This window comes from Lissotriton helveticus, chromosome 11 (genome assembly GCF_964261635.1).
Source record: "Lissotriton helveticus chromosome 11, aLisHel1.1, whole genome shotgun sequence".
In the NCBI taxonomy this organism is placed as follows: domain Eukaryota; kingdom Metazoa; phylum Chordata; class Amphibia; order Caudata; family Salamandridae; genus Lissotriton; species Lissotriton helveticus.
In genome coordinates this window covers 802,589,043-802,661,131 of record NC_136072.1, presented here as the reverse complement: position 1 = coordinate 802,661,131, position 72,089 = coordinate 802,589,043, and the positions used below count along the sequence as shown (strand labels likewise).

At 43.8% G+C, this 72,089-nt stretch overlaps 1 protein-coding gene across 1 annotated transcript; it reads left to right on the top strand.

The window, feature by feature from the left end:
- The first annotated feature begins 23,926 nt into the window (after positions 1–23,926).
- Positions 23,927–61,292, top strand: LOC144791185 (interleukin-1 beta-like). Its single transcript, XM_078665829.1, has 6 exons — positions 23,927–24,094; positions 28,165–28,218; positions 29,145–29,235; positions 51,940–52,110; positions 52,568–52,704; positions 60,668–61,292. The coding sequence occupies exons 2-6, from the start codon at positions 28,180–28,182 to the stop codon at positions 60,869–60,871; spliced, it is 642 nt and encodes a 213-aa protein (XP_078521955.1). The 5' UTR covers positions 23,927–24,094; positions 28,165–28,179; the 3' UTR covers positions 60,872–61,292.
- Positions 61,293–72,089: the final 10,797 nt, after the last annotated feature.

Sequence of the window (72,089 nt, the reverse complement as noted above, 5' to 3'; positions counted from 1 at the left end):
CACTTCACACTGCGCACCAGTGCAAGTGCTTGACACTACCCATGGAGACCCGTACTTACTCTGCCCTCCTGTTTTTTACTCTGCCCACCCATTCATGCTACTCACACCATACACCAGTGGTAGGCCTTTCACTTCCCACCAGTGTCCACTCCTACTTTGGACATCAATGCCAGCTTCTCCCACTGCCAACCACAGTCTACTCATCGCACAGCCAGCCAATGTTGTCTCCTCATGCTGCAAGCCAATGCGTGCTCATCACGCCTGCAGCAATGCAGGCTCTTCACACTACTCGCACTATTGACCGGTACCAGATCCGCACACTGCTCACCAGTGCAGACTCACTATTCTTCCCACTGGTGCCAGCTCATAACAAAACATAGCATAGCATAACAAAACACAACAAAACATAGCATAGCATAACAAAACATAGGCTAGGATACCAAAACAAAACATAGCATAGCATAACAAACAAAGCATAGGATAGTAAAACAAAACATAGCATAACAAAACAACACATAGCATAACAAAACATAGCAAAACACAACAAAACATAGCATAGCATAACAAAACCCAGCAAAACATAGCATGACAAAACAAAAGATAGCCTAGCAAAGCATAACAAAACATATCATAGCAAAACATAGCATACCAAACACAACAAAACATAGCATAACAAAACACAACAAAACATAGCATAACAAAACAAAACATAGCAAAGCATAGCCTAACAAAACATATAGCATAGCAAAACATAGCATAGCATACCAAACACAACAAAACATAGCATAATAAAACAAAACATAGAATAGCAAAGCATAGCATAACAAAACAAAACATATAGCATAGCAAAACATAGCATAGCATAACAAAATATAGCATAAGAAAGCATAGCACAACAAAACATAGCATTGCAAAACAAAGCATAGCATAATAAAACACAACAAAACATACCATAAAAACATAGCATAGCATAACAAAGCATAGCATAGCAAATCATAGCATAGCATAACAAAACACAGCATAGGATAACAAAACACAACAAAGCATAGGATAGCAAAACATAGCATAGCATATCAAAACAAAGCATAGGATAGCAAAACAAAACATAGTATAGCATAACAAAACATAGCATAGCAAAACATAGCATAACAAAGCATAGCATAACAAAGCATGGCTAAACAAAACATAGCATAGAATAACAAAACAGCAGAGCATAACAAAACATAGCAGAACAAAACATAGCATAACATAAAGCATAGCACAACAAAACATAGCATAACAAAACATAGCATAGCATAACAAAACATAGCATAGCATAACAAAACATAGCATAACAAAACATAGCATAGCAAAGCATAGTATAACAAAACAAACCATATCATAGAATAGCAAAACATAGCATAAGAAAACACAACAAAAAATAGCATAGAATAACAAAACAAAGCTTAGCACTTGGTTGTGAAAAAAAAAAAAACAAAGCTTAGCATAGCATAACAAAACATAGCATAACAGAGCATAGCATAACAAAACGTAGCATAACAAAACAAAGCATAACATAATAAAACACAACAAAACATAGCATAACATAGCATAACAAAACAGCATAGCATAACAAAACATAGCATAGCAAAGCATAGTATAACAAAACAAAACATATCATAGCATAGCAAAACATAGCATAGCATAACAAAACATGGCATAGCATAAAAAACAAAGCTTAGCATACCAAAACATAGCATAACAGAGCATAGCATAAAGCATAGCATAACAAAACACAGCAAAACATAGCATAACAAAACAAAGCATAGGATAGCAGAACTAAACATAGCATAGCATAACAAAACAAAGCATAGGATAGCAAAACAAAACATAGCACAGCATAACAAAACAAAGCATAGGATAGCAAAACAAAACATAGCATAGCATAACAAAACATAGCATAACATAACAACACATAGCATAACAAAACACAACACATAGCATAACAAAACAGCAAAATACAACAAAACATAGCATAGCTTAACAAAACATAGCATAACAAAACATATCATAGCATAGCAAAACATAGCATAGCATACCAAACACAACAAAACATAGCATAACAAAACATAGCATAGCAAAACAAAGCATAGCATAACAAAACATAGCATAGCATAACAAAACACAGCATAGATTAACAAATCACAGCATAGGATAGCAAAACATAGCATAGCATAACAAAACATAGGATAGCAAAACATAGCATAGCATACAGCATCACTCAGCACCACCACAGCATCACTCACGGGCACCACATCATCACTATGTGCTACCACAGCATCACTGAAAGCCACAGCAACACTCGTTCGCCACCACAAAATTACTCAGCGCCACCACAGCATCAATCTGTGCAACCATTCAACAACAACTGTTTCAAATATGTTCTCTAAATGTTTCAAGCTTTATTACAAATGTCACAAAAAGATGTTAATATTTCACTTCTGTTCTTGGATTTTCGTCACAAAAAAATACACTGAACATAATCTTCACAAAAGTTATTTACAAAAGTTTAAGCTATTGCCATTATAAATTACAATAACTTTTATTTAATTAATTATTTAAAAAAATTAAAAGCCATTGTTATTTGTAATATCAATACATGTAAGTCACGTAAATACAACACATATTGCATAGCACTATAGGTGCCATATTTGCGAAAGTTATAACTATTGGCATTGTAAATGACAAAGCTATTTCGCTATTTTCAAAACCAACATATAAATAAAAAATTTGTCATTTACAATACCAATAGCTCAAACTTTCCTAATGTGAGACCTATTGCATTGCAAATGCTTGTTTAATGCACTTCCATAGCTGATTATGCCTTGAACCCACAAGGAGGCCTCCCCTACACGGGTTATAGGATGACAACATATATCACATGTCCATCCTGTTGCTGTATGATGATAATGGAACGATGTCATGCGAAGTTAATAAAAGATTGGGCCTTTTTCCACCAGGGACGGTGTGCGTTATGTGGGGAACAAAGAGCGTCGCAGTAGTGCTTAATTTGTGCCGGTGCATTCCGGTGCTTACCACTGCCACTTATTTTTCAGGGCCGGGTCAACACCACGCGTCTGCACATCTATGGCAAAGTAAATATAATTACCTCACTCACCTGCAAACAGTGTTGTTCGCCTCCTGAGTTCCCAGTGAAGAGTTTTGCGGTGCTGTGAGAGCTTATAAAAATCCAACCATATCCATATGAGTTTGCAATAGGCCCTTAGTTCAGTGTTGCCGGTGGGCAGCACACTGATTGGGCTGAATTTGGTTCTGCAGGGGTAGGAGCTGCGGCAGCATGCATAGGGCTGTTTTCCACACAAATAGGCAAAATTTTTCCCATTTGTGCAGGAAAAACCCACACCTGGCGGGTGGGCGGATATTAGCAAAGCACGCTGCATGGCTGGGGCATGATTGTAGGATTGGGCACATAAATCAGTCAATTGCAAGCGCACCTGCTGCTGTTGCAAAGTGTTGGCAGCCACCCTAGCATAGTGGTGCAGTGGGTGTACAGTATACGGGGTCACAGGGCTGCAAATCTTGTAGCATGCGATAGCGCTACCAATGACAGCCTGTCAATACATTTTGGCCTGCCTCCGTGGCGCTCTTTAAAAGGAGTGGTCACATGCCACGCAGAGTTTCGGCGCTGGCAGCGCAATCCACAGAGTAACGACTGGAGTCGGGTATCAGAAATATATTGTCACTGTCTCGTCGTCATGGTGTAGACTGAGACAAAGTGAGTGATCGAGTGTGACCACCACCAAAGCACGCTGCAACGGACTTCGAGAGTCCCACTCCCAACAGGGCCGGCCCGTGACTGCACTGTGCCACTACTCTCTCCAGTCTCAGACTGTCAGACCTGGCCTGGTTGTATGGCCCTCTGCTGCTGTGGCCGTGGATTTGTGGGGCCTGGCCGCAGCGTGTAGAAGCAAGCACAAATTGAAGTAAGTTCATTTATAGACATCAACAATGGCGGAGACAAATGTTCAGTATTTGGGAAATGTGCGTTTATCCGAATAATTTATTAGAAAGAAAAAGGGGCGAAGGACAAAATGTCTGATTCAGTAATACCAAGTTAGGTTTGGCCTAATAAAGCATTGCAGCGGTCGCTTTAAGAGTGGACTGATGAGTACCTCAGATTCCACCCCTACCCCTCTTCTGTGTTGGAAGCCAATTTAGCGAACTAAAAGCGTGACTCTCTTGTAGGCACACGCAGATGTGCACGTTCTTGCGGAGTCCTTTCTGTTGCTCTTGAGCTGGAGCCAAATTTAAGTGTCACATGCGCAATGGTTTAATAAATAAAATCAGACAAAGGTGAGGTGAATTGTCAACATTTACGGGCATTACCGAGAAGTGAAACAAGCATTTGCAATGCAATAGGTCTCGCATTGAGAAAGTTTGAGCTATTGGTATTGTAAATGTCAAATTTTTTATTTATGTGTTGGTTTTAAAAATTGCGAAATTAATAGCTTTGTCATTTACATTGGCACTAGTTATAACTTTTGCAAATGTGACACTTATAGCATTTGTAATGCAATGTGTTGTATTTTTGTGACTTACATGTATTGATATAACAAATAACATTGGCTTTTATTTTTTTAATAATTAATACTTAAATAACATTTATTGTAATTTATAATGGCAATAGCTTAAACTTTTGTAAATAACTTATGAAGATTATGTTCAGTGTATTTTATTGTGACGAAAATCCAAGAACAGAAGTGAAATATTAACATCTTTTTGCGACATTTGTAATAAAGCTTGAAACATTGAGAGAACATATTTGAATCACTTGTTGTTGAATGGTTGCACAGATTGATGCTGTGGTGGCGCAGAGTGATGTTGTGGTGGTGACGAGTGATGCTGTGGCGTTCAGTGATGCCGTGGTGGTGATTTTGTGCCCCGCTTGAGGGGCATATTATAATTGTAATGTGAGTTCTGCAGATGTATGCTGTATTAGTAATGCCTAATGCAGTGCTGGTGATCAAAGATGGTGTAGTGGTGGTGAATGATGCTGTGTTGATGCTATTTAATGATTTGGTGTGCTGAGTGATGCTCCAGTGGTGTTGACTAATGCCGAAATGGTATAAATGATGCTGTGTTAGTGCTCATTGACAATTGTGTGTACCTTGAGGAGAGATGGGAGAGGGGAGGGGAGAGAAGGGAGAGTGAGGAAAGAGGGGAGAAAGGGAGGAGAATGGGGAGAGAGAGGAGAGAGGGTAGAGGAGAGAAGGGAGAGTGTGGAGAGAGATGGGAGATGGTAGAGGGGAGGGGAGAGTGAGGAGAGGGGGAGAGAGAGGAGACAGGAGAGAGGAGAGTGGTGAGAGGGGAGAGTGGTGAGAGGGAGGAGAGTGGTGAGAGGGAGGGTAGAGTGGGGATAGAGGGGGAGGGGAAAGTGATGGGAGAGTGAGGAGAGAGGGGAAAAAGAGAGGGGAGGGGAAAGTGATGGTGAGAGGGGAGAGTGCCACATGGTGGCGCCGTTTGTGTAATTTAAGGAAGAGCAAAAAACAAACCAGTTGCTTGTTAATTTAATATACATTAAAAAAACAACTAATACCTGGCACCCAGAGCCATTCTTAAAGCTTTGGTGGCCTCGAACAGTCGGAATTGTTACACTTGTAGCCGTGTGATGGTGGCCATGTGTGGTGCAAACTGCGGTGGCCTCCTGACGAGGGCCCCGGCACTTACATTTATTTACAAATTAAGAACTGTCCTAAAATCTACTGTGCTCCAAAACAATCATCCTCAGATGGAAAACGCTGCTGCACTTGACAAACGACTGCGCCATCATCCAGATAATATGCTAGTGTTTGAAGAGGAGTTAAGTGCCCACATGGAGAACATATTTCCTACTCTGCCGCTTTTTTTGTCACACGAGGACGCCTGAGGCGAGCTCTCATGATACCATCGGCCACAGCGCAGCAGCAGCAGGAGCGCCTGGCGGCCGGCACGCCTTTTACATGTATTGCTTTCCTGTAAGCTTTGTGTGCCCGTCCTTCATTTCCATGACCGGCCTTTGTGTCTTGCGATCTGATAACCACGGTGATCCATAATACAACAATGCCGGCCTCCTTTTAAAAAATGCACACTGTTACTATAGTGCTTCCAGGGAGGCTTACAATGCGGCCCTAGAAATTGGCAACCTGCAAAAAAGCCCAATTCGAAAATTACGAACAGCTGGAGATGACAGTTGTTTTAACAGCTGAGCTGACAGGATTAATTTAAATGCACTGAAATCAAAAGTAGATAACACCTGTTTAGTCTTCCAGGGCTATTCGGCAAGGTAGGCCCGAGGAATAGAGCTCAGCCCGAAGCGCAAGCCAGAGAAATGGAGTGAGAGAGAGCCCGGGAGAGAAGAAAGAGAGAGTCCGAGAGGAGTAAGAGGGAGAGGGAAATACAAAGAGAGGGGTGTGGGGAAGGAGAGGGGTAAGAGGAAGAGCAGAAACGTATGGGACAGACGCCTGAAACAGAACAGAAACAGGGAGGGGGGGAGAAATGCAAGACATGGCCTGGCGGCCGTGAAAAGTGTGACCGGCCTTTGTGTCTCGCGATCTGATAACCACGGTGATCCATAATACAACAATGCCGGCCTCCTTTAAAAAAATGCACACTGTTACTATAGTGCTTGCAGGGAGGCTTACAATGCGGCCGTAGAAATTGTCAACCTGTAAAAAAGCCCAGTTGAAAATTACGAACAGCTGGAGATGACAGTTGTTTTAACAGCTGAGCTGACAGGATTAATTTAAATGCACTGAAATCAAAAGTAGATAACACCTGTTTAGTCTTCCAGGGCTATTCGACAAGGTAGGCCGAGGAATAGAGCTCAGCCAGAAGCGCAAGCCAGAGAAATGGAGTGAGAGAGAGCCCGGGAGAGAAGAAAGAGAGAGTCCGAGAGGAGTAAGAGGGAGAGGGAAATACAGAGAAAGGGGTGTGGGGAAGGGGAGGGTTAAGAGGAAGAGCAGAAACGTAAGGGACAGACGCCTGAAACAGAACAGAAACGGGGAGGGGGGGAGAAATGCGAGACACGGCCTGGCGGCCGTGAAAAGTGTGACCGGCCTTTGTGTCTCGCGATCTGATAACCACGGCGATCCATAATACAACAATGCCGGCCTCCTTTAAAACAAGCAGTTACGAAAGTCGAGCTTTTACTTTCTACAGCACCGTCTTAACAGGAACGAGGGACGCTTTGAAAGTGAAAGCGGCAGGGACAAGGGACGCTTTGAAAGTGAAAGCGGGCATGGCATGTCGTGCGCGTGAAAGGCACGGCTTGGGGCGGCAAAGCAGTTTCAATCAAAGAGTGGGAGGGAGGGAAGGAGCGAGCATATGGGGATGAGGTGTGAGTGAGGGGGAGCAGAAGCCTTTGATGTGGTGATGTGGTGTGCGAGACCAAGCTCTCGGAGACAGGCGGATCGGGGAGCGCGTGCACGAGCACATGCACTCAACAAAATCCGCAATGGTTTCAGAGCTTGTTTGAGCCTCTATACTTTCGTCCTATTTATCACTTACGTGATAGAATAGGCGAGACATAAAAAGCTTACGGAAATCCTCATATCAACTGAATTGCCTTTGATATCACGAGAAAACTGCACTACCAAAGTGTGCTCTAAAATTATACAGCAATCCACACAGCATCCGTTGCAACAAAGAGCACACACTTCCGGAGTGATGGCAAAGTATTTTCATCTATTCCAAAGGACCATTTATTGCAAAGTGCTTTTATTGTTTGTGTGGACCACCCCTTCAATATGTGTTGTAATGCACAATAAAACCAGTGGGTAAGAGCACACTGTTCTTTGTTGCAAAGGATGCTAAGAGGTTAGATGTGAATGTATATGTAAGTAGTGCATTCCCACAGGCCTTAAGATATATTAGGGAACAATGATATATCTTCTAACAAGATGACTATATTTACAATTAAAATCCAAAACACAACTATGAAAAACTAATAAACATCAACAAAACAAAGCAGCGCAAAAATGTCACTAAAAGCACAATAAAAGTTTTGGTAGTTGTGCCGCAAATATCTTGAAGAGTCTGAGCTTATAGAACTGGTAGACTATATGCTGGCGGGCCTAGCTGCAGCCCTGTATGGATGTTACGCCCGGCCGCAGATCCAGGTATTCGAGCAACAATCAAAAGGGTCGGCCCAGCAGACAGTCGTGACCACACCTTGATAGGACCGAAAAAACACTCAACTCTCACCACCAGGAGACCTACACAATGCTGCTGACCTTACTCCTTCCATCCAGAAAGGGAGACAGCAGCAGCGTAACTTGTATGGGCCAATGAAGGCTGTCATTGCCTGGTAAGTGGCTAACCCACTGCAACACCTCGAATCTATGTTTTCAATATACAAAACATGAGATTGTTCTCTGCAGTGTTAAAAAGTGCACCTTCCGTGCTGCATAGCCCTCATCCTTTGTTGCCCAAGCAGCGCCTGTCCTTCATGTGCAAGTGAAACGTATGAGTTTGGAAGGAGTTACACTGATAGAGAACTTTTGGTGTAGGATTAACTACCACAGATGTGTAGCGGAAGAGCATTAAGTGTTGTGTGAAGAGCAGTAGACGGTGGTAAGGATGAGGGTTGACGGTTTTGCTGATTTGGAACTTAAAGGGATAGCACAGAAGTGCACAAAAGAGATGACCAAGGAATGTTGACTGTCTCTAAGGGAGAGGGCTGATTTCGGAGAGCAGGTTGGGGCCAGTATGAGACCGCAAGGGTCTACATAATTTAGAAGTAAGCGCGTCATTACGAGGGGATTCTGCTTTGGCCATTTCAGAGTGGCCCATTGTTCCTTCATCTGGAATTACCTGCTGAATGAATACTGAGCCTGGTTTTTCCTGGCGAGGAAACACACATGGTAAAACTACCAATGCTGAGTCCAGGAACAGTCTCAGCCCAGGTGCCACATTTTCACTTCCACACCACTATGTCTCCTTAACTGCCCCAGAGTCTGCCCTGACCACTTTCATTCTTCTGACTCCCTGCCTGTCGTACAGCAGTCTTTTGTGACCCCCCCCAATTTTGGTTATTTTTTTACCAGTTAATTCAGGGTGAAGTAGGATATTCCCTGTTCAATGGACTTCATATCAGAACACCTGGGGTTATTGGTAGTGAAATCGACCAGAAGCAGAAATTTCAACTTTGATACCCCCCCCCATCCCCCCCCCCCCCCCCCCCCCCCCCGATGATGCCCAATTTGTGCTCAAAGTTCAATGGATTTAAAAATGATTACATTCAAGCGACTAATGTCAAATATCTGGCTTCGCCCACAAGGCCCCACAGTGAGCACTCAGAACAGAGACATAGAATGGTCACTAGCTAAATAGCTTACATATGAGGTCAAACATAAGGGACAAAAAAGCTACTGAAGATTTAGCGGTGTGGGTAGATATGCTGCAGGTATTGACGACCGTGAGTGACACAGGGACACAAGATATTCCACAGGAGAGGCCTGCAAGGGCTATAGGATTGATTCCCCTGGTGGCCAGGACTTGAGAAGCGGAGGCCACACACAGGATAGATTTAGTAAATGTGTTTTCTTAGGGGAAGAGTGCTATATGATAAGTAAGGCACTCTGACTCAGATGCTCTATATAGACTTGTTATCTTTGATGTGAACATTTGCTATTGTAAAGCGCTCTGATACCTTCGGGTCTAGCGAGTGCTATATGAAACTCTCAAATAAATAATTAAAGGTTACAGTGCTACTATCTGTGTGTTACCTGCTCTGTGTGAGGGAACTGCACACTGCTGCTGCCTCCAACACATGGCCGTGACTGTAATGCCACATCCTCTCCATAGGTGGTACTACTATTCCATTTAGGCAGGAGACTACACATTTTGTACGCTAAAAAGTGTATTAATTTATGTAATCAGCTCTTAACGCCGCCCACAACCAAAATACAAATAAAGGGGTAATTATTTTACCCTGGGTTTGTCTCTGAATCTCCCTCTTATTTGTTTCCAAATGTTGACATATAAGCTGTGGATGAAATAGAAGTGGAGGTTGACTCCATTCAGGAAAGAGGGGGTGGGCATGAGGGCTATATGGTAAACTGGGGAAACTGGGCATTAACTTTGAGGGTAGCTTAAAATACAAATTAGAGGGAATAGTAATTAGCACATAATACTATTTCTGCCTTTCTTAATCTCTCAGTGTTTTCTACTATTGTAACTTTAGCAGTGCCTGTTACAAGTTGAAACGTCACAGTGGGGACAGGTCATGAAAATCAGTAGCATTAACACAGCTGTCCAGTTAACCCCCTTCCACTATCTGTACATTGAATAGAATTCAGATTCATCCTTGAAGTCGTTTCTGATGACTATGTCTGCATAATTTCAGAGTTGCGACTTTGGGCAGACACTGGTCTGTGGTGGGCTAAATTTGGGCTTATACTTAAGCGGCATTGGGCTTGGGACAGGCCTCAAATTCTGGCAACACTGGCCATGCCCCAGCACACACACACACTGCACGTATCACCAGCAGCTCAGCACGACGTCAAGGGCAGAAGCAGCAGGCCAATTAGTAAATGAAGTGCCCCCACCAGTAACTGAGTAAGTAGCCCAACCAACGCTGCTTTTTCTTTGAGTGTGGCAACGGTCACCGTGGTGGTTGTAACTTGCTAATGAACAGATTTGGCATGAAGTGAATCGAGGACCTGCTCCGGTGCCGCCCAAAAACGTCCTGCAAGAGAACAGCCCCCTGTGAATGGCAGACAATTATCAGAATGCATCGTTCTTGGTTATGAGCTGTCGGGCCGGTCCTGGACTCGGCTGGCCGTAAAGACTCCCTCCCCCCTGAGCTGTCGTGCTTCTCAAGTGATTCTCGGGTCATGGAGGTGCGCAGCAGGTGCGATTGGCTGACTGGTGCTCGAAGGAAGAGTCCACTGTCCTGTCCTCTTAGATTTGGCTTTAATGGCAAGTTAGCAGCATTCATGTCAAAGATACTGTCAGTGCAGAAAGTAAGGCGAGCTGTTGGGAAAGGGTACGGAAATCAGGTGCAGGTTTGTTTCAGTTTTAATTGGTTCATTGCTTTGTGGATTTCTGCTCAGTGGGATTCAATGCTGGGCCATGTATGCATCAACGTTACAAAATAAGTCCATGTCATGTAAGCATCCTACATTATAACGTGGACTGCAATGTTGTTGTTTTTGCCTTAGCTTTGTGCATAACATCGTACCCAGATACCTGCAATATTTGTTAGGTCGAGCCTAGAGCAGCGCATGCGCTGCTTGCTCGACTTTAGTAAGTGGGTTTTTAAAGTGCTACCCACCGGCTTTTCCTTGCCTAATGCTTGCGCTCACGTGAGCGTGAACGTGCACAGCTGCCAGCTTTCAGCGCCCGAGGCGCCATCTGGAGCGTGATTGCTTTCACTTTTGGCGCTGCTGCGCGTGCACCACACGCATGTTTGCCGGCCTACATGCGCATGCGTGCACTCCCCCTCCCCTCCCACTTGTTTCTCCATATTTCAGCCTCATACTTCTTATTCCTTTACTCACTTAGCAGATTTTATTCAATTCTCTTTTGTCTCCCTTCCACTATCATATCATTGTTTCCCTCTGTTCATTCACACACTTCATGTTCTCACAGCTATTGTGTTCCCTTGATTTTTGATCAGCATTACTCCACTTTATCTCACCCCTTTATTTAAAAATTATGTATTCTCAGGCATCCTATGTTAATATAGTCGCACTCCTTTTCCCCGCGACTTTTCCATGTCATTGTGAAGCTCTCTAACACGCTTGGAACATATATGCATTGTATAAAACTGAATAAATAAATACTTACAAATCCGTGTACTACTACAATGTGGATGGGTTTGGCGCGAGGAGTAGAACCTTCTTCCAGCCGGATGCTGCAGAAGAAATGTCAAATGGTGCGCATTATTAAATATGTAAAGATGATTGTCAGTGGCTTGTAGTGGAGTTAAAGATCCCTGAAAGAAAAGGGTGCAGGGATGGTCTAATTTGTGAAAGAGCGCACTTCCGCTCTACTCTTCAGTTTTATTTCCCGGGTGCAGTGGGCTATAACTCTGCATTTTATCCTAGCCCTGGGGTATTTGAAATGAATAGAATATGTGGTGCGAAAGGGAGCGGTTTAGTCTTCTCAGAGTCCCATCACTGATCCCGACCCTTTCATTTATCTCTCTAGGCTTGAGGTGACTACACTGGCACAAGGTAGTTTAGTGAAACGTTCAGGTTGGGCCAGCCTTCTTAGGGACCTTTTTGAAGTCTAAAAGCAGGAGTTATGTGTGGAGACGCTCCTGCTGGTGTCTCATTACCGCCTGGAATGGAGCACTACTACTACATCACCACAAACATTGACAAAGACGTTAAAAAATTGGAGTGTGCATTTTTGGATTATTTCTCTTTATTTTGTGGAGAGGCTCCCGCTTTAGGCCAGTGTTGAATGCAGGCTTATGCAAGAAAAGAAAAATTTGGGGACCGGGAGCCAATTTTTTAAGCAGGTCCTGCACACGTGGCCCCAATAGAGATTAAGAAGTAAGGAGAGTGCAGTTCCTAAGGTAGGGGAGGGGAAGGGAAAGACAAATCTTTTGTTATGTTGCCCTCACACACCCCGAAAGGCGTCATGCTTCATCATTGGGTCTTGCTCCTCGTCGGGCCGGCGCTGCAATGCTCGACGGGCTCACCGTTTCCGGGGCTCTTTATCGGAGATCTTTTTAGGAAGCCATGGGGTGCGTGCAGGTATGGGGGCAGGGAAATTGTGTGTGTACTGAGGTGGTGATTTAAAATAGGTAAGGCACAGTCCTGTACAAAGCTTTAATGTTCATGGTAGTGCCTGACTAAGTAAAAATGAACGTGGATGTCCAATTGGGATCTAATGTTCCCGGTGGACGATCGCTAGTGGGAGGTCGACATGTTTCGTGCCTTGGTGTTCCAAAAGGAATCAGGTGGCACTTCTTCAGGACCTATGGTAAGTGTGGTGCACTAATAAAGGTAGGTTCCAGATTAGTGGAAGGTAACCTACCTGGGGGCCCTAGTAGTCCTGTACTGGGCACTTTGGTGACCCGAGAGACAGGAACTACAGCCTGACGGGGGTGCGGTGGAGCACGGTGTTGCTCCACTCGGTTGGGTGGAGGCAACTTGCTGTCAGCCTACCCTCACTCCTGTTCCCCGTGCAGGATTATGCACCCATCTTTACACTATACATTGAATGCACCACAGAGGAAGGAGGCATGCATGCACACCTAACGCAGTGCCCATGAAAGATACTCGCTTGAGAGTTCTCGGTTGGTAAATGACACCCTAATCCCAGTCTATTTCCCACTCCACCAAGGCTTTTCTACAGCCCCTTCTATACTGTGATAGCCTTGCTGCGCCCTAAAGGTCTTGCTCCAGCCACCACTTAAAGGAAACAACTTGCCTGGGCTGCTCATCTAATTCATCCCTTTGACCATTTGGGTTACCATAGTCCACCCTTTGATTTCCACACTCACTTAGAACTGCAGCTCCATTCCACCTGCCCGCAGTTTATGATAAGACAGCCAGGGTTCATGCTTGTTCACACCACCTGCTTGTGTCATAATCTTAAAATGCTGGTCCAGGTAAATTGGGCATACCACACCATCAGTGAGACAAAAACAAGCATTGGCATAGCAAATAGATCGCACCTTTGGGATCTTAGAAGTGTTTAGCCATGCAACAGTTGATGTTGGTACACCAAGGATATTGTGCTGCATAACTAAATACTTATAAGGTCCCAAAAGCGAGCCGTATTGGCTATGCCAATGCTTGTTTTTTAATAAAGAGTTCAGTTCTCTTTTTAGTCATGACCTTGTATATTTTAAAATCTTTTAAAGGACTCTTTCTTAGTAGGATTACTGTTACTCCTAGTTTCAAAATGAACCATTGGTAAAGCCAATAGGTTTGTTTTATTTTTTTTAAATGTAGTATTGTTCAAGGACACACATATTAACAGGCACCATCTAGTGCTTAATTTGAGCCAGTGGTTTCTGGTTCTCAGCACTTAATCATCAACACCAGCGCTTTTCAGGAGCACCAGTCAATGACACATTCATTTACGCACGGAGAGATTACGTGATTTGTCCAGAATCACAGGGTTCTGTTTTAGGTGGCGCTTGTAGGAGAAAAGTTTCCTCCTGACGAGAGAGCAGGCATCTATTATTTTACAAATTAACCACTAGTCGCAGTGGGATTTTCTTTAAAGATTAAAGTGGCCGAGGTGTGCAAAACTAAACCTCAAAGGGGCGGCATACCCCCGCCCCCTCCCTTTGTACCACAGACTGCAGGTGCTGGCCTGGGAGGCGATGGGACCCGCCCTGCTGAATGGGAATTCCTGCATTCACTATCCGTGCCACTGCGTCACCTCTGAGGGGCGGATATTCATAGCTCGTCCCGCAGACAAAAGGGGCAGTGGCGGGAAGGGCAGGGAAACCTCGCCGCCTGGGAAATCCCAGTCAGGTGCCCCCAAGGGCCCAAAATCAGTAAGATAGGCTTTTTTCTTCAAGCACAATAGCCAAGCACCTGTTAGCAACCTGTCCGGCGAGTCTAGCGTTCCAGTGAGATAGCCTGGTGGGCCAAAGACCCTGATTGAGAGATCTGATATGCATCCAGAATTTACACCATTCGAGCTGAGCTGACAAACTACACACAGAACAGGTCCAGTCGTGACCCCGGAAGTTACACCCTGTTTGCTCTATAGGTCACTTGCCTTCAATGCATTGCGTAGAATCAAAGAAGGGTTGCTATTATACTCGGGGTTGCTACGCCATGCCTGGTGTAACGCACAATGACCCCCCCCCCCCCCGACCCATCCCCAAATAAATGGAGAGAGAGCGCGCCCCCTGAGCCTCCGATATCTCACAGATATTATTTGACCTTGGGCTCAATTGTGCCCCTTGAATGGGTTGTGGCGCGCTGCGAGGTTACAGGCCCCCAGCACCGCAGGCATTTAAGGGGCCTAAGAAAGGTTCCTGACGCTATGTCGTCTCAGTTCAGCGCAGGAACAGAAACACTGTGATATCTGGGGTCGGATCCAGGAAGGGGGCAACAAGGAACACAATGAACACATTACATAGGCAGGGATCGGTGTCCATTGTTCAAATCCACCGAACACTCCTTCACCCTTGTTTTTACTTTCTTCGGATTCCGGATCACTTAAGAAACGTCTTTCACTCCTAAATACATGAGGACATTTACATACCTTCCAACTCACACGGTGCGTGTGTGTGTCTGCGACACCTGCGCCCTGCACAGGATCACACGGTCAGGCGCCGCTATCACAGCGCGTGCACACAACTAACCGGAGACCCCTGCAGAAAATGGTATAACTCCAGCGAATTGTTTGGAAACTCCGCATAGCTCTGGTCTATTACAGAGGGGGAGGGCGGCGACACCTCCCTGTCGCACTGCAGCCCGCCCAAATAAAACACAGGACTCAGAGCTCGGTCAGGGGGGTCCTTCTTTATTCCCTGCCAGACAGTTACTGGCTTACAGACTACTTCTCCTCCCTTTCCTGTCCACGTCACTTCCGCTTCCTACTTGCCTGATCTGTCTCTGTGTGGTCAGGCATGACAACACGACATCTCCCCCTTTTGTACAAAGAAATGTCGCTACATTTCTTCGACGAGTCGCCGGGGTCTCCTCACCTGACGTCTGGGGCGAACCTCTCGGTCTGGCGTTTGGCTGCGTCGATCAGGGCCACTGGTCGTTCTTGGGGATTGATGGTAGTGGACATCGTTGCTATCGCTTTGACTGGCGGGGTCACTCGAAGTGTGACCTGAGGACGTTTCTCGCCTGTTCACGGGAGTGTATCTCTTGAAGTGGGATATGTTCCTCGTAATTTGCTTGTGATCAGCTTTGGCTGTAATCATAGTTCCTTTCCTCTTGTGGACCTGTAAGGGAAGGTTCAGGTATCGGCTGTCTGCTTTTGTTCGCCGGTCACCTCGTACTATGACCCAGTCTCCTTCTCGGATGTCGGCATCTTTGGCGTGTCGGCGCCGATCTGCATACGTCTTCATCTTCTGCTTCTTCTTTCTGTCTATGTCAACCAGCGTGTCGTGGTCAACAGTGATGGTCCGTGGTTGGGATGTTGTGCTTATCGTGGGTAATCGTGTCCTGGGTGTTCTTCCCAGCATTATTGTGGCCGGGCACTGATTCGTGGTGTTATGAGGAGTGGTCCGGTATGCCCTCAGTACTTCGTTTAAGGTTTGCTGGACGTCTCTGCGTGTCAGTTCCGCTTGCTGGATGGCTCTCTTTAGCGTCCCCATGAATCGCTCCACCATGCCGTTGGCTTGTGGCCATAGTGGGGTGATTTTCTGATGTTTAAAATCAAGATGCTTCGCGAAGTCTGCGAACTCATGGCCATTGAACGGGGGTCCGTTGTCGGACTTGACTCTTGAAGGGACGCCCCACGCTGCGAAGATGTCATCCAGTATGGGAATGACGGCTGTTGCTCGGGTAGATGGTATCATGTGCGCGAAAGGAAATCTTGAATACTCATCCATAGCAACCATGATGTATTGTCCTGATTGTAGTGGTCCAAAGAAGTCAACTGCGGTTTGCTGCCACACCCCGTCGGGAAGTTCGGACATTTGAAGTGGCGCTGGGGGTTCTTCGCGACTCACTAGTTGGCAGGTCATGCAGTCCTTCAGCGTTGCCTCTACCATCAGATCAAGAGAGGGGAACCAGACTCGTTCTCTCAAGGTCTTCTTTGTGGCGTTCATGCCTCTGTGGCCTTTGTGGGCTAGGTTGACAATTCCATGGCGTAACTTGTGCGGGATCACAATCCTCCCCCCTCTCAGGAGAAGGCCATTGTCACTGATGGAAAGTTCATCATGAACGCGTTGAAACGTCGTGAGGTCACGGAGGTGTGTTTCCGAACCAGGAGTTGTGGTCTTGGCATGTCGCCAGGAGTTGGCGCGTACGTGGGTCATGACTGCTTGAATCAGTGGGTCTGAGGCAGATGCTTCTTGGATAGCCTCCAAGGGAACTGTAGGAGGGCACGCAGCATCGATGACGAAATGAATGTAGTTGTCTGCTAGTGATTGTGCAGTCGTGACACTCGGTAGGGGGTGTCGAGACATATAGTCCGCTGGGTTCTCGGCCTTGCCCGGTTTGTGGACAATCGTGTAAATGTAGTCTTGTAGTCGTAAACCCCACCGCTCGATGCGAGGTGGCATCTTGGCGTTGGGATTGCCAAATATGGTGAGTAGGGCTTGGTGGTCAGTGATAATGGTGAAGTGCTTTCCGTACACGAATAGGTGAAAGTGCTCACACGCCCACACTACGGCCAGGCTTTCCTTCTCCGGCTGGGAGTATGCTTTTTCTGTGTCCGTGAGGCTGCGGCTGGCGTATGCAATGATGTGGCGCTGGTCAGAGTGTTCACGATACTGAGCTAGAATGGCGCCTAGGCCCACCGGGCTGGCGTCGACAGTGATCTCTGTTCTCTTGTTCGTGTCAAAATAGGCTAGGTTGATGGCAGAGCCGACAGTTTGTTTGATGTCCGTGAAAGCTTGTGCACATGCTTGTGACCACTCAAAGGGTTGTCCTTGACGTGTTAGTTCTCGAAGCGGGTAGCTGATGGTGGCGTAGTCCCGAATATAGCGCGCGCAGTAGCTCGCCATTCCCAGGAAGGAGCGGAGATCACTCACATCTCGGGGCGTCGGAGTGTCAGCAAGCGCTGCAACCTTGTCGGGGTCTGGCGTCATCCCTTTACTGGAGAACGTGTGTCCATAGAATTTTAGGGTGTTTTTGTGGAACTCGCACTTGGTGGCATTTAGCGTCAGGTTTGCCTTCAGTAGTGCATGGCATACTCTGTCCAGGGCAGTGTCGTGCTCAACCTGATCCTTGCCGAAGACTAGTAGGTCGTCACTGTACTTGATTGAGTTTGGAATCCCTTGAATAATTCTTCGGATTGTTTCCTGGAAGATTTCGGCGGCTGATGAAATGCCGAAGTTTAGGCGTTTGTAGCGGAACAGGCCTTGATGCGTGGTGAACGTTGTAATGTACCGTGATTGTTCATGGAGCTCTAATTGGTGGTACCCTTTATTCAGGTCGAGTTTTGAGAATATTGTAGCACCATTTAATTTCGTGATCATATCACTTATGTGCGGCCCTGGGTGGCGCTCTCGCTCAATAGCGGTGTTGGGCGCTCTCATGTCCACGCATAGCCTGACTTTGTTGTCTTGTCCTTTCTTAGGGACCACCACGACGGGGGATACCCACGGGGTGGGTCCGGACGTGCGCTCTATGATGTCTGATTGTAAGAGGTCCTGTAGTTCATCATCAACGGATTGCTGTAGGTGAAAGGGCACTTTCCTGTGATGCTGGGCAACAGGTGTGACGTTTTCATTGATGTGGAGCTTTACTTTGAAATGATTCAACTTGCCCAAGCCTTTGAAGAGTTTTTGGAATTTCGCCACGATGTCAGGGGCATCTTCGGTCATGTACAACAGCTCCACCAGTTTCAGTCTTTCAGCTGTTGGCAAGCTGAGCAGGCAGTCAGCAAAGTCAGGTCCTTCCACTACATGGACATTTGCTGGAATTTTCCTATTTTTGAAGGTCAGTGTGGTGTGGAACCGACCTAGACATGGTAAGGGTTTCCGGCACATCCAGGTGAATATGCGAACCGCCGCAGGCTCCAGTTTGGGTCGGGTTTTCATGTTGTGGTACTCTAGCGCACAGATGTAATTTAGCGAGGCTCCCGAGTCCAGGACGAACTTTGCTGGGTGGTCCCCGATCATAATGTCTAGCTTTGGGTATCGTTTTAGCCGGTCCGGGTCAGCCACCATACAAATGTACTCATCACTGTCTTGTGGCACTGTCGTGTGTGCCGATGAGTCAGCCACCATACAAATGTACTCGTCACTGTCTTGCGACACTGTGGTGAGTGACGATGAGCCGCTGGATGAGGATCGGTGAGCTCGACGTGATCTCGTGGTGTGATGTCGAGGGCGAGGCGTGCTTGTGGATCTGCTTCGCCGTTGGTGAGAGCATGTTGAGTGGGCACTTGAGCCCGATGAGTTGGAGGAGTGGCTCTCTCTTCTCGTCACGGCACGTGCGTGATGTCGGGTGTCAGATCGTGGAGCGGGAGACTGACGGGTAGATTGTCTTGCTTGGCATGCGACCTCAAAGTGGTTGTCCTTTCCACAGCGATGACACCGCTGGCCGATGGCTGGGCATTGTCCCGAGTGTGGATAGTCTTGGCCACATCGGTAGCATGCAGGTGCAGATCTGGTGGACTTCGTGTGCCGCGATTCTCGTCTGGGTGACGATTTCCGGGAACTGTGGTGATGCTTGCTTGTTCTATGCGTGCTCAGCACCGGTCGGGTGGCTTTGCGTGTCTGTACTCGGAGGGCATGCTCTTTGTGATCGGGCTTGTGAGTTTCTATTCGCTTGGCATGGTCTTCCGCTTGGTCGTTGATCCTTGTGAGTTCTTCAATCTGTTCCAGGGTGTATGATTTTTTTAAGAGACGTCTGCGTAGTGATTCTGAGCGGCAGCCATCAATGATGCGGAGCCGCAGTGCGTCTTCCGTTTTGAAGTTTTCGAAATCGCAAAGGCGCGTCATTCTCTTGATGCGTGTGATGAAGTCGCCCATGCACTCTCCTTTCTCGAGAGGCTAGGTTGAATACGTAGCGTTCATAGTCTACGTTGCGCTTGTGCAGAAATCGCCTATCAAGGGCAGCCTTCACTTCGTCATAAGTGGCAGTGGCAGCGTCGGGCATTTCTTTGATTATTTGTGCTATTTCCTGGCCTGCTAGATTTCGCAGTGTAACCAGCTTGCGTATTGAGTCTTGTACCAGGGACCCTTCCATGTAGTCTTCGAAGTCCTCGCTCCAGGTTTTCCAGGCGGGCCCCATGGTGTTACCAGGCATCAGCACCAGCGGCTGTGGTTGTCGCATGAAGGGTGCTCCTACAGGCGCTGCTTGAGGCAACATCGTTGTGCCGGACTGCGCTGGTGCGCCTCCGCTTGTGGAGGTGCTCTGAACGTCGGTGTCAGACATGCTGTCTCTGCACTCTTTGTAGTGTTGTTCACTCTATTGTCTTTCTTTTGCTTGTAGCTGAGGTGAGTGGTAGTGTTCCCGCTCTTTTCCACTTGGTTTTGAGGTGTGGAGTGATTATGCCTGACTCTAAGATGGCCGCCGTTGTTGAAACGTGGGTTTTGTAAGGGCTGGCGCCTGACTTAAAGATGGCCACCGTGTGAGACGTCGTCTCCTTGGCCCCGGCAGTCTCTGTCATGCATTTATGCCACGCTTCACTTGTCCGGCGGTCGCTTGTTCAGCGGGACTCACCCTCGTGATTCTTTGGTCATGGGAGGGACTGGGACGTTCGCGCCCACCGCGACGCCGCTCCGCAGGGCTCCTCGCGTCCTCTGTCACGCGAGCACACGATGCTGCGCGAGCACTTTCCCCAGTGCGTGTTTCTGCGAGCGCTTCACTCGCTTCGCTCCCTTGGATGGCAGCGCGACGTCGTCGGGCCAGGGTAGCAGTGCAGGTGTCGGTTCACTTTCGCGCTCTTTCTTTGGAGCGGCGCGTCCTTGGAGCTGCTGGCTTGTCGTTGGGGCCGTTTCCTCAGCTGGGCTGTGCGACGTTGTTTGTGGGGTAAGTGCATCCCACCCTCGTCGCCATTGTCGCACTGCAGCCCGCCCAAATAAAACACAGGACTCAGAGCTCCGTCAGGGGGGTCCTTCTTTATTCCCTGCCAGACAGTTACTGGCTTACAGACTACTTCTCCTCCCTTTCCTGTCCACGTCACTTCCGCTTCCTACTTGCCTGATCTGTCTCTGTGTGGTCAGGCATGACAACACGACACTCCCCGGGACAGGGGGGCCCTGATGAGTGGAAGTGCCCGTGGCTGTGTTCGGCCCAATGCCCCGCCCCTCCTCACACGGCGAAATATTTTAATAAATTTGCAGATCTGTGACAACAATAATATTTTACTTACCATCATTTGATGCTTGACCCATATGTAAAACAGCGCAGCCCTCTTTGATAAATTCAACAGATTGATGTTTTGATTGTCTATAATGTATGCATATATAAAGGGATCATCCAGGAATGGAGGACACAATTATGTGGCATGGTGGCAAAATTATGCAGAAAGATAGGACATTAAGCTGAACACTGTGCCAGTATTATGTTGCCATTTTACCACATAAAAAAGCAGCGTCTGAAAAAGACTCCCCGTACTTGTACCAGTTTAGCACCCATACACAATGGTATTTAATAAACCGTACTAAGCCTCTCCTCGATTTTTTATTTTATTTTTGTGCGGTGCAGAGTGCGGGTCATAGGTCACTCCTTCGCCGCAAGGAGGGCTCTGCATGCTGATCACGGGAACTTGAAATTAAGGGGCATGTTTACAAGCCCCTTGTGACATCTTTACGACACCGTTGCCTAACTTCTGTGACGCAGTGGCTGCCCTTCAGACAAAAGATGTGACGCGCATCTGACTATCCTTGTGCCACGGCCACCGCATTGTAAAGGCAACGCATCCGTGCTGGTGCAAGGGTAGTTTCACGTGTCGCATCTTTACTGGCTCATCCCTGCTAATATGCAGAGATGCGGCCGGGCCTTGTAAATCTGCACCATAACAGTCTTTGGCAAGCATAGGTTTCCCGGTAAGTGCTTGTCTAGTTTACTGAACAGTCTTTGCCAGGCTTTTGTGAATGAGGGCACGGATACCCCACCCAACGTTTTGGTAATACAGCGGAGCAATGACTTCCGATCCCTGTTCCAGGCCGTGAGGGACCCCTCGACCACATCGGCAGATGGCAGAGTCCCTGTGAGATTGTTTGGTCTTGCACAAGACTCCAGGCCTGAATAAACTAGACCAGCGTCCAAACCGGAAACCACACAGGCAACTCTTTCTTTGGAGACACAACTCACAGGACACATACTCGAGCGACCGCACCTCATATGTGAGATGTTCAAAGAAACCTAGAATTTCAGCCAGCAAGTTGCATTCTGGGACTTATAGTCCTTTTTAACATTTGATATTGCATGTGTTGTTTCAAAAGTCGCAGCATGATAACGGGTTGGCTAAGAAGGGTGGGTCTATAGATGGAGCCACACATACAATGCAGTCTTTCGACAGCAGTGAATACAAATTGGGGGCCAGAGATCAAACCAAAAACCTAGAGAAAGCGGTATATGCTGACTATTGATCATGGTAAAAAGAGCAATATTTTTGCCACAGAAACCCACTGGAAATGTTTAACACACCTTAGTGGCCACAGTAACTTTCATTATACACCTGCCAGAACTACATAAAGAGAACAGCAGATTAATTGTGAAAAGATGCAGTTTGTCATGTGACTCCATAACTATATATCACCAGCTTCGCCATCTCCATTCCTGGGCTCTCCTGTAACAATCGAATGTATCCTGGGAGTTGTAGGGTTGACTCTGGTCCATTGAAACACCTGAAAACATGGATTTATAAACGGTATGGGCTGGATTCTGGTGTTTGATGATAAGGGGTCATTGAATAACCCCAAAATATGGCAGGCCACAAGTACATTTAAATTCGAGTTAGCGCTGGGCCTAAAAGTGTGTTATGGGCCGAAAGCCGACCAGGAAAATGCCCTCTGCCTCCCTGCTGGGCGAAGAAAGGAAAATATAATTGGGGTACTTGATTCAGTGCACCTGCTCTTCTAATCACATGCATGCCTATGCTTACATTCGAACCTTTCATGGTCAGCTCTGAAAAACATTGTTCACGCTACATATAACTTCAATTTAAATACATAAAGTCATCTCAGTTTATATATCACTTCAATGTAAATAAAGATATCTTAGTTTAATACCACTTCAATTTAAATAAAGGCATTTTAGGTTAATAAAACAACTTAAAATTTAAGACATCTTAGTTTAATAACACGCCAATTTAAATGAATGCAGTTTACTTTAATACCACTTCAATTTAAATAAAGGTATCTTAATTTAAATAATCGTATCCAGTAACAGGTGTATCCCCCTTAGTGCGAACTCGAACCACCAGAAATATGACCCGGTTTCATAGTTTCATTAGAGCAGGTTTCGAAACGAGGTCACGGTCAGACCAACATTTACGGAAGGGGAATGTGATGGTGGAGTTTAGCGCTTAGAAAGAGAAAGGGGACCAAGAATTGGGAGTCGCTGATAACACAGGCAGCCCGGAGGTACCCGAGGTGGGGCCCCCAATAGCAAACCGTGGAAAAGGGGAGCCATATACCTTGCTAGCACTGCGGTCCCTGGCACCCCCGATACGTCACTGTCTCTGCGGGAAGGGGTCCCGGAGACCTTTTGAGGCTTAAAACAAAGACAAGACTGTGCCTCGGCCTTGGTGGAAACCATTTCTGAGAGATGGGAGCCAAGCCAAGTAGGCCCACGCTTGTAGAGAGAAGTGACAGGAAGTTCAAGAAGCCTGCTGCCTCCACCCGGGGGCTGGCTGTCTGCACGTCTTTAATTTGAGGGGGAGAGTACCGGCACTTCCCAGGACAAACAACTATTCTGGGATACTGAGAACTTGTGTTTTTATATTTCCATGTCAAACCCTCGAATAGCGGTGTTCTGCAAGAACCAGGTTAAGGAAGGCAGTGTACAAAATAGACATATACTCACCTCGGGGTGCACAATGCTTGCTTTAATCTGTTTGGGTTGTAAATCGCGCGAGTCTCTGCCAATGCAGCGTCGCATGTGACCCACCCCTCCAAGGGGGCGGGGGTCTCCGACCGGAAGCCTGCCCTACGCTTACCACTCATCTTTACCTATTCACAATCTGTTTGCAGGTAGGTGGGCGTGCTCTATTTTCAGATCCTGGGGGCGGGGAAGGGGGTAGTTGTGGGGGGTGCGGTGGAAATTCCAAACCAGAGGGCCCTAAGGAGGAGCGTGGGCAGTCAGTGTGGACAGAAGCATGCACGGTACCTAAACTCATCCTGCTCGGGGGAGTGGTACAGGCAAGTAGCAGGCCGTGAAAGCCTACCAGGGGTACAGGACGCTCTCGGAGGAAACAGACAGACCCTCAAAAAACGACAGACGCAGGGTGACCATCCGAGGCACAGCAGAGAACCCCCCCCCCCCCCAGTCAGGTATGTATTCTTTTTTCGCACGTAGGCATCGCTTTAACAGGCCGTGTTTTTAGGCTTGCTGGGGAAAACGTGAAAATCATGAAATCGATTGGGGCGGCTCAAGTGTGTGAGGCGTTAGTCTTCTAAAAACATTGGGGCGGCTCAAGTGTGTGAGGCGTTAGTCTTCTAAAAACAAAACTGCACTCCGTAATGCTTAAAGACCGAATACGCCTACAATGTATTTTTCCTCCTTCGGTTATTACGTGGAAAAGGGTACATAAAAGACGTGGGGGAGCGTAGGTGTGGTAAAAAGATGGGTTGGGTGTAGTTGCAGAAATTTTGTCTCATTAAAAGGAAGGCTTAGGTTGCCATTTGGGCTGTGTTAGAACTGGCTATTTCTGGTAGGCTAAGGCTGATGCCAAAGCCAGGCAGAAATCACCATTCTAGTCAGGGCAAGGGAGTCACACGCCAAGATAACCCCTGCTCACCCCCTTGGTAGCTTGGCACGAGCAGTAAGGCTAAACTCGGAGGCAATGTGTAAAGCATTTGCGCAAGCACACAACAGCAACAACATCCTAGGCACACCACAAAAGAAACACCACACAAGGTTATATAAAAATAACTTCTGTATTGTCAAAACACATCAGATAGAAATCACACATGTACATTGTGCCAACTGGCACGGGCAATATTCACAAGGGATCATTTACAGGACAGGGCCACATGGGCCACTGTCAGAATCAACACTTTTAGAAATAGCGCTTTTAGAACTTAGAATAAGTATAGCACAAAATAACAGTTATAAATCACAACCAGTAACTACTGGTAACAGGTAAGTACCACCTACGCAACCCTAACCACCTTAGGAGAATATCACGCAGGGGACCAGGACCTCACTAGGACCACCTGTACAGGAAAGAACAACCACCTAAGAATAAAATACATTTAGGGGTATCAGCAAGAACACATTACACATGATGCATAAAAACATTCAGAGGTGTAGGGAAAAAGGTAAACACGTGATGTATAAAAACACATTCAGCGGTGTAATAATAAGGCACATGATGCATCAAAAACACATTCAGAGGTGCAGGGAAGGAAAAACACATGATGCATAAAAACATTCAGAGGTGTAAAATCAAGGAAGACACATGATGCATAAAAACATTCAGAGGTGCCAGAACATAACTCGATAGCGCAAAAACACATGATGCCTAAAAACATTCAGAGGTGTAAGATCAAGGTGCGTAATCATATTAAATGCATTACATTTCCTAGCACCATATCACATTGCACAAAACTCACATTAGGCAATTACCATCACATAGATAATCACATTGCGCCTAAATAAAGTCACATACCAGCCCCCATCTAATGAAGGGACTAAAGAGCCCTGTGTCCAGAATGTCAGGGCGCGCTGCCATGTAGCGCCAGTCAGGGGTGCGCCACCGGCGCAAAACCTAAACGTTGCAGGTGCCCACTACTTGCTGGGCACCTGGGAACATCCCAAAACCTAAACGGTGCAGCTGCCCACTAATTGCTGGGCAGCTGGGAATCAAAAAACTGTGACAGGGTCCTCGCTGACCCTAGAACAGAACTGCACCAACTGTTGGAGCCACACAGGCTCTGAAAAACACTTGTGTCCACGTGACATAACACTGCGCAGAACGTTGGAGCCACCTGGCTCTAAAACAAATACTGTGGCCAAATGCTGGAGCCACACAGGCTCTAAAACACATATGACCCAAGTCCCTCGGGGGGACTCTAAAAATCAATGTGGGCCTTGAAGCACCTTGGCTCCTCTCAAAAGTAAGGGGGGCGGGGGGAGCCAACTCAGCTCCTTAAAACAAACATGCCCCCGCACCGGTGGAGCCTCTCGTGGGCTCTTAAACAAATACAATGCCCCCTGAGCCTCATGGGCTCTCAACATGATTCCTCGGGGCTCTCAAAACAAATATGCCCCCGGAGCCTCGGGGGCTCTAAACACAGAGGCCTCGCTGGGGCCTTTCAGCGCCCCTCCAAAAAGAAGCTTGCACCACCTGGCAATGTGCCCGACACCCCCCCTCGCATCCCGCAGGCACTCACCGGGAACAGCGCGTCTCCTCGGCACGGCGGCTCCTCTTCTTGGTGCGGGGATCTCTCCTGTGCTCTCCAGCGTTGGGGCAGGCTTCCACCTCCCGGGCTCCCTCCAGCTCATGGCAGCCCTGCAACACTCCGGCTGCTTCGCCCGGTCCCCCATCTCAGGACCGGGACTTAGGGTGGAGCCGCAAGGCTCCGAGTCACACCTTTTAACTCCGGGGCTCCCTCCTGGTCATGGGAGCCCCGCGACATTCGGCGGCTTGGCTCTGGTGGTCCCGGGGCTCTCCCCAGATCACGGGAGCCCCGGGCGGCCATCACTCCTCTCGCCTCTTCTCTCGGCCGCACTATCTCCGGTCTCCCTCTCCTCACGGGAGACCGGACGGGCACGCCATGGCTTCCCCCAGGCAGGGGGAAGCGGAAACAACGTCCTCCTGGCCCCGCCCACAACCAGGCGGTGGGCCGGACATCCCCTTGTGGCGTTTTCCCCCGGGCTGCGGCGGTGACTCGAATGGAGGCAATAACGAGGGGTGGGCACCCTCGAAGTTAAAAATAAACATAGAAGCGAGGTGGGCACTCGCTAAATAATTAAATAAATGGGCAAAGTCGCAGGGTAGGCACCTGCCAAACCTCACGCAAAATGCGTGAGGGCGACACGCTCGCTATGGGTCCAAATAAAGCGCTCTCCCAGCGCTATAAGTAATATACAGCGCTCCCAGGCGCTATAAATACCAATCAAGCGCTCCCAAGCGCTTAGGCTTCAACAAGCCTGGGTAAAGGCAAGAAAAAGGTCTCTGCAGGAAAATGCAGCTTCTCCATGCTGCCAAAGGTCCCAGAGATTCCAAGGGGCAAAGCAATGTCCCCCCAATCAGCCCAGGTAAGGCAGAGGGGTCCCCCAGAAGTCCTCCAGGCATCCAGGAAAGTCCATCAGGTGTCCAGGGGCTGGGCAGGGCTCAGGGAGGCAAGCCTTCCCCTGAGCCCAAGCAGCAGCACGCCCCTGGCAGGATTCAAGTCAGAAACAAGAACAAATTGTAAGGGGACACAGCCCCTTTTTATACTGTAAATTCCTTTATCTAGCAGGGTGCAGGCAGTGTGAGAACCAGCTAGAACTGGTTATAGGGAACTTCTTTCAGGGTGAGGGGCATAGGCGACAGTCGCCCAGCAGGAGGTGGAGCCAGCATTGTGGCAGGCAGGCACAGCCCTATTCACTCCTAGGTGCCCTCTCCTCCCACTTCCCTGGCAGCAGATGCAGCCTTTCATCCACGGGCTGACTCAGACAACGTCCTGGGGCTCCCCAGCCCCTGCCACCCTCAAACCAGACAGTCAATCCACAAGCAGGCCCAGGCACTCCTGGGCCAGGCTCACCAGCCAATCACACGCCAGACACAAATTACACAAATATGCCAACTTCTAAAAGTGGCACTTCCGCACTAGACACATTCATGCCGCATACATCATTACGCAGCATTCAATCTCACGAGTTCGTACATACCAAACTCGACCCTGCACTCCCCACACATCAGGAACTACCATGGGCATACATATTCCCCATTCATTCCTATGGGAGGGCAGGTCACTCGCCACACATACACAGAGAGCACACACACTTTACACTGTACCACAGTGAAAAAGTGCGCAAAGGCCTAAAATCACCAACACCAGGTTCCAGAAACAGGCTAGGAAAAAGCAAAAAGTTTCGGGGTGAACCTGCCAAAAGGGCCAGGTCCAACAGGCTGCTAAGCGAAAGCTCAGATTTGGAGTAAGATGCGGAAACTAAATTCCAGCTCTGGGGCAGGCGTAATGTTTTATGGCTCGCGCTGTCACGAGGGTCTCACGCGGGGTCTCCGGAATCGACACCTGTCTAGAGCTGTGACTGCCGAGGGATTACCTGCTTCGCTCGGTTTTCCTTCGAGAAACATAAAACCCCTCTGTAGTGGGCACAGGAAATATCATGTGATTGATCAAATAACGCATTGCGGTAGATACCGCTCATCCCCGCTGTTTGCTTCTTCCAGGTCCCATCTCTTATCATGGAGGCCGCGCTGACGGAGGGCGGTTCTGGCGCTGAGGTGAGTGCTCGTGTTCGAGGGATGTGTGGGGGCGGGGAGGATTTAGAAGGGGACACTGGTGGGGGCTGTGATGAAGCGGACCCCGTCTGTCTTCCACCCGTTCACGGACTAAACGTGATGCAAAATATCACTGAACGCCACTAAACTGTGTGCAGCGGCCCTTCCCCCCCCCCCCCCCCCCCCCCCCCTCCTGGTAGACGACTGCCCATTGGAAGCACTTTTTGAGTCCCGAGTTATCCTTTTTAAATGGGATTTGTTTCCAAGGGTGTTGGTCCCGCTAAACTACCTGGTATGTGTGTAGAAACGGGTAAACCGTGATATCAGTCACCTGAGATCAAGTGGACGCGTTTTGGAAGGGAGCACTCTCCTGACATTAATCGGTTCCCTTTCCATGGGTGTCGCACTGCAGTCTGGGACACGGCTTTTTATGCAAGCCCCGTACTCCACAGAGCGAGTCAGATCCTCCCTGGTCTATTAGTTGCCGGCAACAGCAAAGTGTGCATGTGTTTCTATAATCCTGTAAGGCAGGGGTCTCCAAACCGGTCCTGGAGGGCCGGATCCATGCCAGATTTTTTAAATAACTACATGTATCTCAATGGGGATATCCAAAAAATCTGGCATGGATCCGGCCCTCCAGGACCGGTTTGGAGACCCCTGCTAAAGTATTGCCAAGAGTAGCACAAACCTGCAGCGCCATCTAGCGGTTGCAGGGGACACTAGTTCACAAGCCGTGCTATCGCTTGCCCTAGGCGGGTCCAATATACAGCTAATAAATATTATTAGGACAGCGCCCCCTTCCAAGCAAGAGTATGTGGCATCGGGCTGCGTTTGCACTGAGATGGTCTTCGGGTACAGCTGTGAAACCATGGCGACTGAACTTACCATGTTGAACAGAGCCGGGCCTCATTCTGCCTTTGTCTCCACAGGCCTTCACTTTTAGCTTCGAACCAGCGAAGTTCCCTTTCTGTCGTTTCGGGGCAAAAAAACAGGAAATCCTCAAAAGCGACGAGGACGAAGGTAAGGTGGCGCCCTCATCTGGTGGTGTGGAAGGGGTATGTCTTTCCTGAAACTGAGCATAATGGATGAGTCTGTTTGATATCACCCATCTTCGCTCGACTGCAAGCTGAATGTCCAATTTTAGGCCGAGACTCCGCCTCTTTCTCCTAAATCAATAAACCAGTAAGAGGGCATTTTTTTCTTTACATATAAGCATATCCAACGTTGTGTGCGAGTTTTGCGGATGTGGGCATATTGAGGATAAAGAAGCGTGGCTTGATACTCTTTTAAACTTCTTGTACCGTATGATTTCTTTCTGGGTAAGTTTGGGAAAAAAACGATTGGGTGCGAGTTTTGCGAATGTGGGCATATTGCGGAAAAAGGATGATTGACACGGCTTTGCTAAGTTGTTCGAACCCATTTGTAGGCTTCTTATTTAACTGTTGATTTATTTCTGGGTACGTTTGAAAAAAAATCTTACGTTTATTTGCTAATGGCTTGCAGCAGGGCACAAGTCCTATTAAAAGTGGGGGGGACTGACAATATGCAAATTACCTCATGACGTCTTGCACTGAGCGTGTCCCGGTGTCTGAAAATTACACTAGGACACGTTCAGCATATTTCCGAGGGGCCCAGCTTCTTGGCAGGAGGGGTGCCGTCCACCCTGTGAAAAGAGTGGGGAGACGCTGTGTACCTCCGTGTACCCCCGACTCTAGACCTGCGGCTGCCCGAGGCCACGCAGTGGCCATCAGGAGGGCGGCCCCTTAGACACAGAGGGCTTTCCCCCCCCCCGCCCCTCTCTAGCCCCTCTCGTCCCCCGGGCAGGCGGAGTCCCGAGGGGAGCTAGGAGGAGCTGCGTGGCACGTCTGGTGCGGCAGGCAGGGCGAGGGGTACTTAAGCCCCCCTCGCCATTTTCTCTGCCTCTTTGCTGCACCGGACGCGTCATAGTGACCTCGTGGCGGGCACACACTTTTTGGTCTGGCGTCGTGTTTGTTCCGGTGAGTGTGGGCACTATGCCATAGGTCTCTCCTCCTTTTCCTGCCGGTGACTCCTTGTGAGAGTCGGTTCGCCCTGGAGTTTGGGCCGGGAGGTCCGCCGGGGGTGGTGTTGTGCGGCAGAGAATACAGTGGCCTTGTGCTCGGGTGACTGGGTCACGTTTGTTTGGCTCGGGTGAGCATGCAGTGGCATTTGAACGTGTTCTGATTAATTACTCGAAACACCTTTCATGTGATAATTTGCTGATGACTGACCTTGCGGTATATACTCTGTTGAAAAGGAGCGTGTCGTTGTCTTTGCTGGTTGAATTCCACCTCCGCTCGTTTGTCTATGCAATAGCGTGCTTGTTGTATTACCCTGCTCAGTTTAGTGCTTTAGCGTGCTACAAAACTTAGTGGTTTAAGGGAGTGCTTAAGGCGTTGCTTCAAGGCTTTCAGTGGCTTTCTCGTGTAGGGAGCGTGTGTTATGCCCGAGTATGAACATGAATATTTTGAGCACAACGAGTAGGCTTGCGGTATTCTGTGTTGTCTTCTTATCGCGCTCATTATTTCCCTCAAAGTAACGTTGCTTCCTTGCCTACGGTTCGGAGCAACGAGCCCTGGTTGCCTTTGCGCATGTCTTGGTATTTTTGCTGATGTGTGTTATGTGACCTGGAATGTTTCAAGCTCCTCCCGCCGCCCCCTTTAGGAGGACAGGAAGCTAAGCTCGGTTGTGATGCACAACTTTATTACTCTGCAGATGGAGACAGTCTTACAGCGACTTTATTACTCTGCAGATGGAGACAGTCTAACAGCACTGGGATTGGTTTTGTGCGTGCAAAGTTGTCGAAATTGTGGGAGAGTAAAAAATTGGTTATTTTCCTGTAGTGCGGAGCCAGGACACGGGCCAGAGATGGGGCCTTGGACTTGTTTCAGCCTTCACAGCTTGTTGAGGTTCGGCTGAGGGTGGCCCGCCCTGGTCCTTTTTCGTAACCTTATGTCCAGTATTAAGAACTCACTCTTCGTTCCCAACTGCCCAGTTTTGACTCTTGAACTCCGATTCTCTCAAATGACCAATTCTTATAATTAGGGCTTCTGTGTGGGAGCGTAAGATGGCCTTCATCTTCTGCATATTGCATGCGGTGCTCCACAGCCCGGGTGGTCTTCCGGTTCACAGTCTCCGTTGTTCGGGGGCTGGCGGGGGCGCAAGCGTTTTTAGATTTGAGGGGTTTTGGGCTTGGTCATCGGAGGGGCTACTTTAGATGGAAGCGGCTTGTGTTCTCCGGGATCGCGCGCTAAGTATGGTCCTCTCCGGGTTATTCGAGGTTGAGGCGGGCATGGGCCCCTGGGTTAAGGTTTCAGCACGTCTGCGGCGGACCCAGCTGCAGAACCGTCAGTGTGGCGGGCTGACTCCATTTTGCGCGGCCATTTATTTACAGGAAGGTGAAGGGTTTCCCTCAGGGGGTGGCCCCGCCCTCATGTAACCGTTATCTTATTTAGTCACCTTCCGGTTCCGGTTTTTATTGCAGCCTTTTCTGCCTGAGGTCGATATCACCACGGGGGTTTTAATAATATTATGCTTTACATTGTCCAGCGCACGTGGGTAATGGCGTCCGTTGGCGGCCATTTCCATTTGACGGGATGTCCGGTGCATGTGGGTAATGGCGTCCGGCGCAGCCATTCTGCTTCGTTTCCTGTCTACTGTGGGGGACATGTTGGTTGGTTGATACATATGTGATTTGAATGCACTTTTTCTGGCTGCTGACTTGCGGATTCGCCTTTTGCCCCTCTGTCAAACTGGAGTTTGTGTGGTGCCATTTGTGTGTTCGCTCTCCGGACACTGTACTCTGTTCAGGGTGCACAGTCTGCCTTGGGCCGCGCTACCCGGATAACAACGGGAGCGGAGAGAGACGCTTTCGCTCTCGAGATCCTAGCCGGCCTTTGCTGACGGGTTTGCTGGTTTTTCGTGCCCTGTTCTGCGACTCCGCCCTGTGGCCATTTTACTGTTGCTCCCCCGCTGTTCTCGAAGCGGCGTTCAGCCCTCGCACCTCACGGCCTCCCCCCCCCCCATTTTTTTCTTTGGTCTTCTTGCAGGGCTAGAGGTTTGCCTTATTCTAAGGCATACGTCCCGATCTGGGGTGGGGGGGACTATTCAGATGCGCACATGTGTACATGGTATGTTCACGCTAGGCCCCTTGCTTGCACGTGCAGCAAGCGGGATGATTAGTACGCACGGCAGAGCGAGGGCCTTCATGCAGCAATCACTGGTTCCCAGAGCGAGGGGAAAGCGTGGGCGACCACGCTGCAAATGTTTACGGTGGGTCCCTCCCTCACTCCTCAGTTTTGGCGGGGGGGAACAGACGTCCTCTGGGGAGCACCAGTGCCCGCTACTTCCCTTCACTTTCGAACTTTATTCCGTTTCAGGCGAGGAATTAGCTCAGATGGCAGAGCGCTCGCTTAGCATGCGAGCGGTAGCGGGATCGGCGCCCGCATTTTCCAATGAGCATTTCTTCTTAGGTGTACTATTGCCTTTTGCGTGGAAGAGTAAATATTCAGCGCTGTGCTTCCTTGTGAGCAGGTATGACACGTCAGTAGCAGGGCGTATTTTCGAGCCTTGTAAGTATTCATTGTAAAACAATCTTTTGTTCGTTACAGTGCTGGGATAGGCCCGACATATTATGCTGCGTTTTGTAACAGCATGTTAGACCCACTAGGCACTCAGTAGTTATCTGTAGCGTTCAGGTTATCACTAAGACTGCATTCCTTCGGGTTCGCCGGGAACGTCATAAAGGTATGTACTGCCCATTGTACCATAGGTTCTTGCTCCGTTTATTCCTGGATTATCGCCACGGCATACAGCAGGTATCGCAGAGCAGTACTCGCTAGCCTGTGCTAAAACCGTATATGGGGGTTAATTTCCCTGGCTCTCTCGTCCTGGGCAACCTTGCAGGCTCCGTGCTTTCACATATCCCTGGTGGGGGCATCTCTCCGAATTCTAGGCGTACCTCTTAGTACGGCAGGTGATGCCCCCCCTTGACCGGTCTCTAGCCCTGGGTCTCTACGATGTTATTGGGAATTATTTTCGAACCGGATGTACTTCATGCCATGCTACCTTTCCCCAGCTCAGAACGTGCCCTGGGGTAATCCGCATTAGAACTCGTCAGGTCAAGGGTGTGCTATATACTAAGCTGGGGGAGACAGACTACCGCGTGTGAGCAGCTGTAATTTAGGTGAGCGCCTGGGTGGTTTAATGGGCGTTGCGCTCTTGAGTTGAGAACGGGTGCAGAATACTTGAAGTGATTCAGTGCGGGTGAGGCATCCAGGCTTGCAGCAAGCCGACACTGCATAATATTCTCAGTATGTACATGCGACTGAGTGCCTGGATACATAGGGAAGATGAGAACTGTATGTACGCGGGACTGTGTACCTGCATATGAGGGGTGTGTGGTACACCAGACCATCTGCCAGTGTTCTCTGCATGATACTGCCTATGTGTACATGTATCTGGGTGCCCCTGTGCACAAGAGGTGTGATGCATCAGGCTAGAATGTAGGATGTGGCTAATGTGTACATGTATTTGTGTGCCATGACTAGGAGATTTGTGTTATTCAAACTAGCGGTATGCGAACACTGCATGTGGGGATCATTATGTACATGCGACCTGGTATTCAGTCCTAAGATATGTGCGAGGCACCAGCCAAGCAAATGCTACTGCATAGGGTGGACAATAGGTACACATAACTGTTTGCTGGTGTACAGGGGATGTGCAGTACTTCAGTCCACCAGCGTACACACATTGTATGTTGTGGCTAAACTATATATGGGATTGAGTGCCCATCTTTGTGGGCGTTTACTAGAGCAAGCTGTCCACTGCATGATCTCTGTATACATGTGACTGAGTGCATGTTGTAGGGGATGTGCGATGCACCAAACCCTGCATGCTGTGGTATGTGGGCATGTAAATGAGTGGCCATGCAGAAGAGTGCATGGTACAGACACTGTGTGAGGTGCCCAGCGTACATGGGAAGGAGCGCCTGTCACCCGCAGGAGAGGTGCCGAGCAATGGGTCTTGTGTGCACAGCAGACTTAGGAATGACTGCTCGGTCTAGGATAGACGCGTAGCTGTGCGCTCAGGGTACATGTATGTGTATGGACAACTGCTCATGCGGATTGGTAGGCCATTTGGAGCGTATTATTGGACTACATCTAACATTGCCTCTAAACATGTAAGTGCTGCGACTGCAATAACAGAATGTACGTAGGCCACAACAGTGTGGAATCAGTGTGCCAAAGGTGTTATTTCACCAAGAGAATTATTTCTGAGTTCTCTTAACAGCTGTTAAATCACTTCTTGAGCAATTTAATATAGTGAGTCTTCTATGGACCTACTCCTTCAGGTATTTTATTGGCAGTCCAGGCTCAGGCTGAGGTTGCAACAGTTCCTCCACTTGTATGTGAAATGAGTTTAACACTGCAGGCTGAAGGTCCTACATTCTACTGTGTGGCAGCAGGTGCTCCTAAACTGATGGCACAGCAGTTGGTCTGTGATCCAGCGGCCTATAGAAAATATATCATAAACAACGCTACCCAACTTCATAACCTATAAACAAAATTCTATACTAAAATTTGGACCCATTTATAAACCTGACATATTTTGGGCCTACTGAATCAGGTGGTCAGATTAAATCTATATACACATTATCTACAAACTATATACATTTTTATACATCTGCGGAAAGAATATTGTCATTAGAATAAAACTTTATCATTTAAACGACCACCATTGGCGACGTGATCTAGCTAATAGTAACCTACACTCCTGAATAATCAAGACCAGCTTGTTTGTCAAAAGTAAGGTTTTATTTACTAAATTATGGTATATAAGTTGATAGTTTTATAAATGAATTTTATTAGCAATAAAGCAAGCATGATTGTAAAGAAACATAAGTAAAATACAATTTAAGCAAGTGAATCAAAATTAAAGTAAATATATAAAGTTTAACATTTCTAAAACCTAATTCCCTAACTGAGCTAAATAGATAGAATTTAAAGTAAAGTTCTTTGAGGATTCTTACGTGCTCCACGCAAAGTCCGACAGCACTTCACCCTCATCGGAAAGTCAGAAAGCAGCAGCCAGCCCATCCCTAGGGGCATGACTTTTTATACCTTTCTACGCTAACTAAACTACGCAAAGGAAAGTTTTCAGAAATCTTCGACGTCCCATTGGCTGAGAGTGACAAGTGACATGTCACCCACTTTTCAAAACTTCCATTAAGTCACTTTTCTTAGAGACCATTGTCCCTTCCGAGTGCAACCAGGAGCTTCCTAGGATTGCAACATTTGTATAAAGTCATTCTCACAGCGTCCATTGACTTCCAATTGACTTCCGCGGATGCCAAGTTAAGGACTGACAAAATGTTCTTTTTCGACCTTGGCCATGTCCGACAGAATGATGATAGCACGTCAGTTTTTGCTTTGTGAACGCAGCTTTTGACGAACAATTTATTTCAGAATGGGCGTCTCAGCACTTTTGCAGAAGTAAAATTCAGCATATTGTAGCTCGGGCAGACAAGGCCCAAAAGCAGACAACTTATGTTTTCTAATATAAAACAAACACAAGAAAAGTATTAATGTAAGAAATAATGTAGATTCTGTATCCACCCCAAGATTTACTAATTAATTAACCCACCCGATTAATCAAAATGTTACCTAGCCATTGCAAACAAATAAAGCAGCGTTTATATCTACCAGTCTCCGTTATTCCATGAGACTTATATGCACCTAGAATAGTAGAAATGACATCACACAGACAAGGAAAAGCAAAACAAGCACATGCTTCTTTTAAGTTTGCAGCAGTTAGTAATGACAAAAACGAAAACAATAAATTATTTTATTATTTTGCACGAACAAAAAGATGCAACAATTATGCACGTTTATGAGCACACATGTTAGTCCCCCCCATGTGTAAAGTTTAATCTAAGTTGTATTAGCACGACATATCACAAATCATTAATATTATTATTCATGTTATGGAAATGTGACTTCACGAGTTTAAACAAAATTTTGTTTTCTAACTCGCTCCATCAACTCCCTCATCTGGTGATTAACAAATCACCACACCAGCACTCAAAATTTTGATAATTTAAATTTCTAAGAAATCGATTCAAATTCATTTGTATCAGTAAACCTAAAAGTCTGTTTCTGCATAATCTTTGGAATTAGCATAACGCTCTCTATGTAACTCCTGTAATTCGATCTCTCTTTCTTCTTCTTTTCTGAGTTTATAGATTCTTTTCTTTTCTTTCAACTGTTTCTTTCTTTTATGTAACAAACAACCTATTTTGGTCAAAATAAAAATGAATACTATTATAATCAAAGGTGCCAGAATCTTGCCAAGAATTGAACTTCCGATATCATGAAACCAGTTTTTAATTGCTTGAAACCTTTTTGAAAGTTTCCCTGTAAAATCATCTTCTTCTAAAGGAATTATCTCTGAATGCATTTGTGTAATATTCTTAATATACATTTCAATATTCTTACTTTCGTCAGGTATATATGTACAACAATGTTGTACATGTAAAATGCCACAGACTCCTCCCTCTTTTGCTAGGAGTATGTCTAAAGCAAGGCGGTCTTGAATTACCATAGATCTAATTGCAATAACTTCAACATTCACTAATTGAAACCCATCAGCTGTGTCAGTTGATAATCTATCAACTATAGTGGACAATTTTCTGATTCTCCCTGCATTTAGGGTTATACCAACAAAAGGTATTACAGCTTGAAAAATATCTCCCAGAACTTCAGTAAAAGTTTCTCTTTTAACTCTATTTACATAATTATGAATTTTAAACAATCCTTCTGAATCTCTGTCAACATGAAACACTTTAGGAAAAACAATTCCCACATAACAAGTTCCATACCAGTGGTCTGGAAGGTTGTAGTAGGCTTTGTCACCACAAACAAAATAAATCCCAGGAAAGATAGGATCTTTTCCACCTTTAAATCCCCAACCTCCCAAAATCTGATAAGTATCTTCACAGTTACTTGCACCTACAAAGTAATTATCAAAAAGTGTATTATCTCTTCTAATGCAAAGTTTTCCACTAACTGGTTTGTCTATGTGAATTGAAATATTTTCAAGCATTTTGCCATTTAACTTCTCATCCTCTTTCTGCCAGAAACTTGACTTAGTCTGCTTGACTAATTCATTCCTCTTATAAATTGCTCTTCTCTCTTCAACCATGTTCAAAAATGTCTTTCCTTCAGCACTTAATTTGCAAGTTAGATTATTTTTATAAGCATACTCATAAGTAAGTTCGTTAGTAACAAGGAAAAATTCTCTCATTTGTTTTGCTTTCTTATGCTTATTTAAAGCATTTTCAATCTTAATATTTGCAAAAATTTCATCATAATTTGAATAGTAATATTCTAAACGTCCAGTTTGATAAAATAAACTAGTTAATACACTACATATTACAGCATAAGTGAGAGGAAGCATATTATATGTTACTCCCTCAGAAACAGAAGCAGGTAACTTAACGCAGACGTAGCAGTCTTTTGCATCCATTACCTTAACATATTCACTCAATAGCTTTGTGAATGTATTACTTGAGAAATCACCAATTGATTTATCTTGATGAATGTTAGGCTGATGATCAATAACTTTTGCAGACGCACTATGTTTAGTTTGGCTAACCAGAGCTTTGCTTGTTATGTTAACTTTGTGTAATTCTCTATTCATCTCCAAAGGGATAATCACAGCTAGAACCAACCAGAGCAGAATTAAAATGAGCAGACACACCAGAGTCATCTTACAGCATCTTTTAAAAACAGAACACTTTGAAGTGCTCTCCTTAACATAAGGCATTCTTGGTTAATTTTAGCCTCAAAAAAATAAAAATAAATTTTAAAATTCTAAATTTATATTTACACCCCCCTTTTAAAATATATATATTTTTTTTTTTTTTTTTAAAACCCTAGACAAGATTTCTTCGACCTTATGTCATACATAAGTTTTCTTCAACTACACAGTTTTTCTTCGACCTTGTGTCAACTAACAAATTTTCTTCAGCCTTTTGCCAATTTAATATTTCTATACTTCAATCATTGTCACTAATTTCTTGGATTTCGTTTTCTTCTTCACTACTATCATATATGTCAATAACAGGTGGAATTACTAAGTAAGTCCACTCAGGAGACTTGTATTTTTGGTTTGGTCTTATTATTCTCTTCCCTTTTCTCGACATCACTTCAATTTTTCTTCCAACTCCAACTTCTTTTCCAGGACTCTTTTGACTACTGATTTCTTCAACTTGTTCTTTTGGCTTCTTGATCCATCTGACTCTCAATCTTCCACCTGGCCAGTAGTCTGCTTTTCTCACGTACTTCCTCTTTGGTTCAGAATTATTTGATTCTGACTTCCAAGTCCTTTTCTTTCTGTTTTCACTTTCACCTTCCACGTCACTTTCTTCAGTTTCGTAGTCTGAAATTTCAATTGACTCAGGAACTTCTCTATTCGGCAATTTCACTCTTTCAGGAACTTCACTTTGTTTTCCATCACTGGTACTCGGTAATTCGTCTTCCTCCTCTTCCTCATTTACCCCCAACTTCCCAGATTTCGGATTTCTGTTCCTTACTTCAGAGTTTGTTCTCTGCCTTTCGATACTCTCCTGGTCTGAAACTTCTTTTTGTTTTGCTTCTTTGTCTTCAATGGAGACAACCGAATCCTCAGTTATCTTTCCTTTTAACAGATTCTCTTCACCTTCAGAATCTATTTCAATTATTTCCAAGTCTTTTCTTGTCAAATTTCCATTCACTGGCACAGTTTCCAGATGTCGACTTTCTTGTCGATCTTCAGAATCTGGAATTATTTCACCTTCTGTTTCGCCTTCTGCTTCAGAATCAGAATCGTCTGTGGTATCACTTTCAACATCAGAACTCTCAGGAGTTGGTACTGGAATAGTATGACTAGGATGAATCCAACGTTTCAATCCTCTGCACTTTACAGCATTAGTAGTGATCAAAATTATCTGCCTAGGTTTCTGCCATCTAGGAGCTAGACAATTCCTTCTCCGATGTACTTTCGTTCTGACCCAATCGCCAGGTCTCAGATCATGTGTCAAAACCTTTTCATCTGATTGAGCTTCAGTTCCCACCTGATTAGACACAGAAGTTACCATATCAGATAACCTTTTACAGTAATCCAAAATAGCACTGTCATTTATGCTCAACAGTTTACCTACAGGTACAAAAGCTTGCCTCATAACTCTTCCCATTAAAATTTCATGAGGACTCAAACCTGTCTTTTTATCTGGTGTACTTCTTAATGACATCAAAACAAGTGGAAGAGCATCAGTCCACTTTACACCTGTTTCAAGACACATTTTTCCAATTCTGTTTTTAATTGTTCCATTTATTTGTTCAACCACTCCTGATGCCTCTGGTCTGTATGCACAGTGTATTTTCTGCTCAATGCTCAAAGCTTCGCAAATTAACTTCATCAGTTTGTTATCAAAATGGCTTCCTCCATCACTCTCAATAGTGACTGGAAAACCGTACCTTGGGATGATTTCTCTGAGCATTAGTTTTGCCACTGTAATTGAATCACAATGTCGTGTAGGGAAAGCCTCTACCCATCTTGAAAATAAGCATACAATTACAAGCACATATTTCAAACAATTGTGTAAGGGCATTTCAATGAAATCCATTTGTAACCTGGTAAAGGGACCACCCTCTCGACCAATTATTCCTGTCCCCACCACTGATTTTCTGTTTGGATTCATTTGTTGGCATGACAAACACCTTTGACAAAAAGATTCTGCAATAGTTCTAAACTTGGTATTGAACCATGTTTCTCTGAAAAGTCTAACCATAGAATCTCTTCCCAGATGTGCTGGACCATGATATAATCTGGCCATGTCAGCAATCAAACAATTTGGTAAGACTACTCTGCCATCTTTGTAAACCCACACTCCATCTTCTTCACGTGGTCTACAATCTGATCTTAACCACAAGTCTTTTTCTTCATCTTCTGCTTCATTTTGTAAATCTCTAATCTCATGCCATGTTTCTACAACAGTTGTTAGCATTAATGAATTTGAATCAGTCTCTTTACTCCTCTCCCGATTGTATGAATAATTTTTCCTTGCGCAGTATTTAGCTGTTTAATCTGCGAAGGCATTTTCCTTGGAAATATAATCAGTTCCTCTAGTGTGCGCTGCACACTTAACAATGGCGATTTCTTTTGGCAATTGTATTGCTTCAATTAATCTCCTAATGAAAACTGCATTTTTAATTGGTGATCCTGCTGATGTCATGTATCCTCTCTGTGACCAGAGTTGTCCATAATCATGCACAACTCCGTACCGATACTGACTATCAGTAATGATGGTAACTCTTATATCCTTTGATATTTCACATGCACGAATTAAAGCAATTAATTCAGCCACCTGTGCTGAACGAACTCCTTCAAGACATGATGCTTCTTCAACATCTACGACTGTACAAACTGAATATGAAGCTTTTAAGACACCTCCTTCGGATCTTAAGCATGACCCATCTACAAAGTAGACAAAATCCGATTCAGACAAAGGTCTGTCTTTGATGTCTTTTCTTGGTTTTGTGCAGAATTCCATGACATCTAAACATTCATGTTCTGTTTCAATGTCATCAACAATTTCAGAATCAGGCAGTAATGTAGAAGGATTCAGATTTAAACATCTTGAAATCGAAACATTATCTGCTTCTAGTATGATTTTCTCATACTTTGTCAATCTGCTACTTGTTAAATGTTGAGTCTTACCTCTTGTCAGCAATATTTCAACTGAATGAGGCACAAAAACTTTCACAGGAAATCCCATAATGATCCCCTCACTTTGTTCGAGGCTGATACTTGTAGCTGCAACTGCTTTCAAACAACCTGGTAATGCTTTAGCAATTGGATCAAGAACTGCAGAGAAGTATGCAATAGGTTTCTTTAAATTTCCATGTCTCTGAATTAACACAGATAATGCACATCCTTCTCTCTCACTGCAATACAGTTCAAAATCTTTCTCATAATTTGGCATACCTAAAGCAGGAGCTTGACATAAGCTCTTTTTCAGGTTCTCAAAAGAATCCATCTCAGCATCATTGAGAATAATTGGATCTTTTACATCTGACTTTGTCAGTCTTTGTAGTGGTTTTGCAATTACTGAAAATCCACTTATCCATTGTCGACAGTAACCAACCATTCCCAAGAACATTCTGACCTGTCTTTGTGTTCTTGGTGGTAACATTGCTTGAATCATTTTTATTCTCTCTATTGTTACTTGTCTTTTTCCCTTTGCAATTCTGTGACCAAGATATTTTACTTCTTGTTTGCAAAACTGTAGTTTTGCTGGGGACACTTTATGTCCTTCTTCTGCAAGGCGATTTAACAGAATTATTGTGTCTGTTACACAATTTTCTCTTGTCTTTGCAGCTATTAACAAATCATCAATATACTGCACTAGCGTAGACCTACCAGGTAAGTCTAGGTCTTCTAATGATCTTTTTAACAGTTCGTTAAAGATTGAAGGACTTTCTGTATAGCCCTGAGGGATTCTTGACCATCCGAGGGTCTTACCTTGGAATCTGAAAGCAAAGATTTCATAACTGTCTGGATGTAAGGGAACAGTAAAGAATGCATTGCAAAGGTCAATGACTGTATACCATTCAGCATCATGTGGAATCTGAAATAGAATTACTGCTGGATTTGGAACCACAGGACAACATGGAACGACAATTTGATTAACTTTTCTCAAATCTTGTACGATTCTAAATGTTCCGTTAGACTTTTTAACTCCCATAATTGGTGAATTACAAGAACTACTCTCCATTTCTTTTAATACACCTTGCTTGATTAATTTTTCAATTATAGGTGTAATACCTTCAATTGTTTCTGTTTTCATTTTATATTGTGGAGTGTTTGGAAATTCTATTCCCTGTTTCAATGTAATTTTTACTGGATCTACGTTTTTCATCAGACCCATCTCATTTCCAGTAAAATCCCATATTTCAGATTTCACTGTTTCTTTGAGTTCTTCAGGTAAATCTTTTTCTTCAAATACAGGAAACAATTTTGTTTCTTCTGCTTCCATCATCATCATTGTCATTTTGTATAAACCATCTTCCTCCATTGTTTGTAACTCAACTCCATCAGGAGAACAATATATTCTACAATTCATTTTACATAGGATGTCTCTGCCCAATAGATTCACTGGACTACTATTACAAACCACAAATCTGTGTTTGTCTCTGTAGTTTCCAATTTCAACTGGTACTGGATCAGTTAAGTCAGTTTTAATTTGCTGATTACTTACTCCGACAACTTGGATGGTATCCCCAGAGAGAGGTAGGTTTTCAATTTCCACTGATCTAACAGTAGAACGGGTAGCACCAGTGTCCACTAGAAAAGTGATGTCTACATCATTAACTTTCCCGTTTACAAAAGGACCAGACTGGTCAACCTCAAGAGTGGCTCCAACAACACACTCTTCCTCCTCTCTCGGGCACCGTCAGCAATAATCATCAGAATCGCTGTCTTGACTTTCTGTTAATAAAAACTGTTGTGAAGCATTTTGCATTTGAACTCTTTGCTGCTTTTGCTGTTTTTGTGGTTTTATTACCTGTTCACTTCCCTGAAATCCCACGTTTGGATTATATTTTTGAACTCCCCCACAATTCGGAAAAGGTGGTTGTGGCAATTGGTCTTGGCGATTATTCACCTGTTGTTGTTGCTGTTGCTGTAACTGTCGTTGAATATTTAATTCGTTTAACCCCTGTTGTATCTGTAGCTGTCGCTGCAGGTCAACACCATTCTGCATCTGTGGATTCAATAAGGGATTCTTTAAGTTTTTAGGAGGATGAGGACACTCGTCTCTCCAATGTCCAATTTCGCCACAATTAAAACAAGGTAATCTTTGTTTCAACTCCTCAATCTTTGGGCTAAATTTCTTTGGGAAATTATTATTTTTAAACTTTCCTTGTATCTGGTTTGTATTTCCAGTTTGAACAAAATTAGTGTTCTTATTACCCATGCTGGCAATCTGTTGCTCAGCCACCTTTACCTGAGCCCACATGGCTTTCTCCTTGAGTTTCTTCTGTTTTACTTCTATTTCATCACTGCAATACTTAGCTTTTCTTAGAATATCATCTACAGATAGTGATTGCCATCCGACAATACTATTTCTGATCATTTCTCCAATTTCAGGTTTTAGTCCATAAACAAATCTATAGACAAAATGGCTCATGTCTTTTTCATCTAATTTTTCATAACCACTGTATTGTTTAAAGATTAACAGTAGTCTTTCATAAAAAGAATGAACTGATTCTTTTGTTTCCTGTTCTGTTCTTTCTATTTTAACCCAATCGACTTCTTTGGGTGGAATTTTGTTTTTCATCCAAACAATTACTTTTTCATAAAAATCCATTACAAGTGGATTTGGAGCACCTGTTTCTTTGATTCGCTCAGGTTCTGTTTTTGGCCAACTAATCGATATCTTGCATTCTGTCCAAAGATCTGATGGAACTACAATATCAAAAAATCCATCTAAATCAATCCACAGAACTTTTGACACTTTGATAAATCTATCAACTTGCCTGTACCACTCAACTGGTTTTTCCCTTAATTTCGGAAAGTCATTTGTAAATAATAGAATGTCCTGTCTCGACCAAGGGACATGAACATATCCTCCACCTGCAATTTCTCTCATTGGAAATTGTTTTGACAATTTTTCCAATCTTTCATCTTCCTTCTTTTTCGTCCATTTTACTCTCCATTTATTCAGTTCTCCTAGCTTTTTGATATATACAATCAAATCTTTTATATGTACTATTCTTCCCATTGAGTTCAAACTCTCAATGTCACTTTCTGAAAAGTCTAATCTATAATGTTTCGCAAAATTCTTTTGTTTACTCACATCGATTTCAAGTTCTGCTGCTAGATCCTCTAGTTGATCATATTTATTTTTTGTTTTCCACTGAATGCTTTTACAAATGAACAGTAGTTCATCATCTCGATAGTAATTTAAACTATCAGGACCAATTGTTCCAATTATTAATTCTTCGATATTCGCTTTTAATTTGGCCACATCAAGTTTTGGTGTGGTTACCCTGACTTCAGGACTCCCTATATCTGATATAGCACCCATTGGTGTTTTTGGAGATAAATCCTCATTAAAGGTTAAATCAGGCATTCTCGATTTAGAAGAGTTTATTTCAGATAAGTCTGAATAAAATTTTTCAGCAGCCTTTTGAATTTCTGTATTTAAAGGAATAGTTAATCCTGTTTTGTTAGTTTCCTTTTGGTCAAATACAGGCTGAACAGGGCCAATTGTTACTGGAACTGTCACAGCTTCCATGCCTTTTGTCATTCTTTTTATTAATTCTTCTTTAGATCTTAAATATTCATTATAATCAACATCTTCAACATTTCTTGCCTCTCTTGTATAATCTTTTGGAGGTTCTCTTGCTCTTGGAGCCATTGTAAAATGTCTACCTTCATTTCGAGCATTCTCGAATTCTGGTCTTCTAGGAGTTTCAATGATTTCACAATTATTTGGATAAAGTTTAGGAGCTTCATTAATTGGAGGTGCACTCGGTGAAGTTTCAGTAGAAACCACCGGAGTAGACCATGATCTAGGAGGTCTTAAAGGCTGATTCTTTCTAGCAGTTGTATATATTTCTTCCATAACTGCATCCTCAGATTCACTTTCCATAGATTTCCCTGTAGGAGTACCCATTACCATTTCATGAATTAAATACAATCCTTCACTCATGTTTCCCTGTCTCCACATTCGCAATCTATCTTCATGAGTTTCTCTTCTCCAAGGTGGATTTTTAGAAGGTCTTTTAATTCCACTAGCTTCTCTTTGTAATTGATACATCTCGTCTTCCCACTCAACTAAAGCTTCAAATTGAGTTGGTCTCGGTTTCGGAACAAGAGCATTCATTTTCTCTCGTAAATTTCTCAAGACTTTTACATTAAATGAACCATCATCAGGCCAAGTTAAAACACCGTCGTTCTTAGTATAGCGTTTCCAACTATCGAACCATAAGACAGTATGATATCCATATTCACCTTCCATATACGCTGCAGGTGTTTTATACTTATGAAGTAGTTTACCACCTCGCGTTTCGATTTTCTTGTCAGGTGAAAATAAATTCTTAAACTTCTGAAATAATGTTGGCTTTTTCTCAACATGTTTAAAATGATAACTCATTTTTAAGAGTTAAATCTAATTCACAAAATCGTTCGTAAAATATTTCCGGGATGTTCCGTAAAACAACCAATCCGTGCGCGAAACACACCAACAAGCCAATGACAGTTGAGCTACGTCACTTTTCTGCTCAACCAATAAATTTGGAGTTTTTCCGAAGGACCAATCAGCTCACAGGTCGTCAGAGACTCAAGAGCCAATCAGAATATAGCTTGTGACGTAGGTCACCCAATCCCAGCGCGGCTCTGTGACGTACACAGCAGCTGCGGTTTCTCGTTTCTCACTACTGGCGCTTACCCCTTCTTCACAAAATCTTTTCACAGCGTCATTTTAAGGACACTTTTCAGTGTAAATTAATTCTTAACAATGACTATAAGGACAACATCTGTTCGTTTCACTATTTAGGATAGTTTACATACATTCAAGTATCCACACTTCGGAATAGACGGCGCTATTCACACTAAGGATAATATTCAATTGTTAGTAGAGTAACCTTACCCCACCCTTCTAACACGTATAATTATGAACTCGCTTTGCTCTGAACCCACCGCGAAGTGAAAGTTCTAAGAGTTCCACTTGAACATAAAATACAATTCAAACTCGCACTTTCACACTGAAATTTCCCTAATTTCAAACACACATGAAATCCGTACAGGACTCTCACCTGTTTATAGAGATCATGCACCGTTAGCAAAATAACGACGTTATCCGTACAGGGCTCTCACCTGTTTATAGATATGAAACATGTACCCGTACAGGACTCTAACCTGTTTATAGATAATCATGCACCGACGCTAATTTACCCTTCACTCAAGCTCGGATATAACTAATACTCTCATCACAGTGAGTTTTATGGAAGGCGCTTTGTCCCTATTCTCATGCTGCTTTAATTTCTTAGAAAACCCTCACTTTACAAGATTCAGACCTAGCCCTAAAACTGTGCTGCTCGGCGACAACACTATGGTACACGGCGATACCTCTTGTGATACTCGGCGATATCACTACAAACAGAACAGATGGCTTGCGTGACTAATTTCTCGCCACACAATCTATACCGGTATAGCTTACAGATAGCACGAAAAACGAACTCAACATGTGTTAAAACATCGATCCTATTTCCATACCATAATACTTTAGTAACCCTTAGCAACCACCATATTACCTTGGTTACTCTTAGCAACCATCAATTTCTGCTACCAGAGAATTGATCCAGCGGTCTATAGAAAATATATCATAAACAACGCTACCCAACTTCATAACCTATAAACAAAATGCTATACTAAAATTTGGACCCATTTATAAACCTGACATATTTTGGGCCTACTGAATCAGGTGGTCAGATTAAATCTATATACACATTATCTACAAACTATATACATTTTTATACATCTGCGGAAAGAATATTGTCATTAGAATAAAACTTTATCATTTAAACGACCACCATTGGCGACGTGATCTAGCTAATAGTAACCTACACTCCTGAATAATCAAGACCAGCTTGTTTGTCAAAAGTAAGATTTTATTTACTAAATTATGGTATATAAGTTGATAGTTTTATAAATGAATTTTATTAGCAATAAAGCAAGCATGATTGTAAAGAAACATAAGTAAAATACAATTTAAGCAAGTGAATCAAAATTAAAGTAAATATATAAAGTTTAACATTTCTAAAACCTAATTCCCTAACTGAGCTAAATAGATAGAATTTAAAGTAAAGTTCTTTGAGGATTCTTACGTGCTCCACGCAAAGTCCGACAGCACTTCACCCTCATCGGAAAGTCAGAAAGCAGCAGCCAGCCCATCCCTAGGGGCATGACTTTTTATACCTTTCTACGCTAACTAAACTACGCAAAGGAAAGTTTTCAGAAATCTTCGACGTCCCATTGGCTGAGAGTGACAAGTGACATGTCACCCACTTTTCAAAACTTCCATTAAGTCACTTTTCTTAGAGACCATTGTCCCTTCCGAGTGCAACCAGGAGCTTCCTAGGATTGCAACATTTGTATAAAGTCATTCTCACAGCGTCCATTGACTTCCAATTGACTTCCGCGGATGCCAAGTTAAGGACTGACAAAATGTTCTTTTTCGACCTTGGCCATGTCCGACAGAATGATGATAGCACGTCAGTTTTTGCTTTGTGAACGCAGCTTTTGATGAACAATTTATTTCAGAATGGGCGTCTCAGCACTTTTGCAGAAGTAAAATTCAGCATATTGTAGCTCGGGCAGACAAGGCCCAAAAGCAGACAACTTATGTTTTCTAATATAAAACAAACACAAGAAAAGTATTAATGTAAGAAATAATGTAGATTCTGTATCCACCCCAAGATTTACTAATTAATTAACCCACCCGATTAATCAAAATGTTACCTAGCCATTGCAAACAAATAAAGCAGCGTTTATATCTACCAGTCTCCGTTATTCCATGAGACTTATATGCACCTAGAATAGTAGAAATGACATCACACAGACAAGGAAAAGCAAAACAAGCACATGCTTCTTTTAAGTTTGCAGCAGTTAGTAATGACAAAAACGAAAACAATAAATTATTTTATTATTTTGCACGAACAAAAAGATGCAACAATTATGCACGTTTATGAGCACACATGTTAGTCCCCCCCATGTGTAAAGTTTAATCTAAGTTGTATTAGCACGACATATCACAAATCATTAATATTATTATTCATGTTATGGAAATGTGACTTCACGAGTTTAAACAAAATTTTGTTTTCTAACTCGCTCCATCATCTGCCTTCCGGATTCCAGAGCCTGGATAAGCAGACAGACTACAGCAGTATCATGGAAGAGCGAATTGACCATTGTCATAAGACCTTTTCTTCTCATAGGTTAAAATAAACAATAGTGCAGGTCCCGGGCTCTTTCGTATAACAAGACTTTAACTGCATCTCTGGGTTAAGGCCCCAGGAGATTTAAATGTGCATGGGGTTATTTTGGCTCCTATTAGCAAAGGGCAAGACCTAGAATTTGCTTAATTGTCCTAATTTTAGCACAGCGTAGACGGACTTCCATACAGTCTATCCTTCGCCATGACAGCACATTCAAGCTAATAACCAATAGAACTGAGTTAATACAGAATAGCTACCTTAGCTACCTGGGCCAGGCTGCACCAGGGAGTATCGCAGTGATGGCGGGATATAGCTTAGCGCACTGTGTGATGAGGCATGCCCCCTTTTACTTGTCTCGAGTAGTCTTATGCATACAAGTTGCTAATTATCCCAAGCGCATGCCCTGGCAGGCTCCACTTGTCCATCTATGGCGTTCGGCCACTTTTCTCTCCTCATTTCTGCAGCCTATAAGCAGCACTTTGGCTTTCTCCGGTGCCTGTACCTATGAGCGTTAAACATTTGATAGGTATCGAGCATATCTTATGGATGAGCCCAGTGTGAACAGCCTTTGGCTGTTTAATACGTGTTTGCCGGGAATGTGGGCCACTTCTCCGTGGGGTTCCGGGGTCACTCGTGGTCCCAACCCTCCCTGCTGGTAGACAGGCCTACCCAGGAACGAATGGTTACGCATGCGTTAGTGTCACTGGTGCTTGTTGGGTAACCAATCGTTGCTTTAGTAGCACATAGCGGTTACTAGAGGTTAGTAATAAGTGTATGTCACTACGAGTTATTACACTGGTAGAAGATCACTTGACATGTTGTCAGACTCTCTGACAACAGGTGATGGTATTTAACTACGCTGACGATTTACAGCTGTTTACGATTGATAACTCTGAAACCTCCATCTTGCACTTTCAATCGACCATGAGGTACATCAAAGCCTGGATGGACCAAAATCAGCTGAAATTAAACCCGGGAAAAACCGAGTTAGTCCTCACTGGAGATAGCGCCAAACACTGGGGCCCCCACTATTGGCCATTGGACTTGGGTCAAGCCCCGACCCCCATCTCCATCGGCAAAGACACTTGGGGTCACCGTGGACTGTGATCTTTCGCTAAAAGCACAAGTGGGCCAGGTGGCCTCGAAGTGCTTTTTCTAATTAAGAAAAATCCGGAAGGTCCGGCGCCTTCTCACCCTGGAAGCAGCTACCCAGGTAGTGATCACCACCGTTTTGTCCCATCTGGACTACGCGAACTCTATTTATTTAGGTCTCCCCCTTTACTTGTCAAAACGTCTCCAGATGGTGCAAAACTATGCCGCTAGATTGATATTGAATCAACCTAGGTGGCACCCAGCCACCCCCTTACTTATGAAACTCCATTGGCTTCCGTTGATCCAATGTTGCACTTTTAAAACGGGATGCATGATTTTTAAATCCTTACATTGCAAAAGTCCCAAATTCATTGACCAACTTATTACAAAGTATGTACCATCCCATAACCTCCGCTCATCCCTTCACGGCCTCCTTCAGATACCCCCTTTTAAACTCGAGCGCTCTGGTGGTCGTAGGTTTGCAACACTGGCTCCTTGTCTGTGGAACACCTTCCCTCTTGAGATTCGGACCTGCCAGGACCTCCTCTCATTTCGGAAAGCTTTAAAGACCTGGCTCTACAGACAAGCATACCAATAACTCTCCATCTCACATCCATGACTATGTTACTGTTGATTTTAGCGCCAGAAACCAACCGGTGATAGTGCGCTCAATAAATGCCTTATTAACATAACATAACATAACTCTCTTACAACAAGATCTCACAACTAATCTGTACTCTGTTGTGTGGGGGCAGTATTGGCGGCTTGTGCCCATTATGATTAGAAGACTGGGTGGCCTGTACTCAGCTGCACCCTTTCCTGGGCTTTGAGATCTCCCCCACTGACCGTACTTGTCAGCTGGACTGCATAGTCTTGCACAGCGTAGGTGCACTTGGAACCATGGCGTCTTGCGAGCCAGCTAGGATACAAAAGTCTTATGAGAAAAGCGGCATCCCAGTACTCCGGGAAACACGCTCTGCGTTGTTTAACATGTCCTTCGCATCGTTGATAGTTGGAGAGGCCGGCAAAAGGCAGCTAACGTGCCTAGTGTGGGCTTCCGCTGCCGGGTCCCACAGGGGATCTAGCAGGCTTCCTGGGATAATTGTCAGGTAAATTCAACTTGGGGTGTACAGGCTACCCAGTTATTGGAAGTTGTGTTCACTATTAAGCCTTAGTGTTGGGCACTACTTGGTTCTCTACGCAGTGGTATGGCAGAAGGCTAGAATTGCCAGGTGAACGGAGTGCAAGTGGGAGCCTATTTTTCCTATAGACTAAGGAGTAAGATAGCAATGTCGCTTGCTATAAAGACCAGCAGCAGTCCGACATCCGACATTCTTCTATGTGCTGCAGAAATATGAAATTTTTCTTTCTGATAGTCATGGTAATTTTCCTCGTTTTAACCATAACTCCTTAATTATCAGAGGGATGGAAAGGTCACAGCGGAGGCACGTTACTGATGTTGCTGATCTGACATTTAATCCATGCGGTAGCTGGGACAGCGGCCCTGCAGCTTTCCCTACATGTTTTATTGCAGAAACCTTAAAGTGCATTCCCTGTAAAACAGAACTTCCAACAGCTTTCTCCCTTTTAGTATGGACGCGCTCAATGCACTAATCATCCACTAGAGTTTTGGACAAGTCTGGTCTAAAGGCTGTGCCAATTGTGGACGCTAAGGTTTGATGGCATGCGAGTAAGCAAGTAAAGCTACGATAGTAAAATTAAATTATGCTAAATACCTTAGTAGTGACACTGCTAACTGAGAAACGTTAATTGCAAGACATATGTACAAAGGTTGCAGGTAGGAAGGAGGCTAAGTAGTGGGGGGCCCGGCCGGCGACGGTTGCCGCCGGCCGGGCTGTGGCGGAGTTACAGGGCAATCCGGAAGCAGAGAAGTTCAGCACTGGACCTCAGCGGGCACATAGGGGTGCCAGAGCCTAAGACCTGGGGCCTCATGGGAGGTTCCGGGAACACGTGTCGCCGCCCCATTTGTCCTTCGGGCGGTTGTGGGCCTGTGCAACCGGGGGTTTGCCTAGTACGCCCCGCAAGGGGCGTGAGTATAATGTTTACCATAAGGGGCAGCACATGGTGGTTCGCCACGGTGCTGCCTGGCTCATCAGACGGGCAGGTGGCGAGAATGCGGCCTGCCCTTGGATTGCCCGTAAGATAACCCACTATGATTACATAACGTTGTATGTAATAAAATAAACCTGCAGCAGTTTCTTCCCAGTCTAACACTGGTGTCTAGTGTGTTATTTGCGGGATGCATGCTAAGTGTGGGGTGGGGGGGGGGGGTCCTGTTGCCATGATGTGTCTATGGGCCTTGCAGTAAGACCAAGCAGGAGAGGGGGGCTCTACTCCAAAGAGACAGGGCACCAAATAGACGGTCAGTCAAAATATGTTGCAGTAAGACCCCGACAAGCTATTAGGAGGGGCCGACATGGACTTTATCTACCCACATGGAGCTGAAATTAGCATAAAGACTAAAGTTCACTGAAAACAGCCATTCTGGGTCACAGAAGTTCCAGGTGCCCTCCCAACTTGTACTAACTACCTGTTCATCTCCTCTCTTCAGGTGGAGCTGACCTACAAGAATCAGCCACATTAGACCAGGGGTTCCGGCATTTCTCGAACTATCTGTGCCGCATCACTGACGCCACCAACAAGAGCTTGGTACTGTACAATGCACTCGGACAGACCCATCTTGTGGCCCTATACCCACAGGGGTCCAACTCGGAACGCCAAGGTGAGCAGAGGCGTGACTGCACGCGTAGACATGCAGGAGCTTTACAAATGTTTACTGCCATGTACCGTCAAGTAAATCTTACAGCGGCATGCAGCTTGGCTTCAAGCACATCTATTCCACATACAGAGCAGTGTTTTTTTAAAAACATTTGCAGTTTTATATAGCGCGAAATCGACCTGAAGATATTTGAGCGAGCGCTTTACACGAGCACTAGTTACGTTACCCAAGCACACATTCCTTCTTGGTAGGCACGGGGAGATCAAGTGATTTGCCTACAATCGCAAGTTGTTGAGCAGACAAGGCTTGAACCTGGTTCCCTAGCTCCAAATTCGGCAGCTCTAGTCATTAAGCCACATCTCCTAGTTTGTCTAAAGAAGCCACGACTAAACCAGCATACCATTACTTGTCAGTGCGACTCAGTTTATCACTAAAATTAACATTACCATTTTCTCTACAGCAACTTTGAATATGAACTTTTACTCTTGGTTACCTGGGAGAAATAGCAGGAAGCAGCCCGTCACGCTGAGCATTGTGGGAAGCAACCTCTTCCTGTCCTGCGCATTGGTGGATGAGAAGCCCAAGCTACGCCTAGAGGTAATCTGAAGCGATGGTATTGTGACCAATGGTTACCAGGCATTATTATTATTATTATTATTATTATTATTATTATTCAGCATTTATTAAGCGCATAGCTACCCAGAGACATCCCAGCGCTATTAACATCAAACAGTACAACAGACTGGTCATTTATGGGGCGGCATTTTGAAACCACCACCAGGTTTTGAGGAGCTTCCGGAATGAGAGATGGTGGGTCACTGAGCAAAGATGTGACAGGAGGGTGTTCCACAATCTAGCAGTGTTATATGAGCAGGAACGACCTCCACATCTTACCATTTTTGATTTAGGGACCGCGGCTAACAATCGGTTCCTTAGACTCCACTACCGCAAGAAGGGCAGTTCCCGTACCATGTTGTGTTCGGAATCCTGTTTAGGAGCAGTGCAATAAATTATGAGTTTCTAAACTCTAAGAGAATCCTATTGACCTATTTTTCTAAAATCTTACTTATCCCAGGGAGAAGAGAAATGGGATGGTAATTACCCAGAACTTCAGGCATTACATTTTTAAGCAGTGCCGTCACCATAGCATGTTTCCATGATGGAGGGACTTGCCAATAGAAACGGATAGATTTAGCACTTCCCGTATGACTGAGTACTACTTCAGCGTTGCGTAGAAAATGGGGAGATGCCTGGTCAAGAGGAGAGCCAGATTTTACTTGGGAGAAGATTTCTGATAAAGTGTCCAGGTTCATGACTGGAAGTTCCTCTAGTAGATGTTTAATGTAGGGAGGGGATTGTCTCTCTTAAGGTCACTGGGACAGGAGGAGCGAGGAAATATATTGTAAATATCTTGGATCTTTTTGTGAAAGAAAACTGCAAGTTCATTGTAGTGGGCTGGGGTGACATAACTGGATGGAGACGCTCCAGAAGATTCTTCGCAATGTGAAAGATTTCCGGAGGAGCGTTAGCTGCTAGATTCGTTTTTTTATTGTAATGGCAGCATGTGCTTTCTTTTACTTCAGTTTGGTAGAGTTTTGTAGACTCTACACTTCTATTCAATTGGTTTGTTCTAGTCTTTCCCCCATTTCCTTTCCAGTCTTTTGCAGGTTTGTTTATATTCCAGAAGCTTAGGTGAGTAACATGGTGACACTTTCTCTCTAGCCCTTTCATGGCTAGGTTTATACAATTGTATTCTGTGGGATTTAGATTTAATTATAGGATATGTCAGAACCAGTGACTGTCAGCTACAGTGGAGAAGAAATCAATGCCTTACTAGCTAGGACTCCATCTTTATTGAGTGGAGATCAACCTGTGCACAAACTACCAATCTAGACAAAGTTGAAAGATTGAAACAACTTAAAAAGAAAAATATTCGTACTCAACTACATGCTAAAGTACTATCGGAACATATTAAAAGTAAAACGATTCCAGTAGGACTTCAAGTCAAAAATATTCCTGTAATCTTTACCACGACAAAATTTATCTAAACAGATTCGGAGGAGTAGGAACAAAATGTTCAATAGACTGGATGGTACTTTCAGTTGAAACAGCCCTAAGACTTAATGAGGAAGAACTAAAAGAGATAGAAACATTAGAACAGGAGATTTTGGGTGATACCACTATTACCGATGCAAAAACGTTATTAGAATCAGTTGTAAAAACGATTGCAGACTTTACAGCACATAACACTAATGTTAAGATAACAAAAGTTGCAAGGGATATTAAAAACTTTAAATTGGAGGAAGTCTATCCATATCTTAAGGACGACTTCTTCCAAAATAACAACCCCAGTTCATTAAATCTGCAATATAGGAGCAGATCTCGTAATAAATTTATTACATTCTCTGATTCATCGTCCGACTCAGATCAGGGACAACACGGTGGGTATCAAACATATCCCTACAGTACAAGAGCAGGGCCACCTTTTTTCAACAGAGGCAGGTACCGATCAAGAGGTGGAGGGCCACGCTGGAGGGGTTACAACCAACAGGCGGGCCCATTCATACCACATGGAGCATACCAACAACCACAACAGTATCAGAATCAAGAATCAGAACCCTTCCGCACGAGGAGGAGAACATACAGACGATAAGGAATAATATGTTGGGGGAGGTAGAACAAACATCAATTATACCCATCTATAACCTATCGAAACATATCCCTACCGAGGCTGAGTTATCACTATTATCTAAAGGGTTATCATTTGTACCTATATTTCTTCAGAATCCAGTAGATACTAAGACGGAAGTTCTCCAATTTTTGAGAAAGATTAGACTAAAAGTATTCTTTATGGATAGAGAATATGAAGAACAGACTAATGTGAGTGGACTCAGAAATAAATCAACATTTATTCCCGAGAGTATACTTTTACCTCCAGAAGTCCTACTGTTTGAAACCCAAGTTCTACGTGAGTTAGACACTTTACAAACTAAAAAAATATTCTTTAATTCAAATTGTAGTAGATTAGAACGAACAGCCTTGAGAGACCTATCCCAAAATCCGGCAGTGATTATTAAACCTGCGGATAAAGGGGGAGGGATAGTGCTGTGGGACACGGACAAATATGATGAAGTGATGTCCCAACTATCTAATACAAGACATTACAGAATACTGACAAATAACCCCACTCTCAAACTCAAACAAGAAATCTTAGAATTAAGTAAGAATGGGTGGGAAAATGGGTTCTTGTGTGAAAAAGAATTTGACTTTTTAAATAGTGACAACAATAAAATTCCAAATATTTATGTACTACCTAAAGTGCACAAATCCACGACTAGTCCACCAGGGAGACCCATTGTGTCTGCCTGTGGTTCATTGCTAGAACCACTAGCAAAATTCATCGACACTTTTCTACTACCTTTGGTTAAAAATACTAGATCATACATTAGGGACACAATGGATTTAATATCAAAGGTTGAAAGTTTGCCATACAATACAGAAAATCAACGACTGGTCTCCTTTGATATTGAATCATTGTATACGAATATTCCCCAGGACGAAGCTTTAGCAGTGATGAGACATGTTTTAGATCAAAGAGTTCGACCTCATCAAGTTCCCACCGATTTTTTTAATATCAGTCGGCGAGGATTTGTCTTAAATAATTTTTTCAGTTTCAAGAATAATCTATACTTACAAATATCGGGAGTGGCCATGGGCTGTAGCTTTTCACCAGAGATAGCCAACTTAGTGATGGCTGAATTTGAAGACAAATGGATATATAGCGACACCAACCCCTTTAAGACCCAGGTGGAATTTTGGTGTCGCTATATAGATGACATATTTTTGATCTGGAATGGAGATGAGACAGGTCTGTTAGAGTTCCATAATTGGTTGAATTCAAGAACCATCGAGTTCAATTTTACTTTAGAAAAAGACCAACACAAGATCAATTTTTTGGATGTTTATATCCAACACAACAATGGAGAGTTACAAGTAAGTCTGTATACGAAACCAACAGACCGTAATACTCTCTTACATTTTACGAGCAGCCACCCTCGCACGTTAAAAGAGAATTTACCTTACGGCCAATTTCTCCGTGTGAGGAGAAATTGTAGCAATAAGGAGGACTACTTTGACAATGCGGAGAAACTAAAAGAAAAACTGGTGGCTAGAGGGTATCCGAAAAGGTTAGTAGAGAATGCCCCTAAAAGAGCGTGGTATACCCGAAGAGAAGTATTACTAGTACCAAAAACAAGAGAAAAGAATACTCCACTTACTTGTGTCCTGACCTATGATCCGAAGGCTAATAAAATCAAAAAATTGATACAAAAAAATTGGAAATTGATAGAACATCTTGGAGTCACCAAACCATTATTTGCTTTTAAAAAGGGCAAAAATGTACGCCAACATCTAGTTAGAGCGGCGAGAACAACTGCCCCTCAACAGACCAATCTGAGAGACCTATTAGGCTTACCACCGGTTTTGGGACACTACAGATGCCAAAATTGTTTGGCCTGTACATTGACGAAAGACACCAAAGAAGTAGAGTTGAATGGACAGACCCATTACCAAAGATCTTTTTCCAATTGCAATACTAAGAATACTATTTATTGTATTATGTGCCCATGCAATAAGATCTACGTGGGACAATCTACACAACAAATAAACGTATTTTACAACATAAATCACGGGTTAAATGTAAAACACAAGGTGCCCCCTTAGTACAACACTTTCAGGACATGAATCACACTGAAAAAGATATACGATGGACAGTACTAGGAGTAGTGGAGGGTACGAATACAGAAGAAATAGAGATGAAATTGAATAGATTGGAAGCAAGATTTATTGAAAAATACCACACAGCATCTAATGGTTTAAATGACAGAGATGAGATATGGGCATTGCTACATTAAAGGCTGATATTGACATGATATATCTGTTGTAAATATTTGGTAAATAGAAAAAAAGACTGCATGCATATAAGATTGTAAAGAGTAGAGGCATTCCTTTATGGGCTATAAGGTACAACCATATGGACATACACATATATATATTTCTGGTATTTATATTTTCTAACAGAAAAGAGTTTCCAGATTTCATAGAAGTAGCTCTTTTAGTCCGCTTTTTGTGTTCCTGAAAAACGAGTGGAAAAACATATAGTATTGCCCTTATTATTACTATTATTATTTCTAGATTTATATATATTTTTCTGCAATTATATGGAGAAACTATGCTTTGTGGTCTGTTCTCGATGTTTAAAAACAAGAGAGTGGGAAATCATCATTTTTTGCCTGAATACGAGAGAGTTGGAAAACAGGGTAGTCCTCTCTCAGTATCGATGGATGTAGGCTTTTTAATTCCAGTTCCGTACCACGTGGTCTGCCGACCGACGTGGTTGAACGATATCCGGCAAACGAAAGAAGCGAGGGGACACGGCGTAAAGTATTCCTATTCAGGTATGTGTAATTCTACACTGGCATACCGACTCGGCTTTAGAAAGCAAAAGAATAGTTATCCGCTACCGTTCCTCTATATAGCTTGACTTTAGATACGCTCTTTTTCACAGAACGGTGTCCGTTGTGGAAGTAATAAAGTGCCCCAGCGTCAATATACCCAAAAAAATGAAGGTAAATTTAGCGTTTTAAAGGCGAGTTCATTCATTTTTTCACTAATTCTACTTACTGTGTGTTTGAAAATACGCTGTACTTCTGTTTTAGAATTTGAAGAGAAAAGAAGTAACAATATCGGTTGTGAAAATAGTGGCAACTTGAAGGACCACTAAGTCTTAGAACAGTCTGGAAACAACATTAGGTAAATCCCTGCCCTATTCGGTAGCATACTATGTCGATTTTCTTTGAATAAGAATTAGTGATTTTCGGTATCATTTGTGTTAACAGCGCATCCTCATAGGTGCTCACCCGGCTGTTCTCCGTGCCCCCCTGCAAAAATAAGATTGAGGGTAACAGTATACTTTCATTACAATGGTCTCGAGAATAGTTTTTATTTTTATTTATATCTAGGTTTAAAAAGATTGCATGTGTTATGGGTCACTTGAACACATTTTTATTTAGTGAATCACATTTGGGTGTTTAATGTAATGGATCACAGGATGCCGGTACACTCTAAGGAATGGAATAATTACAAATGTATATATGGTGATACATGGTGGAACAGCAGGATTTGAAATAATATAGAAGGAACGTGTAAAGAAAAAGAAATGTATTATTTTATGAATCCCTGATAGTTTTATTATTTTGTGTTGATTGTACATAATGTATATATAATTTTCGAATTATAGATGGACCCTGGAAAGCCCATGTCCTGATGAGGCCCATAGTCAGAGGGCTGAAACGCGTCGACAGTTCTACAATGACACCCGATATGAAATTATGAAAGTGTTGGTAGAATAAACAAAAGAGAGTACACTAAAATACTGAGGTGGAAATATTGCACCTTGTGCACTCCATTGGTTTACGGGTGATCTGTGTTTAAAGGAATGCCATTTATAATTTTACAAAGCATCCTTTCCCTGTGAATGTATAGGGCAAAAAGGTCCAATAGGTGATTTGACCTACAATGTATAATATGTGTATATATGTATAATATGTGTTTTGTGTGTATATATTTATGTAATTTTCTGTATATTTGTTTTGTGGATGGACAAAAAAAGATAGCACTTTAAGCATAAAAAATGAAAAAATAAAATTGATATATGCTTTAAAGAAGAATTGCTTGGTTAAGCGTGCTGGACTATACTAGGGTATAGGCTGTCTTTGTAAAATAGATTCATTGATTGTTCTTTATGAGTTATTGAAGGTAGGACTAATTCATGTTTTTCCTGCTACAAATTGAGTGAGTATTGATCCCCTGGTATCACAGTTTTTCTTCTACAGGTTTAATAGGGATGACTGCATCCAAGGAAGACTCTATCCACTGAGTGAATGTTCCTGTGGCTGAGATAGGGTTGGAGTCTAATGTAAGCTTGGTATCTTTAAGGGCCGAGATCAAAGGTCCTAGAGGTCGTTTAGACCATGGATGTTCCCCACTACTGGTGGTTTTAACAGCAGCTGATTGTGTCGATGTGTTCCAGGAGATGGGGATCAAAAAGTAATCTGACCAGGGATAGGGTCGCACACTAAGAGCTCATTGTCATTTGAAAGAACAGGGTCTAGAATGTGGCCTTTACTACGAGTAGTCCATTGACCCTCTGTATTGGCTGGATAGATAATAGGTCTTTGGCAGATTCAGGAGCTTCCGACTTTGAGGGGGTCATCTAAATGCAGCTTGAGATCCGCCTAAGTGAAGTTGGGGGGGGAGGTAGCTAGAGGGGCAGCTGTATCGGGTAGAGATTTAAGGAATTGTCCACAAGTACCTAGGGAGGGGGCTGTAAATTAAGATTCCTGAAAAGATGTGAGTGGCAGAGAATGTAATTGCGAAGGAGACGTTCTCGCAGTCTGATATGAGATCAGGCTCCCCACTACATTTAAAAGAATCCTTAAGAATGATAGCAATGCCTCCACCTTTCCTCTTTTTGCAAGCTTTCCACTGAATATAGTAACAAGGAGGGAGGGTTTGCACAAGATCAGGTTCAGACTCCTTGAGAAGCCAAGTCTTAGTTAAAAATACTGCTTCGGGTTGTTCCTCTTCTAAAAAATATAGTTCAGAGGAGTGTACAACTATCCACCCCCCCGTTCTTCTTTTGTACTTAACTTCGAGGTTTGCGCTGTAGGTTGGTTATCAAACATAAGTGCAGGAGGGCTCCATCTTTACTAGATTCGGTTTGGCCTGTTTATTCACTAATTTACATGCGGAATCAACTTTGAGCTTTAGCCGTGCCACTCAAGATCTTCTGTACCTTCAGGAACCTACAAATGTGATGTTCAGGACCCACTCAGAATGGTGCAGGAGTCTTGTGCGTTCAAAACTACCACCCCTTCTGCGCATGCCCAGATACATTTGGTTACATATTTTAAACATTGGGTCTGGATGCCCTAGAGTTAGTGACAAGGAGGCCCAGATTGCCAAGCAAACTTTTGGAAACCTGACCTTCATGAGGTAGGGCCTTGTATCTTGAGATAGACTACTCAACCATTCCCCCTCCCCACCCATTTCTGGTCGAGGCTCTAGATGCCACTGCTTCACAGACACCTGTTTCCTGGTTGGGAGGGGTTGGTGGGTGTTTAAGCGCAAGCGTTTACAGCTCCACAGGGCCTGTCATCTCTTGTACCTCGAGGCGCAAGGCTCCATGTGAATCTACCACTGTACCTTGATGATGCTTTTCAAGTCTTCATTTGTGATGTACTTATCCTGTGCCATACAACACTGGCAGTATCCTGTCCTAAGATAGTGGAGGAAAACGTGCATTTGCGTCTGATATTAATTGTAGCACTGTTGTATGTTGGGAAGGGGAAATTACAGACTATCCAAAGGAGTTATTACTGGCTTCCCACCAGACCATTCTAGACATAGCACTCACTGTCCCCATAGGTCTAAGCGTCTCTGGCCCTCCACTGTCCCATCCTCTCTACCTGCTAACCAAACTCTCCCTTTTGTGCTACAGGAAGTGAGTGGGAAGCTGACCAGCCTCAAGGGTGCCCTGGTGCGCTTCATCTTCTTCATGGCGAGTGGGCCAGTCTTTACTTTCGAGTCCGCCACCTGCCCCATGTGGTTCCTCAGCACCTCACAGAACGAGAACATGCCGATGACTGTGAGCAGCTCCAAGGACCAAACAAGCATCCAGAATTTCAAGGTCATCCCGCTCTGAGATGTGCTGGACACTTCATTGAGGTTCAAGGCCAGCGATGGGGCTGGTGAGGCCCCTCTACTGCTGTCACACGCGGGACACAGGACTCTGGCTACATCTTTTCTGTAGACTATCCATTCTGGAGATCGGCTGCCTAGCCATCTCCATCGTTAGGCTCTTATCCATGGCCACCAGTGAATAGTTCGCCAGTTCCAAACTGTCTATGTTCAAGAGCTGTGAGCCGTATGACTGAAAGGAAAATTAATTTGCAATGTTTCCAGAGCTCTTTTTGTTTCATGAACACCATCAAGGATCCATTACATGTGCCTAAACCGGTCGTCATTTCTGCAAACGCATATTCACGAAGACTATTTTCATGCCAGTACATCTTTGAGTGTGTCTGGTGCTGTTAATTTACCCCTGGTGCCAAATACTTATTCACACCAACCAGTTTTAATGTTTTTTTTTTTCTATGTTTTTATTTTTTTATGAATAAATTTAAAAAATGTGACTGTCGTTAGTTTCTGTTATATTATGAAAGCCATACTAGATACCCCTCTATGCGTCTGGTGTGTGAGTGCCTGGCTGTTGTACATGGAAACATGCATGAAATTTAACATTAAACACAACCACCCTGCAGGTAAGAGTACACAGGGGAGCACATACTTCAAGATGGAGTCTTCCCATATTTGAGAGAGATCCTCACAGCGTTATTTGCCAAATGGATGCCACTGGTACCAGCCAGACACATCGATGGGATTGGGAAGAACAAGACACTAACCCTACACCTGCTCATGGGATGAGTCCTAGGTAACTGTAGGATACCTCTGTGCCTATCACTCAGATGGTTGAGGTGCCCCTGCAAGTTAGAGGGAAAGGAGAGTAGTTGCCTCCCTAGAAGCACAAAGCACAGGAGCTAGACAGCAGTATCGTTGAATGAATTTCCTTGAGCGTAGACCCAGCTTTCAGGAAAGCCATGAATGTATTTGTGTTTTTTGATGCTGCAACAATGGACACCATGCATGTAGAAAATGTGACCCACAGCTAGCCGTCTTGTGAATTTTTATTTGGCAAATACTTTCATGGTATGCTCGACCCAGACACCAAAATAGAATCATTTTGACATGCGTGTATTTTGTTATTTCCTTACATAGTATGTTATGTGCTGGATAGATTGGTCCCTACATCCTCCCTAACCCAAGAGGCGAGCCAAACTTGCAGATTGTGTGCTTGGTGGGGTAAAATGGTGAGACCTGTTTTTCGCCACCAATCGTATACCATGTAGTAGAAGTTTCGACTGCGAATGGTGGCTCTGTTCACCTGCTTCACTTGGTGTTTGCACCATTGTGTCGAAGTTTGCTGCAGCATGCATCCATGTAGAGGGATGACAGTAGCCGTGCAGTAGTTAATCACCCCCAAATGAAGATGATGCAAAATGCATAAATACCTACCACTGAGGTGATCAGAAGCCCCATCTGTCTCATTACGGGGTTCAGTACCTTATATCCACGATTCAGTCAGGATTCTGTGTGCTGCTGAGATCCTTCCCCCCCACTCCCCCCCTCAACCATCCATAAGAGCTTTCAGGCGCTGCTCCAAGGGCCTGAATGTCTGAAGCGTTGCACTGTTCTAGACTTTAAAAAGGAGAAGAAAAGAAAATGCATTTCTGAGTTCATAATTTTTATATATATATATATATATATATATATATATATATATATATATATATTTTAGGTTGTCCCTCTGTTGGGCCAGGAGATTCTCTCCCTGCCTTGTGCTCTGTTAGGACTGTGGCAGTTCTCTGTAACTTAGTGATGTGTGTTGAAATTGGAGGGGTATCAGTTTAAAACTGACAGAGGACTTGGGGAGGTTTAAAGACCAGCAGGAGTTATCTCCAAATACTTATAATAACCACAAAGTAAACACCTGGGTCTAATCAAGCAAGAAAGAGGGTACATTAGACAGAACTGGTGTACATAAATGTGGAGTAGTACCTGTTAAGGACTATGGTAATGGTGTGTTTATTGTTTAGTTAATTAAAACCTAACTATTTTCGCATAAAACATCAAATAACATTACAAGATACATTTTTCATAGTTTTAAAACCGGACTTCATATTTTGGGATGTGCGCACTTGATCCTTGCGTTCGGTGGGGTTCATATACATCCAATGTTTGGGATTTTAAATTAAAAAAAATACGAGAGTGTAGGGCAGAAGTACAGCAAACCTTGTTCTTGATACAATATAATGAAGTAATAGATTTTAATTTTCATATCTTTTCTATCCTTTAAACTTCATATGGACACGTTGATCATGGTCATACTGTAAATGTCTTTGCTCCTGCAGATGGCTCAAGCTTTGAAATACACACTCCTCCCATGCTTTAAGTGACTTCAACGCGCAAGTGAATAATTTAACCAACCTCATTTTTAACTTTACTTTGGTATAAAATTCGTAGCAAAATGGTTTATTGTGGAGGTTGGATGAATTATATCATTTGTTCCAGTGTCAGATGTGACACCACGTTCTACAATGATCTTTACGGTATATAATTTGCATATAAAAGATAAATCTATTGGGCTGTGATTTTCAAAGCCTGATCAGGAAGCCTGAGAAATGTTATGAGCTTGCAGTTCATTTGGGGATCTGAATGATCTAGTCCTTGTATTATAGCAGCCCTACATGTCCTTATTACTCTGACAAAGTATTTTCTTAATAAAGTAGTTTGTGCTGTGTGAATTTAAGGGCATATACAGATTAGATTTTTTATTTGTGCTACCACAAAGTCTGGATGCTGTCAGCTCTTTATATATCCAGCTCGTCTGGTCCGCTATGGACGGTAGCTTTCCAAAGCGGAGTGCCATCAATTGTGTGTTTTTTTTTTTTGTTTTTTTTTTTTTTTAAATGTACCGAAAATGTGAGATTTAAGTAAGGTGCTGGTGTATGGGTCTTATAATTTTTAATCACCATCCAGGCGTGTGATCTAAGGATGAAGAGGTTTTTATTGAGTAGCAAGAAATTATATTTTGCAGATGTGTTTATAAGTTGTAAAAGGGTGATTATTGTTCCACAGCTCAGCAGTGCATGTAACTGGTAACGCTTTATGAGCTATTGATTGTACACAGATTTTTTTTGTGGTCCTTTTCAAGTTCTGTCCATAGGGCCTTTAATGAGTGTGGTGAAAGCTGAATTTAGTTTAATCGGTACCGAAGCTGTATTGTGTTTCATTTATAAGCCCAAATTCAAGTTGCACCTGCGCCAGCAATGCGGTCTGTGGAAGCTGAAAGACCTTTTTATAAGTTATAACTAGCAGCTTATTCAAGAGTGCAGAATCTTTACAGTATAGAGCAATGTTAGCGTAAGATATCGTCGGTAGCATTTTTGTTGCTATCATGGTAAGCAATGGCTTGTAGAATGGGCCCTCCAGTGTTGTGTTTTTTTTTGTTGTTTTTTTTTGGCAAGAGTCCTAAAGAAGAAAGCGAATGCACTGGTTCTCTGCCATGTAATTTTTCTGCTCTTGGTGATTTAGACTATTGTCGATCTAAAACCCCCCAGGTATTTGTAGCTGGTTACTTCCTCCCGTGGGTTACCGCCTAACCAGATATTTTGCTGGGTGCTACACGATTACTAATTAGCATTGTTTTGGTTTTAGATGATTTGACTTCTAATCTGTTAGCTGTTCTATAATCCATCATTTTAAGTAAATGACCTTCGGAGCCCAACCAGCTCAATAGAATCCCATTGTCTGTGTACATATCTGCAAAAAAGAGGGCTTTCCCAGATGCGGTGAATGGGAGTTGATCTTATTAAGCTGTTGCGTCAAATCAGACCTTTACAGACTGAACAGGTGCGGTGCCAGCACACATCCTTGTTTCAGGCCCTTGTTTGCATTCAGCATTCTTGATATTTTGGAACCATCGCCCAGCTTTATTCTTATCCAGGTTTGGGATCAGAATAACATTATACCTCTTAGTATTCTTTCGGGTATATTTCAAGCTCTAAGTTTTTTTCCACTGGTACTGACTATCCACGCTGTCAAAGGCTGCTTCTAGATCTATGGAGCCGAGGTGCAGTTTTTTTTCCTGCTATTCGAGGTGAAGTATTTGTGTTCGTTCCAATCCCTTATTTAAAGCCTGTCTGATTAATTGAGATCAAATTGAATTTGTCCGACCAGTTAATCAGGTCTGCCAAGCTCAGAGGCGTGGTTCTTTGCTTCTACATCAAAGAGCGCAATAAGCCTATAAATTGACAGGTCATTCCAGTGCTTTAAATGGTAAAAAATAAGTGTAGGTACTCATTAAAATGAGCTAGAGGTGTGGCAAGTGGCTGTGGGCGGGGCTTAGGGCAAGACAGGATGATACATAATAACATCTATACCAATTGCAGCAAGTATCACAACACAACAGAAAGGTCTTTATGTAAACAAAACACGTTAAATCATTACACAAAAGCAAAGCCAAACAGGATAATATGGTAACTTTTTCTAGTTTTGTAATATTTGCAACTTCTTACTGTCATACCATTATTTGTTGTGTGGCACAATGCTATATATTCTCAAGCATGCACACACACAGAAAGAAACAAACAGACATGTACACAAACACATTCCCCACATGCAAAGGAGTATTTCGTTGTGCTATACATCATTGTTTTTGTTGATAGAGTAAGCTTACTGCTGAGGGCTTTATTTTTAAATAGAGGCTTGCACAAAAAAAAACTTGCTAAATCAGGATTTATAATTTTTCCAGTAAATAAAAGCATGAATCATTTAATTACTTCAAAAGTACAAAAGTATTTCCAAGCTGTGAAAGTGTGTGTGCACGCAAGCGCCGTCGGGGTCCTGTAAATATTGCAAGGCAGCGTTTTAAACTAAATTCCAGGCTGAAGGTTCTTTAATTTCTCTTGATCAGACTGCTTCCAAGCATTAAAGGAGGCGATTCGATTGAAATCACATGTGGTTCCTCAATAGTTAAACCAATTACTTCAAGAAATACAGCAGATTTTTACTTTACACCGATTTGTGTTAACATACCATTTCTAAGCACTCTTTTCAGACATGAACAAATATATGGTTTTTGTATCTGAAAAAAAGTGGCAATTCTAACTTTAGCTGTCACCTCACTTTTTTCCATTCCTCCCTCCCCCTTCCTTCTATGTTCATGTCGTTTTCCCCCAACCAGATCCAGTTCCTGGAGTGCTGCAGTAGTCACTGCTATTAATTGCTCTTTGGGCAGGGCACCTTCACACTCATGAACCCGTTGTGTAGGAGGGGCACACAAAGGGTAGCAGCTCCTGTGTTGAAAAGAAAACCGGCTTTGTCGAAGGTGAAGGATTGCGTTTCCCTGCTACTTGTTTTATTGCAATATCCTAAATGGGACTGAATTACTGACCAGCAGGGGGGAGGCTAAATCACTTTCAACTGAATGGTCGTTGACGGCTAATCAACAGTGCAGGGTCTGACGAGACCCTGTCCTGTTAATCACAGCGTGACGCAAGCCCTCACCAACCCCAGCAGTCTGCGAAAATCAAATGGGAGCTGCTAATCTAGGAGCCTCTATGCAAAAGGCTACTTCATGGCTACCATGTTCCTGCTGTGCCATCAATCAGGGTACCTGTACTCTCCCTGAACTAAAGAAAAGTGCCGGTACTGACGACTCGAAAATTTTGAAGTGCCGGTACTCAGTACCGGTGAGTACCGGCCCATTTAAAGCACTGGGTCATTCTATTTCCCCCTTTATTAATTTATAAATTGGTGTGATAATTGAGCCTTGACATCTGGATGGCATCTGGTTTAGTGAGTCTACTTTAAAAAGTGTGGCTAGATATTTACTCCAGAGGGCTGGATTGTATTTAAAAATAGCTTGAGGGATGCGATTTGGCCCTGGTGCTCCATCTCATCTGCCACTACATATTATGTTAGTTATTTGCTCTGAGTAAAATAATGAGTTTGTTTTATTTTCCTTTAGAATTGAGGTACCTTCATTTCTGCAGTAATATTTTGCTGTTTTTCCAATCTCCGTCTCTCATTCTGGTTGGTGGGAGTCATCCAAGTACTTAAGAGGCTGTTTAGGAACTTTGTTCTCCATAAATCTCCTTGTTAAAAATTCAGCCCAGTCGTGTTCTTCTACGTTTGAGGTTCTGGAGTTCACCGGCCTGTTCAGGTTGTTTATTATTTCCCCAAAAGTACTGTAGTTTTGCCTCGCACTGAATAGTAATTTTGACCAGAATCTTCCCATAACTTCTTTTTGTATTCTTTCCTCAAAATAACATACAGCCTCCCATGCCCTTTAGTCCAGGTCGTTCTTAATTTCCTGATGGCTTGTGAATAATGAATACAATAGGTACATTAAACTCTTTGCTGTTGGTCTGGGAGAGAACCGCCCGATGTCACAATTGGAAGCATCTGTTTGTAATATGAACTGTCTGTAAAAGTCTGGGGAGGTGAGGACAGGACTAGAGGTTAGAATGTGTTTAAGTTCCTGAAAAGCCTCGATGACTTCTATAGAAGTATTTAGTATGCGCTTCTTGGAGAGTTTTTTTCTCAAGAGGTTTGTAAGGGGGGTGGCTATTTTGGAAAGTGAGGGCTAAACCTCCTCTATTACCCAAATAGTCATAAAAATGCTCTTACTACTTTACGGTTTCGGGGGAATGGGGAAATCTGCTATGGGTCAGAATCAACAGGTAATCTTCTTGTCCATTCAGCTTCCACGTATTAATACTCCATAATCAAAAATGGGAATGGACAACTTGTAACTGCGTTACCAAGGTTATATATCTCTCTCAGTAAAAAACCCTCATACACGCATTGAAATCGATGGCGGTATATCTTGGTGCTCCGCCTGTAATAATGCGTTAATGCATCATCATTTGATCTTTTTTTTGTCGTATGCATGCCTCAAGCCTGAGGCAACCACTGGATAGGCAGTAGTGTCCAGAAATAGTTTTACACAGTGCTCATACGTGAAGTGAGTTAAAAAATCTTTTGCTCACCCAAAAAAATGTTTTAATTCAAAGAGTATGAGAAAAAATTGTTAAAATCTATAGTGTATAGATGAGGATCATGTAACTATGTCGACATGTTTCTGCCCCATTGTGCCCAGCCGTGTCTATAGAGCATTCATCAGGACAAGGATTTAGTACTTAATCTGGGCGAGGTATACTGTGCCTCGTGAGCCCAAAGTGCGTGCTTCAACGGGGGACGGAATATTGTTCCGGAGCCGCTATTCGCGTGTGGCTACCATACCGTACTTCTGGGGGCAGAGTCAGCACAGGAAAGCCACACGTGAACAATATTCCGTCCCCCGTTGAAGCACGCTTGAAAACAAACGATGTGGGGCTTAACGATGAGATACCGTGGGTCCCATTATGATTGGGAAACACACACACACACTCTAATCTTCTAGTTCAATAGTTGATCCATTACCAGTGATGGAGCAAGGTTTAGAATGATATTTTGTTCTGACTCGCTAAGTTAAACTTCCATAAAACAGTAACCGTATAAACTGGTTTGTGGTGAATTATTAACCAACTTAGTTTTAAAATGCATATACATCAGAAACACGAGGGACTAACTCGTGCTCTGTGTTGCAAAAGCAAGTGCCTATAAAATAATAAACTAACCTTGTCTATTGTATTTGTCAGTATTAAATGCGGCTGTTTAACTAATGGCATGTGCTTATTTGTGTGCTTATGTTCTGTCTTTACGTCTTTATGTGGCATAAGCTCGTGGAGAATCCTGCGGCCTAAAAAGAAGGTAGATAATAAAATGCAGTTTTGTGTGCACAGCTAGGTAAAATAAATTAATGGGTTAATAATTAGCAAAGGGGGTGGGTAACAGAATGGGTCTCAATTCTCTAATTAATTGATGTCTTGTGTTTGTTTAAATAATAGTTTTCGAGTGAGGCCTAAAAGGCACATTGAAAAGATGGCGTTTTCGAGTTCTGTCCAGAAAGAGCCCTGCATGGAAGTGGAAACTTTTACCACGTTGACAAGTTTTTGCAAACTCAAATGAATTGTGTTAAACGTGCTCTTGGAGAGACAGACTCAAGGACAGGAAGCGGCAAAGTTTGCCAGGCTAAGGAAGTCACGAACTGTAACTCGTGAAATGTTTCATTTTCAAGGAAGCCAAAAGTCACGAAAAACAGTGGACAATAGAGTCAAAGAAAAGGCTCGATTTTAGTATGGAGTCGTGATGACACGTAATGGACTGACATCAGTCAGCCAATGAGGACACTGGATGGCAAAGAAATGTGTTCATGATAGTGAAGATTAGCTATTCAAAAAGGTATAAAACTTGGCCCCATGGGCAAGAGGGCGCTTCTCGCTTTCCGATTCCTGAAGGGCGTGTCGTGCTGTTGGACTTCTTGGTGCACATAAGGATAGCAGACTCTGATGATTATTTCTTTTTAGGTGAAGTGAGTTTTAGACAGGGAAATATAATTTAGGGAATGGAAACTGTTATTTTCTTTAACTCATGCTAACTGATTTGCCTTTGAAGTGTCAGTCTAATATGTTTTCTCCTTAATAAAGACTGCTTTCATTATTGCTAATAAAATAAAGATTCTTAATAAAATGCTCTTTCTTTGAATAATAAAGTTAATAAAATTAGGTTTTTGAAACGACAAGCTGGTCTTGTTTATTCATGGTCTAGTTACCATCAGCTGATCCATTTACCTTAGTGACTTAATTTAACTGATATATGTATAAACCATGGTAAGGAATGATAAACTGCAGTTGTATATAAAATTATAAATAGTTTGTGAATAGTTCTGTTTAATTAGGTCACATGATTCAGTCGCCCAAAAATTGTCTCGTTGTTATATGGGCCTTGTGAGTGATTTATGATTAATGGTGAGTATTGTGGAGTTGGGTAGCGTTGGCGAGACAGTTTTTCCTTAGGGGCGCTGGATCACCAGCATGCTTTGTATAGTCTGTGGTCTTATACAACAGTTAGCAATAGGCCTACTGTCCACTATCCTGCTTATCCTTAATGAGCACCCAATATCTAAAAAGCTTTTTTGTCCTTAAAGTACTGTCCTCTCTATATGCCTGACTTTGGCTGCATCATTGAGTAAGCCTTGACACACCTACAGAGAGGTACACTATCCAGCATATGGGACATATGTATAATTCATATATTATCTCTGTATGTTAATTCAAGCATTAAGACCATTAGCAATCCATCTGTAGTCCATTAAAAGGTGTCTATCCTATGACATACATTCTCAATTGCTGTGTTATCTAGGTTCATATGCATACACAGTGAATTTGGTACCACGCATGTGCATAGGTGAGACACTGATCTCCTATACATGCCTAATGGTGTTTCCCTGGTGTCAGGTGTTAGGGATGAACCAATAAGGAGGCATACACAGTGAATTCGGTTCTAAGCATGTGTATAGGAGAGACACTGATCTCCTACACATACTCAATGGTGTTTCCCTGTTGTCAGGTGTTAGGGATTAACCAATAAGGAGGCATACACAGTGAATTCGGCACTGCGCATGTGTATAGGAGAGACACTGATCTCCTACACATGCTCAATGGTGTTTCCCTGGTGTCGGGTGTTAGGGATTAACCAATAAGGAGGCCTGTCCCCCTCTAGTCTTTACCTCCCCTTCGGCTTGGTCAAAGACAGAGGTACCGACGGACAGGTAAGTCCTCCACTGGTCAGATAGCATGACCATACCCCTGTTTAATTTAGTATCTTTATGGTTTAGCTATCAACCTGTTCCATTCTGTAAACTACTAGCATGTGATCCACATTGTATGTAATGATTTCAGTTAACCATGGGACTCTGTCCCCTAGGAAATCTCTAAATATGTCAGAATTCCATAGGTATGTCATCAATCTCTTGCACGGTTGGTTTATGGTCTGCAGACATTTTCAACAATAGGGTATTTGTTTTTACAGAGAACACACTCAGAATTAAGAAGTGTGTTTTCCTATTCTTTTTATTTTATATTGAGCGGGGCCTCCCACACCGAGCAGTTGCTGGGCGAGGTGAGGTCTACTTCCACATAAAGCTGGGTGAGTACTTACATTTGGTCAATAGAACTATGCATTGAGCACCCTATATGCATCTATCTTTCAAGGTTTTTGCTTCTGTATTAACTTTAATACAGTATAGCTTGTTTTGCGACTGTTAGCTAGTTTTTCTAACCTTCAATGTTTTTATGATTATCACTATTTTGGTTACAGGAATAGATGAACACCCTAAATCTTCTGGATACTGAAACAGTCACTTGTACTCCAGGTCTTTGGTAGGGGTATCGTACCAGTTCTTATTAATTACATTTACACTGAAATTCTTCTTCATTGCAGTAGCATTTTTCAAACTAGGTCCTGAAGAAAGCCAGGTTAACATTAACCATTATGGCTGAAACATGTCGACCCTGATCCTATTGCCTTGAGATAGTTATTATTTCACACTATCTGTTTTTTTTTTACTTCTTTTTAATCTTGGCACTTGGCAAACACTAAATAAAAGATGGTGGTGTTTTCCGGTAGCTATTTTTAACCCGCACTTTTTCATGCACTGCACTTCTCGACATTTTTCAGCACCACTCTACTGAGAACTTGGACAGTTTAGTGTCCTCTAGATGCAGTGTGAGCAAAGTTCCCCCTCGTTGAGGGGTGCACTTCACTGTATCTATATATCTCATTCCCAAATGACGATGCTCCGCCAGTGAGGTGGGCTGATGGGACGTGTCTCGGTATAGTGGAACTGAGCCCATTGGCTTTTTCTAGCTTAACAGTCTCACCATTTTGTTGACCAGTGTTCTCCTAGTTTTGTTATTTGTTCATTTTATGGGGGTTTGGAGTTCATTTGGTCATTAAAAATAATTCCCTCGGGCCCTCTTTTCATATCGTGGTTTTCGTTTCATACAACAGACCATCTGTCGCAAGCACTGGTTGAGGAATATACATTGTATCCCCCAGGCAGAGTTAGAAGCATTAGTCAGCTCCCAAATTCTCCACCCCACTGACCTCACTGTAACCAGTCAATGGTCCTGTTCTCCACCCGAGGTGAGCCGGATGTGTCGCACCCACAGGCTTGGGTCAGGCGTGGCCCGAGGCGATAAATAAAGGGGGGTGGCGGCACATGGGCACTCAACCCAACTGTATTACTGTGTGTTGGTGTATTTTATCTTCCTTCCCTCACAGGCCCTAAGGTACCGCTGCAGCACCTTTACACTGGCAACGAGGGTGGAGACCAGTCCATGCCCCCACGATAA

What these genes read in the sequence shown, in the direction of transcription:
- LOC144791185 (XM_078665829.1), top strand. Translation starts at nt 28,180, where the DNA reads ATGGAGGCCGCGCTGACGGAGGGCGGTTCTGGCGCTGAG. An exon ending in CAAAAGCGACGAGGACGAAG is followed by an intron (nt 29,236 to 51,939) that starts GTAAGGTGGCGC and finishes TCCTCTCTTCAG; the next exon opens with GTGGAGCTGACCTACAAGAA. An exon ending in AGCCCAAGCTACGCCTAGAG is followed by an intron (nt 52,705 to 60,667) that starts GTAATCTGAAGC and finishes TTTGTGCTACAG; the next exon opens with GAAGTGAGTGGGAAGCTGAC.